A 61,923-nucleotide genomic window follows, 5' to 3' on the forward strand; every position below is an offset into this window, starting at 1 on the left:
GTGTTCTCCATCTGTTGAATTAGACAGTTAGAGAAAGTGGAAGAAAGTTTCCCCAAGTTAGTCTTACTAACTTACAACTAACAACTTACTAACTTAAAACTAACTTCAAACTCAAACGTGACCCTAGAAAGACCACCAAGTATGCAAGAAGACAAATCCACTATGAGCGATAGTCAGAAAACTCAACATATTAGAGAACACTCCTACCACACCCTCCACAAACACCCTTCATTATTATCTGGAATTGTCAAATACAAATACAAATTCACTGTGTATAGAATTTTTACAGAAATAAAGAATGCACTTAGAAGGGAAAACATGCAACAGGGAATCATCAGGATCATACAATTTGCAAAAATAGAACTCAGAGAAATGTAAAGCATTGGGCACCTGGCTGACTCAGTCAGAAGAGCATGCAACTCTTGATCTCAGGGTTGTGAGTTTGAGGCCACATTGGATGTAGAGATTACTTAAAAATAATAAAAATTTAAAAACTAAAAAATAAGTGTGAAGCATAACATTAAAAAAACTTAATGGAGATGTATAAAATAACGATGAGAAATACCTTGTAAACTATGAAAAGAAATTTCAATGAGTGGGCTAATCAGCATATTAGATACCGTTGAAAGTAGAATTAAACTAAGAGATATATCTCAAGAATTTATTCAGGGGGCGCCTGGGTGTCTCAGCGGGTTACTCTGTCTTCGGCTCAGGTCATGATCCCAGAATCCTGGGATTGAGCCCCACATCGGGCTCTCTGCTCAGTGGAGAGCCTGCTTCCCCCCACTCCTCTGCCTGACTCTCTGCCTACTTGTGATCTCTGTCTGTCAAATGGATAAATAAAATCTTTTTTAAAAAAAAGGATTTATTCAGAATGCAGTGGAGAGGCAAGAAGAAAAAACCTAAGAGAGTTGAGACATGAATAATAATAGAATGAGAATGTCTGACATCCATCTGATTGGAGTCCCAAAGGGTGAAATTGGAGAGAATGGAAAGAAGTAATGTTTAAAGATGGGGTGCCTGGGTGGCTCAGTGGGTTAAGAGTCTGCCTTTGGGTCGGGTCATGGTCTCAGGGTCCTGGGATCAAGCCCCGCATCAAGCTCTCTGCTTGGTGGGGAGCCTGCTTCCCCCTCTCTCTCTGCCTATCTCTCTGCCTACTCGTGATCTCTCTCTCTATGTCAAATAATTAAATAAAATCTTTTTAAAAAATAAAGAAAATAAAGAAATAATGATTGGGAAATTTCAGAATTAATGAAAACTATGAATATACAGATTCAAGAAGCAAAACATATCCCAAATATGATCAAGAAAAAATAAATTCATACCTTGTCACATCATAACAAATCTGTTGCACATCAAATATATCTAGAAGATCTGGAAAGCAGAAATAAAAAGACAGATGACCTACAAAAGAATGATAATTAGAGTAGCAGCAGATTTCACAACAACAGAAGCCAGAAAATGGTGGAATAGCTTCTATAAAATAAGAAAAAATTACTATCCACTTAAAATTGTTTACTCAGCAAAATACTATCCAATAACAAGGGGAAAAATAATAATTTTTGTAAGAAACAAGCTTACAAGGAATTTACAAAGAGACCATCTCATAAAAAGTTACAAAGTATTTAGTTTAAGATGTAGGAAAGTGATCCCAGAAAAAACAGAGGTAGAAATGCAAAAAGGAATAGTGAACAAAGAGAATGATGATATAAAGTTAAACCCAAGCAACTACTAACTAAACAAAGTAATACAGGAGTATAAGCTATGGGGATTAAAGAAGAACTGAAGGGGTGCCCGGCTGGCTCAGTTAATAGAGCATGCAGCTATTGATCTCAGGTTCGTGAGTTTGAGTCCCGTGATGGGCATAGAGCTTACTTTAAAAATACAGAGAGAGGGGCGCCTGGGTGGCTCAGTGGGTTGAGCCTCTGCCTTCAGCTCAGGTCATGGTCCCGGAGCTATGGGATCAAGCCCCGTGTGGGGCTCTCTGCTTGGCAGGGAGCCTGCTTCCTTTCCTCTCTCTCTGCCTGCTTCTCTGCCTACTTGTGATCTCTGTCAAATAAATAAATAAAATCTTTAAAAGAAAATAGAGAGTGGCTCTTGGGTGGCTCAGTGGGTTAAGCCTCTGCCTTCGGTTCAGGTCATGATCTCAGGGTCCTGGGATCCAGCCCCGCATCGGGCTCTCTGCTCAGTGGGGAGCCTGCTTCCCCCTTTCTCTCCGTCTACCTATGCCTACTTGTGATCTCTCTCTCTCTCTGTCAAATAAATAAATAAAATCTTTTTTAAAAAAGATATATTTTAGTATTTTGCATTTTACCTTTTCAGTAAATGGTACATTGAATATTGGACAAGTAATAGTAATGAACCTTTATGAGTCAAATAACAAAGCATCAAAACATATGCCCCCACACTTCTGGAAAAAGTGAAGTGTGTAAGGACACCTCCCTTCACTTATAGCTAATGAAGGGAACCAAAACCATTTAAAGACAGTGGGGAATGGGGTGCCAGGTTGGCTGGTCCAGTCGGAAGAGCACGGAACTCTTTTTTTTTTTTTTTTTTTTTATTTGACAGAGATCACAAGTAAGGAGAGAGGCAGGTAGAGAGAGAGGAAGGGAAGCAGGCTCCCTGTTGAGTAGAGAGCCCCATGCGGGGCTCAATCCCAGGACCCTGAGATCATGACCTGAGCTGAAGGCAGAGGCTTTAACCCACTGAGCCACCCAGGCGCCCCCTCTTTTTTTTTTTTAATTTAAGATTTTATTTATTTATTTGGCAGAGAGAGAGATATCACAAGTAGGCAGAGAGAGAGGGAGGGGAAGCAGGCTCCCTGCTGAGCAGAGAGCCCGATTCAGGGCTTGATCCCAGGACCCCAGGATCATGACCTGAGCTAAAGGCAGAGGCTTTACCCACTGAGCCACCCAGGCACCCCAAGCATGGAATTCTTGATCTCAGGGTCAGACTCGAACTCATTCAAGCCCCACTTGGGTGTTGGGTGTAGAGATTACTAAAGATAAGTAAATAAATAAACTTAAAAACTCGAAAATAAAACAGAGGGAGAGAGGAGTGCTGTGATTACAGACAACAGTTCCCAAGGTCTAATTTAAAACCAATACTTATAACCCAAGAGTGACCACCAAAGGCCAAAGGCATGGGGCTGGGAGGAATTACTGCATTCACAGAGTGCAGCCTAACAGAACTCCTAATGCTTACAAAATTATGAGCTTCCAAATCCAGGGAGGGTGGAACCAAATATGTCTTCCTGTCTGTTCCTTCTTCTGACTTGAAAGTGGCCTCTGGAGAGAGACCAAGAAAGGAGGGAATGTGAACTGTGATAGAAATGAAGTTTTCCAAGCTCCAGCAGAAGTGAGAAAATACCCCAGGGCCCATGAGGACAAGCCCCCTTAGAATGGGGTGTGCTGGGGTGCCTGGGTGGCTCAGTGGGTTAAAGCCTCTGCCTTCAGCTCAGGTCATGATCCCGGGGTCCTGGGATCGAGCCCCGCGTCGGGCTCTCTGCTCAGCAGGGAGCCTGCTTCCCCCTCTCTCTGCCTGCCTCTCTGCCTACTTGTGATCTCTGTCTGTCAAATAAATAAATAAAATCTTAAAAAAAAAAAAAAAAGAATGGGGTGTGCCCTGAACTGGCCCGAGGCAAAGGGAGTAATTCCAACCTCTCAAGGGGGGAGGGAGGGACAAACAAACCAAAAAACCCAACTTATATCTGAGTTCTGTGATCCCTTTGTTCACCTGAGAGTTTTTCATTAGTTGACAGTTTGCTTGTTGAGGTTTTTATTTTTGTATTATTCAATCCCGTAAACTAAAATTCAATAGTTTTCCTGAAGAAAAAGCATTTTCAGGGGCACCCAGTTGGCTCAGTCGGTGGAGCATGTAACTCTTGATTTTGGGGTTGTGAGTTCCAGCCCCACATTGGGTGTAGAGATTACTTAAAAATAAAATCTTTTAAAAAAAAAAAGCATTTTCCATATGACCATATGATTCCAATGTTATAAAAACATATTTCTGTCTATCTATTTAACCCATTTAACATTTAGTGATAATTTTGGATGGGTGGTAGGATTTGGGAAAATTTATTGCTGTCTTTTTACTTTCCTGCCTGGCTTACGTTCTTTAAGAGAAGCAGGTGTCATTTACAAACATAATTTAGCAGCCGCGTAAAAAGAGAGAAAACCAGAGCTAGAGAATTACAGCAACAATCATGTACAGGCTGAGGGCTTACTGTTTACCAGGCGCTGTTCTAAACCCTTTACAGATGTTAGTTTGAATCACGAAATTGTCAATATTTGGCTGTTCTTGACCGACGGAAACAGCAATTTCATGGGGTTCAACTTACATTTACTCCTCTAACTTTTGAACACCCCTAAAGTGAAGATGAAAAACCAAAGCTGCTAGACATGTAGAGAGAAATCAAGGCTCTTCTTCCTCGCGGAACCCCCAGTCCCCCCACCCCCAGGGCCCGGTCTTCTGGTCTTGCCCTCCGTCCCCTCCTCCACAGGTCAGGTGCTACCCAGACAGAGGGACCGAGATGCCTTACGAGGTGGAATCAGCCATCAGCCTGAGTGCCAAAGGTAGTACGTGTGGCCTTGCTTTGACTCTGTCTGTCCCCGGAATGAAGCCACTCAGGATTTCTAGGCAGCTCCCGTTCTTGGAAACTTCTGCTGCAGCCGGGGATGGATGGTGTCCTCGCAATTCCCAATGGAGCCCCCATCCATGTCCCCCTTCAGGGCACTGAAGCAGGACACATTCTACAGTTTCACGTTTATTTTCAGAAAGTGATGAAGACAAAAGAAATAGATCCAGACACCACTCTCTGTACAATAAATAGCCTCCCCGTTCTAAAAGAAAAAAAAAAAAAAAGCGCGCGCACACAACCAACCCCCACCCCAAGACGTTGCTCCTTGAGGTGTGCACCAACCCCCGCCCTTTCCAGCCTCTTCCTCAGGACCCCACTGTCTCCGAGTGGGTGGGGCCCAGGCCAGCTGCCCCAAAGTCATCTGAGTCCCCTCGCCGACCCTGGCTGGCTGGCTGTCATCAAATCCTCAGCGTCTTTATTTTCACACACCTGACCCCTAACCCACCCCACAGAAGAGAGGAAGCTCCTTTGTGTCCAAGACTTTCTTGTTCTGTTTTCCGTTCTCCAGCTGGGAACCCACAGCCAGAAGCAGCACCAGGTAAATGACTGTAGTTAGGGCAAAGGAGGGGGCAGGGAACACGCCTCTCAGGTTTCGCTGTGGGCCTGAAGCAGCAAGTGAACCCCAGAAGCCTTCTTGGCGCCCCTTTTCCTCAACCAACTACAAAAGGAGAAGGAACAGAGGGAGCTGGGGGCCTCCCAGTCCTGAGTCGCCTGTCTGCGGTACTTGGTGTCCTCCAACCTGACGACAATGTTCCTGTCATGTCATCTGTTCAATTGGGAAAGTAGCTATAAAACTGACCTTCGGTTTCCTTATCAAAAGGAGAAGGGGCCCCAGCAGGAGAGGAGCTGTCGCCACTGGAAGGATAGGGGGACACACGCCTCCTCTTAGAGTCTGCTTCACCCAGTCCTGAGTCACTGGACTCTGGCCGGATGGGGGTGATCTCAGTCCACACTGAAGGGGAGCCCTGGTCCTCTGGCCCCCGTCCCTCAGAAGCTCCAGGACCAGGTTCCATGGGCAGAGTCCGCATGGGGCGGAACCAGCTGCCTGGGCCCATCTTGGGAGGGTACTGGGGGGCCATCGGCCAGCCAGCTCCAGGCGCCAGGACGTCCTGGCCTCGGTAGTAGGACATGGTGGGTCCAGGGGCAGAGGGCAGGAAGGCAGGCTTCATGCTGACTGCTCGAAACTCGGCCTCATAGCTGTGGTCCCGGGGGGCCCCCAACCAGTAAGGCTGGGAAGCCACATCCTTGGCCTGCCCAGGAAGGTCGGGGTAGAAGCGGCCAGGAACGGGGTACTGGTTGGGTAGGAGAGGAGAGTAGTGGTCTCCCCCAAGCAATTGACAGTTGGGTCCGGGTGGGGAGGGCACGCTCGTGTCAACAGACGCATACATGCTAAAAAAAAAAAAAAAAAAAAAAAAAAAAGAAGGCGAGAAAACAGGGGTCACGAACAGAACCCATTCATTGCCTGTGAGCCTGCCTGCTGCCTGCCCCTCCCTGGGCCTTTCCCTGGCCTCGCTGCCCTCCAAGCATCCGTCCCACCTCTTCCCACCCGATCCCACCTCCAGGGGCAGAGAGGAGACAGGCTCTGCGCATGTCTGGAGTCAGGCCTCAGGAGGGACCAAGAGGAGACCCTTGGTGAGCTGAACACAGCAGCACTTACGACTCAAAGTTCTCCCGGAATCCTTTGGCAAAAGGGTTGTTATCAATTTTCAGCTGAGTAATCTGGAGAGAGGGGAAATAGAGGCACCTGAGTCCCGAGTCTGGGGCTAGGGAACTCCTGAACTTCCCGCCCGGAAGACGGTGAGCCCCACTCTCCCCCTCCTACCCCTCGAAGCTCGGGCAGGCCAACGGCCCTCACCTCCGCGTTCTGGTAGGCGGTCACGGCGATGAACTGGGTCTCTTGGAAGGTGAAGACGTGCGTGTTGGAAGTGCTGCAGGCTGCCTCCGGCTCCCCGTCGTTCACCTCAACAATGTGCAGCCGAGGCTGGTACTTATGGAGGGACTGGAGCACGATCATCTAAGAGAGAACCGGATGCTTGTGGGGGTCGACGGGTCCTCTACCCCCACCCTGGCTGGCCCCATGGCCAGGCTAGAAGGGACCCTGAGGCCATCATGTCCACTGCCCCGCCCTGCTACCATGCGACTTCCTCCAGGCGCTCTAGCTCCGGTCCCCAGCCTCTCTAGGGCATCAGCTCTGCCCTCTTGCCCCGTCTCCTACCCCACAGATGCACATTGTGACTGAGGTATTAGTACAAGCAGGGTTTTTCAGGGATGGGGCTCTGTTAACAGTATTGCTCAACTCAGAGAGACTCTGCATCCATTGCCCAGGGCCACTGGCACCAATCTATGCCCAGCATGGCGCACGGGTGATGGCAACTTGGGGTTCGGTGAAGAAACCCCCAGGGCTGGTTTGGCACATGTCATCCCAGATGCAAGCCCACATCTACCCGTGGGAGTCAGCCGCCTCCCACCTCATCTTCCCCCCTGCTCAGGCTTGTGAAAAAGAACAGTCAGAGAGGAAGGAGGATGACTTTAAAAGAACCGAATCAGCCCGGAGGGGTGGGGGTTGGCCAGGAGTCCCACCTGGGTCACATTGTTAGAGGCCCCTTTGTTGTTCGTGAGCTTTAGTTTCCCGAATGAAACTTCCTGGCGCATCCAGTGGGCCCCAGTATTGGGGGAGTCTGGGTGGACGTAGAGGCGGTTTCCTGTGGACAGTGAACCTTGTTGGCACCCAGCCCCCTGGGGACCAGACCCCGTGGTGATGTGGGGCTTCTTTGCCTGTTCTGAGGGGGATGACAGAAAGGCTGCAGGGGGAGGGCCAGATGGGGTAGGGCAAGGGGAGATGGGGGCAGAGGACTGAGCAGAAGACAGGCTACCGCAGAGCAGAGAAGGGAAGACAAACCCAACCGGAATGAGAAGTGGGAGGGGATAAGGGTGGGAAGGGGAACTCAGGTATAGGGGGCAAGGGCTTGGGGGTTCCTCCTGGATCCACCAGGGGGCGCCCAGCCTCAGAGGAAAAGCGTGCCCACCGCTCCCCACCGCTCCCCCAGGGCGCTCCTACCTGGCATGCTGCCCTCAGCCTTTCCACACTGCACCCACTTGCCGCTCTGATACCGCCAGTGGTGCTGGTCCACCAAGACCACGTCCACGAACATCCGGTAATGGCTGGTGGGCTCCAGTCCCGCCACAGTAAATGACAAGAATGGGAACATCCGCCTGGGGAGAACAGAGAGACCCACCGACATCCGTCAGCCCCCCAACCTCGCAGACGGCCACCCCCGTGCGGAGGCTTTCAATTCGGTAGTGTGCTGCAATCGGCCGGCATCCCGCGAGAGAGCCGACTGGAAATGACCAGGACGTGTGCCAGGCAATTGTTATGTACCAGCAATATTTTAAAATTAAATTATGTAAACTTATAATTAAGTATACTGCCTTATAAGCCAAGCCATTTTAACTACTCAAAAATCATCACTTCTCAGTTCGTTTACTACATTTCACTATTATCTCTGCTCTTGAAGTGACTTATATTTCTTGTTCCTGCAAGACGGAAATACTAGACACCACACGAATGCCCAGCTCTTCCTGACTCTGCATTCAGTGACTCCGTGAGTACAGCTCGAAATCAGCCACCACAGGAGTCTTCACACCACGGAAATCAGCAAACACTATGAATTCAGTGTTTTTCGTCCCGGGGATCGGTTTCTGGGCATTGGCTACACGGCACTGTGTCTAACCTTCGTTTGCTTCCTAGTGGGGAGCAAAGCCACAAGCCAGCCCCCCACAGGCACTTCCCAGTAGGCCCTCATGCCTCAGCCCCTCAAGTCCTGGGGTGGTCTCAGGCCTTGATCCATCCTCTCCACTGCAGCCCTCATGGTGCTCACGCATTCCCGGCCCCAGGACGCCCAGGCTTTCCCTGCCCCATTCTCCTGGGCCGGATGTCTCTACAACGGCCTGTCCCAGGCCTGAGCCTCAGAGAAGTAGAAGTACCTAACATCCCAGCTGAAACTTTCCATTCTATTAAGCACAATTCTCACGCTCAAATTCTTGCTTCCAGGGGAAAGCGGAGGAAGTCAAGGTTGGGATGCAGCATTATCCTCCCTTGTGCCAGAGTAATAGATCAAGAGAAAGAAGCACTTCCCTACCCAACCATCTCTGCCACTTCCACTATCACCGCTCCCACCTGTACCATCACTACAACCACCAGTGCACCAACACCCCCATCACCACCATCACTACAACTACCTCCACCAACACCCCATCACCACCATCACTATGACCACCACCTGCACAAATACCCCCATGACCACCATCACTACAACCACTACCCACACCAACACCCCCATCACCACCATCACTACAACCTCCACCTCCATTCCCATCACCACCTTCACTACAACCACTACCTCCACCAACACCCCATCACCACCATCACTATGACCACCACCTGCATCACCACCTTCACTACAACCACTACCTCCACCAATATCCCCATCACCATCATCATTACAACAACCACCTCCACCCCCATCACCACCATCACTACAACCACACCTCCACCGTCACTGCCTCCATCACCAAACCGTCACCTCCATTATCACCATCACTACAATGGTCCCCTCCACCATTACTGCCCCTACTACAACCACCACCTCTACCAGCACCAGGCTAATGGCCTAGCTTTTCTTTCTTAACCCAAACAGGAAGAGCAGAATTTGCAGGTTGGCAGAATCAAACTCTCATCAGAATGACTTTGCATTCCCATACACCTCTCCCTTCCTACAAGAAGTCATACCAGATGGGAAGAAAGACACCAGCCCATGTGCCAGAAAACCTGGAGAAGGGAGAGTTCCAGAGGCTGGGAACACTTTTGGGTGCACCCTAGGCCCCAGAAGATCCCAGAGCAACACCCTCGATAACCTTAGGAAGGTGTCCCCACCTTCCTGTCTTCTCCAGACTCTCCCACGCTGAGAAAAAAAATGAGAGACTTACTGGCCCCATCCCCTGGAGTAAGTTAAATCCCAAACCAAACCTCAGTTTCTTCACCCATAAATGGGGACAATAACTCCTAACCATTTTTCCTCTAAGAGCTGCGAAAAAGTTTGAAAGATGTGAAACTCAGCTCATCCGGTCCCTCCCCCACTACACCCTCTTGCTGGCCCAGAGCGATCAAAGCCTGCTGGGTCTGCGGAAGGACCCCGGGCCAGGGTCCTGAGCTCTCGCCTCAGGCTCCAGGTCCCAGGAGCTCAGGGGGCAGCTGACTTGAGAAATCAAAGGTTAGGAAGGAGACCTTAAATAATTAAGGCCGAAATGATATTTTCAACACGTCCCTACCAACATCTCATTGTATGACGGCGGTCAGGCTGTCCACATTTTCTGTATTATAAACAGCTGTTGCCCAAACCTGCAGGTTTAAAGGAAGGGAAGGACTATATTCATTGTGTCTCTACTTAGAAGCATCCAGTTCGCCTGAAATGTAACACGGTATTTCCGATTTTATACTTGAAGGAACCAAGGAGCAGAGAGCCGAGCTGACGGCTCCCTGGTGAGAGGGCAGAGTCGGGGTCTCCCGGGCTGGTGCGTCCATCTCTCCGCCCCGCTTATCTCTGCTGGAGGGACACGAAGGAGACGCCGGAAGAGGATGGGGGAACGGGAGAGGAGAAAGGAGGTCTCATTTCACCCTAAAAGTCTAGAATCACCACCAGCTGGAATCCCAAAATAGCCCCTGATTTACATGACACTTTGCTGGGAAGCAACAGGGTCTGGTGCCAACCTCAGCTCTCTCCAAAAAGACCATCCTGCCCTCAGAGGACAGGGCCCAAGACCCTAAATTCCTCCATTGCCACATAGGACTAGCCCATCTTGAAATGATCTACAGGGTCATCATACCCAACCGATCCTGAACACTTTTTTTTTTTTTTTAAGATTGTATTTATTTATTTGACAGAGAGAGACACAGCAAGAGAGGGAACACAAAGAGGGGGTGTGAGCGAGAGAGAAACAGGCTTCCCACTGAATAGGGAGCCCAAGGCAAGTCTCTATCCCAGGACCCCGGGATCATGACCTGAGCCGAAGGCAGATGCTCAATGACTGAGCCACCCAGGTGCCCCTGAACACTTCTGATAGGCTCCAACTCACCATCGTGACGAACAAATTACAAGGAGGTAGTTTTGGGTCTGTCGTGTTGGCAGGATGTTTTAAAATTAATCTCTAGGGGCGCCTGGGTGGCTTAGTGGGTTGAGGCCTCTGCCTTCGGCTCAGGTCATGATCTCAGTGTCCTAGGATTGAGCCCCGCATCGGGCTCTCTGCTCAGCGGGGATCCTGCTTCCTCCTCCCCCCCCTCCCTCTCTCTGCCTGACTCTCTGCCTACTTGTGATCTCTGTCTGTCAAATAAATAAATAAAATCTTTTAAAAAATAAATTAAATTAAATTAAATTAAATTAATCTCTAATGCTGACGAGTCCATGGGGAAATGGGTCCTCTTATACTTTATTCGTTATTCGTGGGGGTATTAATTAGAGGCACCTTTTAGAACATTCCAGCAGTGCCTTGGACCCATGGAAACGCAAACGGTGCTCAGGCATCAAAGATCTCCTCCACCCACCAACCTCAGACCCAGCTTCGTGGAAATCGGACAGCCACTAGCAAACGGGCCAACAGAAAATAAAGCTGTTTTCACCTGCCCTGAGAGAAATGAAGCCAGTGAGTCCAAATTATCCAAATTAAAGTGCCCCCCTGCCCTGCAACAAAAGAAAAAAAAAAAAGAAAATTGTTTTAAAGATCTACAAAGTTCTAGGAGTCGGAATTGTAGGGAAGGCCACAATGGCTGTGAGGCCAGTGATCCAGGATCCAGCGGCACTGAAATTTTTTCCTCCAACGCTAAATTCACACACACACACACACACACACACACACGCAAATTGAGCTACTTAACAACAGAACTACCCAAAGTTATCTTAATTATAATAATCAACTAATCACACCCAGAAAAGTGGGGATTGCCAGCCATGAATGCACTCCCACACACCCACACACGCAGACACCCGCCTCTCCCTTCCTCTACTGAGAATGTCTACCATCAGCTAGTCATTGCCCACCAACACATTCACAGTACACACACAGTGCCACCCAGAAATACAGCACAGGTCCGTGGTGGGCACCCCGAATTTCCACAAACGCGCCAACTTTGAACTCCAACCTCTCCAGTTGGCCAGTCCAACGTTTTACCTCACTTTCCCCTCCCTGCCCCACCCGAGTTGCTGGGGTCAGTTGCTGGAGCTGGGAATTGCCACCCCCCCACTGCGCCCCACCCTGTTGCTGCCCATGGAGGAGAGAGTGACTGTGTGACTTGTCCATACTGAGGGATGGGTCTAGGGTGGGTGGGAGAGGAAGGATCTGGGAGAGAGTGAGTCAGCCCAAGGCAAAAGGCTGTGGGGCTGTGGGTGGGCCTGGCCTGGGAGGATTTTTCAAAAAGGAAGAAGGCCGTGGGTGATGTGGTGGTGACGGGCAGGTCACTGGAACCCACGGAGGGACGGGCCAGCCCTCCACACAGGAGAGAAAGGGTGCTGTTCTCTGAGCCCAAGCCGTGCTCTTCAGAAGCCAGTAGCGTAAGGAAATGGCCGCCAAGTTCCCAGATCACTGGAGCCCAAGCTCTGTGCCCAGTGATGAGGGCTGGTAGGACTGAATGGAGGACAGTGTGTTCTCTGTCCCCTCTACCCCACCATGGGGACCCTGAGGTCTGATTCAAGGGAAGGCATCAAAGAAAATGGTGAGGGGCTACTGCCCCCTTCCAACAGGGACCCCACGGTGTCTGAAGCAGTCCCTCAGGATGGATGGAAAGCCTGAGCATTATCACACACACGCGCGCACGCACACACACGTGCGTGCACATGCAATTACGAAGTGATCAAGGAAATTTTGATGATATTTATGAATTTCTAATTGATATTGATATGAATTTCTGAATGATATTGTGTTTACTTATCAAAAGCCATTTTTAGGGACACCTGGGTGGCTCAGTCAGTTAAGCGTCCAACTCTTGATTTTGGCTCAGATCATGAACTTAGAGTCGTAAGACTGAGTCCCGTGTCAAACTCTGTGCTGGGCGTGGAGCCTGCTTAGGATTCTCTATCCCCCCCCAGCCCCCAGTAAATAAATACATAAACAAATAAATGAATAATTTTGAAAGCCATTTTTAGGGGCACCTGGGTGGCTCAGTGGGTTAAGCCTCTGCCTTTGGCTCAGGTCATGATCTCAGGATCCTGGGATTGAGCCCCCCATGGGGCTTTCTGCTCAGCAGGGAGCCTGCTTCCCTCTCTCCTTCTGCCTGCCTCTCTGCCTACTTGTGATCTCTCTCTCTGTCAAATAAATAAATAATTTTTTTTAAACCCACTTTAAGATGTGCATAGAGAAATTTTCAGGATGCAAGAATATAGGGCCTAGGATTTACTTACTACATACTTAACGCCATCACTAATATAACTGCAGACAAGGGGGTGGGAGGTGGAAGCGAGGTGAATGAGGATAAGAAGAAATGAGATTGGACCAAGCAGTAACGACTGTTGAAACTGGGTGATGGGTAGGTGGAGGATTTTCCTGTACTTTTGTATATATTGGAATTTTTCATATTAAAAGAAAGTAGTTTGGGGCGCCTGGGTGGCTCAGTGGGTTAAGCCTCTGCCTTTGGCTCAGGTCATGATCTCAGGGTCCTGGGATCAAGCCCCACATCAGGCTCTCTGCTCAGCAGGGAGCCTGCTTCCCCCTCTCTCTCTCCCTGCCTCTCTGCCTGCTTGTGATGTCTCTCTCTGTCAAATAAATAAATAAAATCTTAAAAAAAAAAAAAAGGAAAGTAGTTTTATGGATCTGAAAGGGAGACAACAAGACTTGTCAAGAGAGAATTATTCAGCAAGAATCTAAAGGAAGAAGGAAGCCACAGGGGTAGGGACGGCAACCTCACTGAGATGCATGCCCGCATCCCCATGAGAGACACCCACCCAACCAGGTTGCAGGCCGCCCACAGCCAGCCCCGCACCCACCACCGGATCTCCGAAGTGCTGGCCAAGGCTCTGGGCAGGCCGCCCCTCAAGACTGGAAGGGCAGGGGCCTGGCAGCAGGTGGCAGGGAGACCTGGGCCAGGCCCCTGGGTGGGAGAGCTTCCTGAGCACCTAAGAGCAGAGGCCCGAGTTCAGGTCAGCTGTGCGACCAAGGAAAGCCACCAGCCGTCCCTGTGCTTCGGTGCCACTAGCTGTGAATGGGGAGATCTCTTGGCCTATGTAGTAGCACACAGTGGAAGAATGGAAGTGAAAGCACTCTGAACGCATCAAGGCCTTTGGACAGTGTAGGTGGCTCTTTTCACTCCTGGCCATGACGGGCTGGAGAAAGAAGCCCAGGCAGATACCATCTGGGTTCAGGTGCCCATTCTGCCTGCAACAGGTGGGCTGTGCCTGGATAGGATCTTCTGGGTCCCCTCCAATTCAGACGTGATAGGGCTGGAGGCCTGGGCTGTGTCTGGGAGCACTCAGAGGGGACTGGGTTTGGGGGACATAGAGAGGAATTCTCAGAAGGCTTAAGGGATAAGGGCCACACCTTAAAAAAAAAAATGCCAACTTTCCTCGGTTCATCCCAGAGAAAGAGGTACAACTCAGCAACTTGAAGCTATTCATAGTTGGTGGACAGATCCCTCAATCCCATGCTACCCCACAGAAATCCCTGGAAAGGAAGAATGTCCTAGCTATCCCTAGATTGAATGCCAACACCCCTGGGGCCAGCATGGCCTCCCCCCACCGCCCCTGCTCCCTCCCCAAGCCGCACCCTGGGCGTCTGCCCTTTGACACCTCCTGGATGTGCTGATGACAGAGCCTCACAGAGGTCCTCCCTGGTCCCCAGCCCGAGCAGGCCCCCACAGGGAAGGGTGGGTGCACACTCTCCCAGGCCAGACCCAGGCAGGGCCCACTCAGCATTGCTTACTAAACAAATACCAGTGGCAAGTTTCTCTTCCTTTCCCCACACAGGAGGCTCTCCCCGGAAGCAGCACCCTTGGCCCCAAACCATACCCCGCATGTACTGGGCTTCAGAGTCCCCAGAAGCATAGAAGCCATGGGTTCCCCAGGCTGGATCTTACACTGGAAAGTATCTGGCCAAGGGTGAGGCAGACTTTCGGGGGACAGAGGCCGGAAGGAGCAGAGTGGGACTGGCTGCCCGCTGGGACCCATAAGTTAGCTTCACCTGCTCAGGCCCATGGGCATGTGGGCTCTCCGGCAGGGCCTATGCCTGGAAGGGATCTGAGCCCCTCACACACTTTACCACTCCCCCCTAAAACACACTCACAAGAGACATACGATCTCAAAGTACTACCGGAAAGGAAACTTGGCGACAGCTTCTCCATGTCACCAAATCCCAGGCTTACCCACCTCCCAAGACTGACCTGTGCACAACAGCAGCAAAAAGGCTTGGAGAGGTGGACCGTGGGAGGGTAGGGGTAGGAGAAGTTGGGGGTGGTGCTGGGTTATTGTCCGGGGTACCAAGACCCTGCCTTCTCCTCCATTTCTCCACATAGGGGCTAAGAGGGGTCCTGCCCTGTTAAATCCAAAACACAGTCCCTCTCTGCCTAGAGATCCCCATTGAGGCAGACTGTGCGGTAAGGGCACACCCCTAAACCACGATAGCTTCTCATCGCACCCACTCTCTTCCACCTACCTTCTGAGTTCTGCCTGTTGGTGTAATGTCCTGGGAGAAAACAACCCCCAGAACTTTTCTGTCCTCGCTACAACTCCCTCCCCGCTTCCCCCAAAGCCTAAGCCAAACGGTGAGGGGCGCCGTCTAGACAGAAGGGAAAAAAACCACGTCCTTGTTCCGGCCCGCTCGCCTCGCGGGGCGCGCATCTCACTCACCGTCCCTGCTTTGTGATGATCATCTCCGTCTGGTGCTGATTAAACTTGGACCACAACAGGTGGTTGTTGAGCGCGACTCTCAGCTTCCCGGACACTTCCAGTCCCGCGGGCAGCGCGTAGTCCTCGCGCGGCCCCGGGTAGAGTCCCGAGCGCGGGTCCGGGGCTGCGTAGCCGTCCCCAGGCTGGTAGCCCTCGGCGCTCGCCGTCGGCGGGAAGGGCTCGCCCACCCCGGGGAAGCCGGTGGCCTGGGGCCGGGGCGGATAGGCGTAGGCTCCGAGGAAGCGGCCTGACGGAGCGGGCACCAGGGCGCCCCCTGCGTAGGGCGCCCCCAGGGAGGCGCCCCCGCGACGGTCGGCCGCGTCCTGGGCGCCGGGATCCGGGTAGAAGTAGCGGTTCTGCGGGTCGGCGCCAGGCGCCCGGCCCTCGTCGCTCGCCGGCATCGGCTCGGTACCCGTCAGCATGTCTCCGCAGCCCCGCGCCACGATGCCCATCCGGGGCGGGCTGGCACCTGCCCGCTGCCGTCGGGGACCGGCCCCTCTCCGCGCGGGGGGCAGGCGCGGGGGGTCGCGAGGGGCGGGGCCCCGGGGGCGGGAGCGCGGGTGGGGGGGCCCCACCCGAGCCCGGCCTCGGACGCCTGGGTCCTGCGCCCGCGTTCGGCGGGCGCGCGGCAGCTCCCGGGCTCCCTCTCCAGCGGGCCGCTGTCACTAGCGCCGCGGCGCCTTTGCTGTGGCTTTATGAAGCTCTCCGGGCTCCCCCCACCCCACCACCTCGGCGCCGCCCCGCCTCACCCCGCCCCCTCGTGGCTAATACTCTGCAAATTCTATGCAGTCGCCCGAGGACTGGAGGCCCCCACGGTGTGGCGAGTCCCCAGGCGCCGCGAAATTCGGGCTTCAAGACTACCTTCTGGAAGGGTCCACCCGTCCACCAGAAAACGCCACCCTGTTTCTCTCTTCTGGACCCTCGTGGAAATTCCACCCATCCTTCAAGGCTTAGCTCTAAGGTCCCCTCCTACAGGAAGCCGTCGGTGATGGCGCTGGCCCGGATGGGACTCACAGAGCCTTCTGGCAGCATTCTCGGAGCAACTAGCAGGGTCTGCACTCAGTCCGAGCTGCTTAGATGGGAAACATTCAACAGATCCACTGGTGCCCACTGTGCGCCCAGGCTCTGTGCTAAGTGGCTTCGCCTGAAGTGTCTGTGTTCTTCCTCCAGGCCAGAGACCCAGGTGGGCTGTGTCCTATGCATCTTGTTCCTCCAGCCCCAAGGCAGACTTGGCAGCAGGTGGGCAGCGGGCAGAGATCCCTGAAGGGGACTGCATGGCTCCAGCCGCAGATTTGCAGGGCCCTGGGCGTGCTGGAGGTTAGCGAAGGCTCTGGAAGAAGCACTAACATGTCTCTCCTCTGGGTCTTGGCACTGACTCTGCCTGTCGCTCAGGTATGTGTGACATGGACAAGACACTTCCCTTGCCTGAAAGTCAGCCTCACGTGCCTCCTCTTTAGAATGGGGAAAACTCAGTGATCCACTTTTCCGAGGGGCTGTGTGTCTCACCTGGGAGGGTGGAAGTGTGCAGGGCTTTACCCCTTTACCCCTGCTGCCCGGAAAGGATTCAGAGCTGGCTGACAGGAAGGACACCCACTTGTTCTGGGGGACTGCCTGCATGAGGGGACGACCACACCAGAGCTTTTCTTTCTCTATTTTCCTTTTCTGTTGACTAACACAGTCTTCTTATGATGAAAACAATCCCCCTCCCCCAGTTGAAAATAGCGCCTTCGGAAGTTTTCCTGCATACAAAGGTAAAATATACTCAGAAAAAAATTTAAGCAGTAAAAGTAAAAATGGGACTATATAAACCACCCCAAATTCCACTCCCCACCAGAGGCAAACTGGACTGACATTTTGGTGAATACCCCTCCAGACATCACTCCTTGCACACAGCCTTTCTGTCTTTTGTGTGCGTGCCCACACACACACACACATACACACACACACACACACGATTTTATATAAACACCACATATGCTGCTTTGTAATGTGTATTTTTTTTTCACTCAACAGGGTGTCATGGAATTTTTTACATGTCAATATATAGATAAAGATTTACATTTTTAAGAGTGTTTTGAAAAATACTTTCAATTTTCATCCTGGTAAAGGTTAACATCTCCTCTCACCGCACCCTCCCAGACCTCCTCACTTCTCCCCTGGGGGCTGGCCCAATCTCCCATCTCTGTCCCAGCGCAACAGGGCTTCACCCTTAGGGGTCCGTGGGGACTCTCTGTTCCCAACTAGAGCTGAACCAAGAGGCGGGTTGGCAGGGGAAGGCGAAGCTGGGGACCCCAGGAGGCAGGCATGACCCAGGGAGGGTAGGGGAAGAGAGAATCAGTACATCCCCCAATGGAGACCAGGTGCGGGACAACACCAGAATTGGGAACGGCCCCTCCCACCCCTTTACCCACCATTCCTCTCCTCCCACCCCCCAACCCCACCCCACCATGCCTTAGGGAGGTGGGAAGTTTCTGCCTGCTGTTCCAAGTGAAGCAGCCTTGCCTGAAAGAGATGGGACCTTGGGACCCTTGGCTACTTTTTGAGAAACATGAGAGATTTCAGTATGACTCTCCTGAATGACTAATTTCCCCAAGAGACTTGAATGCTGACATCTCTTCTGGGGACATTTTTGCTAAGTATTTGGCTGTGGAAGGCCAAGTGGAGTCTTGTTCCTCCCTCTCTCGCCCTCCTCTTTTCCACATTAATCCTTAGGTCTAGAGATGGAGACATCATCCCCCTGCCTCTGAACAGGATGACCGGAGCTCCCACCCAGGTTTCCAGGGGAGGAGGGATTATGAATTGCAGACTCAGGTGGACCGGGGGACATGTCCCCAGAGGAACAGGGTACCTGGGGGCAGTCCCTCTCTAACCTGATGGCCTGTCAGGGGGCCATCAACTCCAGATTCCTCACCCCCTCACTCCAATTTCTTCCACCCAAAAAAGAAAGTGCTTGTGAAAAGCGGGGGCTGAGTGGCCCTAGTGTCACCACTGCCAGTCCCGCCCCTCCGCCAGCTCGGGTGAGAAGAAGAACCCTGGCAGTGACACCTCCTCCTTCTGTTGCCGCATCACCCTCTTCCCAGGCCCCAGGGCTGGAGGGGTGGGAAAGGAGGAGCAGGAGACCAGGCCCCCTGGGATCCCCTTACTTCTCCATCACTGCCCCTCCCGGCCCCTCTCCCATTCCATCAGCCTGCTGAGCGTCCAGAAGGCTGTTCCACCAGGAGAAGCTACACAGGGTGTGAATCCGGGATTTGAGAGGCACTGTCTCCTACACATATCACATGTGATGACACAAGCTGGATGGTGACTGGGAAACCCAGTGACCTGCCAAACTCACAATCCCACTTGTGGCCAAGCCAGGGCTGGAACCCTGGTCTCTTGACTCCTGATCCAGTGTTCTCGCCACAAGACTGTCTGCCTTCCCATTTCAAGTCAGAACAATAATAATAAATGAAAAGTCATGTAATCACGTCGAAAGAGGTTTGGAAAACAGGAGAGAAAATCGCCCCTAACCCACCGGCTTGGACCCTGGTTTTCTTCACCCTGGGGTCCCACGCATGTTTTCAATGCTCATTTTTCAAGCTGTTCCAAGACTCAAAATGAGGGAGGCCTCCTTGATGGCAGCCTGCACCTGCCGCACCTGGGGGTCACAGACTGTGCCAGAAGGCTCTGACAGTGTGCATTCCTGGGACCTGTTTCTGGAGATTCTCATTCCCAGGCCTGTGGCAGGTTCCCAGAATCTGTGTGCTCCAGGAGGACTCCAGGTGACGCTGGGCTCCAGGGAGTCCTCACAGCCCCCTCCCGGCTCCCCTCCCCCTCCACTCTTCCAGCCCCGAGCCCAGCACCATAGAAGGACATCTGTGCCTGCTCTAGCTTGCGTGTGCCTCCCTGTGGTGGATGGAAGGGCTTCGATGCCATGCCGGAGGACCCCTGCCCCCAGCATAAAGACTTCCTTATCAGCTTCAGGACTACATCATTCCTTCCTCACCGCAGAATCCAATAGCCACCCCGGGCCCTCTCCTTAAAATGTGCGGAGTGTCGGGGCACCTGGGTGGCTCAGTCAGTTAAGCATCCGCCTTCAGCTCAAGTTGTGATCTCAAGGTCCTGGGATCAATCCCCCCCCTTGGGCTCCCCGCTCAGTGAGGAGCCTGCTTCTCCCACTCTCTCTGCCCCTGCACCACCCCCATGTTCTCTCTCACTCTTTCTCTCTCTAAATAAATTTTTTTAAAAAAATGTGTGGACTGTTGAGCTCCCCCAGGACCCAGAAGGCTCCTGAATGGGCTCACACTGCAGGTGCAGGGAGGGTGGGGCAGCCAGCTGGGGGCAGGGGCGCATAGGGGGGAGTGGGAGCGGGGTTGGGGGGGAGCTGTGGAGACTCAGAGGTACCAGGACCGAGGATGACTCCCCTCCACCCTGCTGGACCCAACCTGAGAGGGTAGCTGGGTGAAAGAGAGGGGATCAGCATGTTGGGAATGAGGCAGGAAAGGAAGGAGAGCCAGTGTGAGACTTGGGCCATTCTGCAAGAGGCATTGAGAGATGGAGAGGGGCAGGGGCCTCAGTGAGGAAGTCTCAGGTTGGGTAACAGGAGGTGCGGGGGGCGCCTGGGTGTCTCAGTCAGTTGCAGGGTCCTGGGATGGAGCCCCACATGATCGGGCTTCTTGCTCAGTGGGGAGCCTGCTTCTCCCTCTCCTACTGCTACTCCCCCTGCTTGTGTTCCCTCTCTGTGTCTGTACAATAAATAAATAAAATCTTTTTTTAAAAAAGAGGGGGTACAAGACAGAAGAGAGGGATACAGAAGAGGGAGAGGGGGAGGGAGATCTACAGAGGCAGAGCAACCTTGAGAGCTGGGGGTAGGGCAGAGGGAGACGGGTAGGCTTGGAGCCCCAATTCCAACCCTTGCTGGCTGTGTGACCTGTTCGAGTAGCTTAACCTCTCTGGTTTCCTAGTCAGCAAAAAGAGCTGGTAGACCTTCTGCAAGGACAAACTAGGTGAACTGGATCCCAAGGGAGCTGTGAGGTCGTGTAAAGGGGAGGGGTTTGGCCCCAAGACAGGGACGGATCACAGGCACAGGCTGGGCTAAAGTGCCTCTTCTTCCCTCTCTTCTGAGCCGTCCACATCCTACTCTCCTCCCTCCAGTGTCTGTGGGTCCCTCACTCAGGGTCCTTGAGGCCAGCCCCCAGCCTTTCACTAATGGCCCTGGGCCTAATGAGAGCCTCTCTGTAATACTCCACCTCAGAAAGGACAGGCTTCCCCTCCTGAGATGCCCATCCACCATTCCCTGGAGGATCTTGTCTCTGAGATGGGCCAGCTGCCCCCACCCCTGGGACTCAGGGGTCACAGAGATCAATCTCAGTCCCAGCTCCTGCCCCCAAACAGCTCCTAGCAGCCTGAGGCCAGGGCCAGAGCTCTTGAACCCCTCGGCGCCCTTGTCCCTGGAAACCCACCAGCCTGTGAGTGTCCGTGACCCACATCTGTGCCCATACAACCCACAGAGCTCCACTAGACAAACCTGCGAGTTGTCCCCACGGCCGCACCCCTTCTCTCATCCTACATCCAGCCTCAGCCTCCCCCGGGCTCCTCCTCGGGCATCTGCCTCAGCTCACCCCTCCCCCGCCCTCAATGCCCTACCCCTTGGGGCCCAGATTGCCAGGCCTTCAGGAGAGCATGGCCGGAACCACGGGATTAACAGCCAGGGAGGGAAGGACGGGAGCGACAAGCACCTGTAGGATCCCCTCCCCCCATGACAGCTGCAGGAGTTCCATGTCCCCAGCGGACCGGTGGTCAGTATGGGCTCATCTCAAGGTCAAAGGCTCTGGGTTCTCACCCCGTGGCTGGCTCACTGTTCCCCACCCCACCCCCCTCAAGTTTGGACAGCCCTTACCCTTTGGCTCCAGGCCATGCCTGGGTCTGTCTGCATTTCGGTCCTTCACTCTCTGTGGGCACCTATCAGGGACCATCTCTTCTCTTGGTCGCTAACTCTTCTCACCCCCGCCCCAGCTCTTCACACAAGACCCACACCCCACACACCCCACATGCAACCACACAGCACCCCGCCCCCACTGGGCCCCCAGGCCAGGGCGCCTGTGCCCTCCTAAAGGGACCCTAAGATGTTGGGGCCAGTCTGCCATCCTGGGGGCATGCCAGGTTGTGGATGGGCAAGCCCGAGCTTCAGGGAGGCCCTGGGAAGAGAGGCTGTGTGCGCCCCGCCCCCCTTCCTGGGGAATCTCAGCAGACAGGCCCTTAATCTCAGGCAGGAAGCAGGGTCCGGTTGCCAGGAGGTGAGGGGAATACCCTGGGCTTTGGGTAAAGGGAGCTTGTTGGGGGGGCGGGTGCAGTGAGGGGCGATGAGGGAAGAAAAGAAGGGTGAGTGGGGTCTAATCAAGTTAACCCCTTCACAGCCAGGCTCCTGTGCTCTTGACTCCTGGTCACAGTGAGGCTTGGCCAGCTGGGGGTGGGGGGGAGGCCTCTCTGGGCCTCTGGCCACAGGACAGCAGACTCCCTGCTCAGCTGCCATCTCTCCAAGGCCAGCTTCTGGCTTCCCGGGAGCCCGGAGGCACCCCTGCTTGTCCGGTGCCTCTATTAGCCTCTAGAACTTCCGAGTCTCTGGTGCCCTGCTGTGTTTGTCTGCTGCTCAGCCTCTCAGGTCCCCGTGTCTCTGCCAGCCTGGTCGTGTGTCTTCTTTACATCCAGCTGCCTCTGGGATCTGTAAAGGCTCTGTGTGAGGGGCCTGAGGGTAGGCTCTGTACCAACCGCATCTCCTCCCTCAGGGCCTCCGTGTCTGCTTGTCTCTACATCTCTTCATTTCTCTTTATCAATCTCTTGAGGTCTATCTCCATCTTGGTGTGGCTGCTGTCTGGCTGTCTGGCTGTCTGTCTGGGACGGGACCTTCATCGGTGAGTCTGCACTGGGCCTGTCGTCTCTGGCCTGAGGCCCTTTGGCTTGGCCCTCTGGTTAATGTTGTGGGGTGGAGATGAGATGGGGCCGGCTTATGGGCTAGACCAGGGATGGCTGAAGGAGGGAGGGAAAAGGGGGACATGGGCGGTAAGGGGGTGGGGGGAGGCGGTGGAGTGGGATGGGAGGGGGGAGATGAAGGGGCAAATCTCATTCCTAACCAGTGCCTAAAGCAAGCCGTGAGAGGAGCGCCAGACGAAGCTCCACGGGCCAAGGGAGTGCACAAGGGAGAGAGGGACAGGGCAGGGAGTGCCCCTGGTTGGGGCCGGGAGTGGAACTGCACAGAAACTGAAACAGACATCAATGGGGAGGACAGGGAAGCAAATAGAAAGACAGGCAGGGAGCTCTGGGTTCTGATCCTGACTCCACCAGGAGTCCCTGATAACCCTCTCTGTGGGGGGAATGCGGGGGAGGGGGCAGAAGCCTTCCCCAGAGCCAGACCAGGAGACTGCTTGGCCCCTTCTGTCCCTCAAGGGGTATCCCAAAGTCCCATCCAGTCCCAGCGTCCTCTGTGTCTGTGATTGGGCCAGGGGGCAGGTCAGAGAGAAGAATGGAGGTTAGATAGCAGGAAGGACTTCCTGCCACGCAGCAGGAGGGTGAGGAGGCCCAGCTTCTCCCCGCCCCCCCCAGAGGTCCTGGGCCCCTCCATTGGGGCTGGGGGTGGGGCTCAGCAGCTGGGTAATTAGCCCTCGCTCTCAGGCCCTGGGGGAGGGGCCGGCTGGACTGAGAAACCAACGCAAAGTGACAGGGGCAGTTTTGACACGCCGTGGAGCTGACGGGCCCAGGGGGCCAGGGCTTTGGTTTGGGGGGGTGAAATCCCATCAGATGATTAAAAAATAGGTCAGAGGGAAGAAGCGCAGCCGGCACTGGGTCCGTGGTGAGAACGCCATGTAGCTTCCCTGGGGGCTTCGGGCCAAAATGGGGCGGGGAAGCTGGGGAGCATTGGCAGGGGCGGGGGAGCTAGCAGTGAGGACAGGAAGGCTTCGGGGCCCAGGCCCTCTGTCTCCCTCAGCCCTGTCTCATGGGGACACCTTGAAATCCTATCTGCAATCCACCTTCTGGCCTTCCTGGGGTACCCGCTTCCTTCTCAAAGGCAGGAAGGTGCCGCTCTTCCTCTTTCCAGCCCTACTCTGCCCACGACATAGGCACAAATTCTATTCCAGACTCTGTTGCCCCCCTCTGCAAGACCTTCTTACCTTCTCGCCCCAGACCTCCTGCTGCAAAGGCAGCCCTTTGACTTCCCCAGCATTTCTCGACCAGCTGAAAAATTCACCTACTACCACACCCTCTTCATCACCTTGACGACTCTACGTCCTGCTTGGGGTCCACTTGGCCCTCCAGCTTTTTCTCAGAGCTTCCATTTCCCTCTTTCCTTCCTACTTCTCCTTCTCAACTCTTGCCATAAAACAAAACAGGGACCTGGGAAAGGCATACAACAAAGAAAGGGCAAGGAGGAGCGAGGGCGGGGGCCCACGAATCTGGCCCAGGCCGCTGATCTCCATGCACTTCATAGATAGAAGTGACTGTCTGGGTTGTACAGAACTCGGAGACACCTGGGAGTGTCCTGTCCCTTGAAGCAGCATAGAGCTTCATCTACCTAAGGTTGGGAAGTTCTTTCTGTTGTCTTCCCACAGCCCCTCATGCTGCAGCTATGATCCCCAGAGCCTATGCAGATGGAAACACCTGCTCAGTGTTCGGGGAGTGGCAGCTCGACAGCCGGTGTCCTGTTCCTTATCGATCCCAGGTGCACACAGAAGGCGGGCCAGCAACAGTGTCTGAGCAGCGGGACAAACCAGGCATGAACCGCTTCATCTTCAGCGAGGGGGGGCACCAGGGTCCCTCTCATAGCAATGGAGGACACCCAAGGCCATGTTGGCATAAAAATGGATTTGGCTGGGTCTGACCTTGAGTTTAACCCCACTTACCAACCCAGACATAGATCCACTCTGACACGCAAGTCTAAGATTTCCCCGGGAGCCTGTCTTCGGCTGCCCACCCCACTCAGTCGCCCACAAAGTGTCACAAGGCGTCCTGCCCACCTCCTTCCACCAGGGCCATGGGCAGGCGGCACTCCCCGCAGGGTCCTGAGATAAGTCCTGGACCCACCGCTCCAGCCACAGGGAACATGAAGCTGGTGTGGCCGCCCAACACTGCCCCTCTCCCATTTCCTGCTTTCATTTCTTTCCGATCACTGGACCAGAACCTGACGAGTCCGGTGGGTTGGGAAGGGATGGCTGTGGTCAGGCAAGTCCTTTGGCTTGGGACGAGTGGCTGCAAATCGAGGTACTGAGCCCATGGTCTTCATACCTCTCCACCCCTCCCCCAAGCACCCTGATCTGAGGCTAACACCAAAGCTCAGGGCCCCAGGAACCCTGGGCTGTGCACCAGGGTTCCCCAGCTCCCACTACCCCAGACACACGGCTGCTGAGTCTAACTTGTATTTTCTCTCATCCCTGGACTCCCAGTGAGTTTGGAAATTGGAAAAACCCAAATCCTCTCTGATTACCTCATTCCTCTCACTGCTGCTTGGGGTGGGGAGGAGGAGACAAGAGAGTACCCCAAGCCACTCATACCCTTGACTTCACTAGACACCCCAGAGATGTGAGGTCAGCTGGGCAGGGGTCATGGTCCTCATTCCGCAGACAGGGAAACTGAGGTAGAAGTTAAGTACCTGGTTAAGGTCACAGAGCTAGTGACCCAATGCCAAGCCCTGCGTCTGCACTTTTCCATGATAGCAGCTGCAAAGAAGAAATTGTTGTTCTTCCCATTTTACAGATAAGGAATCTGATGCTTAAATTTCCCCAGGCTCTCTGTTGTTTTGATCCCCTCTCCTACTCTCCTCCTAAGGTATCCTGCCCAACCCAATTCTGGCTCAGAGTCCTTCCCCTTCCTCTGGAGAAGGGCGAGACCCTAAGGTCTCCCCAGTCACCCTAGTGAGCGCCCCCCTGTACTTTGGGAAGTCATTCCTTATGTCCTTTTCCATCTGATGAGCCTGCAGAACTGAACCCTATTACGCAGCAAATCCCATCCCACTTAGAGTCAGGAGGGGTGGGATGTAGGACTTAGGAACTGGAAGGGACAGGGAGAGGCTCAGATGCATGGCCACAGTTGGATGGGGCATGGCAGCAGTGGAGGAAAACAGGACCCGAAGAATCCGGGAGTCCTGGTATCCAAGTGCAGGGGTGGGGGGCAGGGGCATTCCTCACTTCTCTGAACTCCCTACCCCTTGCGACTGGGCTCCCTTCCAGACATCCAAGCTGTTAGGTGCTTCTGTCTGTGTTGGGAGGGGATCCGGGCAGCTCTTAGAAATGGGAGGAGGACGCCACTGGTCATGCTGCCTGTCGTTCCTGCTCTCTGTCCACTCCGAGTTTCATCACACCTTCAGCTCTGCCCTTCTGCTAGCAGAACCTGCACTCACTCTCCCTCCCGCTCTCACCTTGGGACCTGTGAGCCAGTGGCCAAGAGGGGGGCAGCAGAGCCAGCTGGAGATGCCAGCTGCCCCCTCCCCTCCCCTGCCAATCGGACTGTCTATGATCCTAGGGAGCCCTGCCTGCCCCAGGCTCAGCCTCCGAGGTGGCTCTGAACACAGCAAGCGGGGATGTTAAGAACTCCTGATCTAGGCTGAAAGCCAGGAGAGGGCTTTCTTTGACTACTTATGCGGGGAACTCGAGGGTCCCATCCTCTGGCCCCAGATCATCTCAGGATCTAAAACCACCTGAAGCTTCCAGGCTTCTTTCACAAACCCAGGGAAGATTTCCAAAAGGACAATCTAAGGCAGAGTCCCTTCCTTGCCTGGGCTGTAAGTTCTTCTTCGAGTCTAACCTTGGTCCCTTGCAGAAGGGTGGAAGGGGGCAGAGATGAATCGCAGTTTCTTATAAACCTGGTGGCTTCTTGTTCCCCGACGACAATATAGCGGAGGAGCTCTGTGGTTCTGGCTCTGAGTCAGGCCCCCTCGCCTGGGCGTCCCCAGTGCCATCTCTCTCCGCCCCGCCCCAGACTGGAAAATCAGGCTCATGCCTCTGCCCGAGTCAGTGCTTCCCCTGCTTCCCCTCACGAATCTCGCTTTCCCCTAAAGGGAGGTATTTCCTCGAAGCTGGGAAAAGTTAAGGGGGCAGAGGACTTGCCAGCTATGGGGAGATGGGGAGATGGGGAGGCGGGTGGTGGGCATGGGGCATGGGGCAGGGGTGGGGCTATGCTGCCTTCCCTGTCCTCCCCCTCCCCCACTGTGCACAGCTCCCCAGTCCAGCTCTTCTAGCTCAGGATGTGTGCACCAGAGCGCAGAGCTTGGTGTGTGTGTGTGTTCACACACTTAACACACATATATGGTTGGTATTGGGGGTCGGCCCCCCAGCCCCCAACAGTGAGGAGGGGGAGGAGGATGGGACGTGTCATGCTTCTGGTATGCCTGTGAATGGTACATATTTTTCCTAAATGCATGTTCTTTATATGTTCTGTGTCCACATGTGCTCTGCTTCCCTCCCAGAATCATAAGTCTGGTCAGTAACCATTTCCCTACCTTACAGCCTGGGTCAGTAAAAGGATTCCCTCCCCCTCCTTAAACGAGAAGAAGCCCCCTTGGGGCGCCTGGGTGGCTCAGTGGGTTAAGCCTCTGCCTTCGGCTCAGGTCATGATCCCAGGGTCCTGGGATCGAGCCCCGCGTCAGGCTCCCTGCTCAGCGGGGAGCCTGCTTCCCACCCCCACCCCGCTCTGCCTACCTCTCTGCCTGCTTGTGATCTGTCAAATAAATAAAATCTTTAAAAAAAAAAAAAAAAAAAAAAAAAAAAAAAAAGAAGAAGCCCCCTGGCCTGGGCCGCCCCAAAGGTTGGGGGACTCGGGGATCAAAGAGGAGGCAGGCATTTCCCTTCTCAGAAAACCGACTCTTCCTCCACCTACCTACCAGGGAACCCCCAGCCCTCAGCTGCTGGGGGCAGTTCACAGAGACGGGGTCCGTGTGCAGACCTTCCACCTTTCCACCTGCACAAAGGCTCAAAGGGACAAGAATCCCATACTTGTGGTTCCCAGACCCCAGGTGAGGGGAGTTTGGGGAAAGCGAATCCTGGGGAGAGTGTGGTTAGATGGCCTGAGTCAGCAATCTAGAACTCACGTGTGCCCACCCCCAGCCTGGGGCAGGCAGGGGTAATGCGGGCACCGAAACAGAAAGAAAGATGGGGAGACAGAATGAGAACAGGAGAGAGAGAAACCGAGACAATGGCCAGTCAGAAAGAGAGTGAGGGGCAGAACGGGGACGGGGTCGAGGCTGGGCACTGGGGGCTGCGAGAACACAGGTGATGAGGGCGCCTGCAGGAGGGTCAAGGGTCCCGTTACCCTTCTCTTTCTTCGCTAGCAGCGCCGAGCCACCAAAGGTCAGCACTGGAAGAATCCAAGAATCCAAGTCTTTCAAGAAGGGGAAATGGGGCTTAATGGTAAAGTCATCAAAAGGGAAAACCGGGCAGGGGTAGGACCCAGCCTCCTGTCCCAGATGGAATCGGGAGGACCAGGCAGGGGGAATGCTCGGTCTCAGCCTTCTGGATAGGTGATGCTGGGGGTGGGGGGTGGGGGAGAACTGGAGACTTGTCTTGACGCGTACTTGCTTGCCAAGTGCACTTCTTCCTTTGAGACGTTACAGATCAATAAAAATAGCTAAACTTTCTAAAGGATGCTTTAACCCCACTTTACATAACATTGAGATGAAGGGAGGCGATCTCCTCCTTTGTGGATGCCCAGGAAGGAGGAGGGAGGAAAAGGGGCCCAGAGTGTTTTATCCAAAAGAAAAAAAAAAACAACAGTCCCTCTCTTACCCGGCTCACCTCCACCTGGAACTCAGGATCACCTGGGTTCTCTCTTCCTGACTCAGGTAAGGATGGACAGATAGACCCTGTCAGCTCTAGAACTATCTGTCTAAATGACACGGACTGCGGGCCTGGGGCTGGGCATTCCCATTCACAGCCTGGCTTCTCCCATCCCCCGCCCACCCCACCCCCCACCCGAAAGACCACCAGCAGAACCTGGCCCGGATGGCAGAGGGACCTATCTCCAGGTCACATGGCCACCGGGTGTGGGGGAGAGGAGGGGAATTCCCAGCAGCACTCTGGTCCCAGGTCCAGGCACCAGCTGGACTGCCAAGCTGATACCCAGACCTGCCGAGGGGACCTGCCTTGCCCAGTCCCGTCCTCAGCAGCAGGCAGCTTGGCTCCGGGCTCCCTGGAGACTGGGAGCTGGAAAAGGCAGATTGAGAGGAGACCCTCTGGAGGACCTGAGTGTCCTCATCCTCGGCCCCTCCCTGTTCCAAACTGTTGGATGAGGGCAGTCCAGGAATGATGTTACCCTCCACCTTGGTGACCTCCCCGCCAAGCCCCCGGGGGCCCACAGACACAGTGCCTGCTGCCCACCATGTGGGAGCTCAGATCCCATCCAAAGCAAACCACTTTTCCATCTCTGCCTCTGACTCCTCCGAAAATTTGGGGGGCTATTAAGGGGGGCTTCCAACCCCTTTAGTCATCCTAAGAAGCCGAGCTGAATAGCGGTGACTGATAGTCACCTAACCACAAGCCAATTCTGTGGTTTGAGTTGTTTTCAGGGGAGCAGCAATGCACCAGCAGAAGGCCCAGGGCAGGGGAGGTGCCTCCTGGACCCCTGCCCCTGCCCCTGCCCAGGGCCCCACCCCCACCTCCCAGATGCACAGAGAAGGCTCTGTAACCACCAGGAAACCCTCGCTCTCCCCTCTTGCCTCCATGCCCGCCTGGCACCATGACTGGTTGGGGGAGCTGCTTCTTACGTCCACGACACACATTTTTCTTCTCTTCTTTTCATTTCATCCAAGGTTTCCCCCTTTGCTTTCCTTTCCTTTCCTTTCTTCCCTCCCTCCCTTCCTTCTTCCCTCTCTGCCCCCTTTCCCACCCTCTTTCCTCTTATATGTGTGTGGCAGAAATAATTTAGGAGCCGTAGTGAAGACAGCAGAAGCTGCTGGAAGGCTCCCAAATGTACATGGCCTGCCAGGCCCCCAAAACCAAACCTACAGATACCCAGGCCCAGCCTCCAGCTCTTCAGCTGTGGTACCTACTGCCCCCCAGTCACGGAGCACATCTGTTCACCTCCCTCACGGGCTGGGAAAAGATCAGGATTAGCAACAAGGGATACTCGCCACAGAACAGATTTTAGAAGACTTTCCGAAATATAGAATGCCAAAATGTCAGAGCCAAGAAGGAAATTAAAACCACCTGGTCCAGAACCTTCATTTTTTTTTTTTTTTTTTCTCAAATTGAGAAGCGGAAGCTCTGAGAAGTGATGCAATGTTCCCAGAGCATGGTTAGAACCAGAGGTCCTCACTCTCAGAACGTACTCTAACTGCCCAGCAAGCTGTGGGGTTTCTCGCCTTCAGGGAGCAGCGTTGATCGGACCTTTTGTCCTGCCGACCAGGGAGAAACACAAGCTAACCAGGGAACAGGCCAGGCACAAGGAGGCAGAGAGGCTTATGTTTTTTCCAGAAACACACAGCATCCCTCTCCTTGTCCTCTTCCTCCGGGAAGTCTGTCTGGATTAGCTATGGGCCTGTCACCTACCACACATGGAGGGAGAGAAGGAGGGAGCAAGGCCGAGAGAGATGGGCCTGAGTGCCAAACCCAGCTCAAAGCCCCGAGTGACAGGGAAGGAGGAGAAGTGAGAGGGGCCAGAAGTGGGATCTGGACAGGAGGCGCGGTGGGGAGAGAAGGTAGGGAAAGGAGGCACCCCCAGGGGAGAGAAGCGGCCCAAATGAGTCACGGCTGGTCAGGTGCAGCTCTCCTGGGGGTGCCCATTTTTGGTTAAACTTTATCATGTGATTTCTAGGAGTGGTGGGCTGGAACTGGCTCCCACCAGCTTGAAAGAGCAGATTATGTCCCCCTCTTCCCAGGGCTCCGTGCCATCATCACGGCAGCTGAAACTGGAGAGCCCGTTGTTAGACACTGACAAGCCCAGCACTGGGTAATGGGGGCGACTTCCAAGCCAGGAGCCCGTGCGTCGGTGTGCATGTTGGCCGTCATGCACCATTCCCAGGGTCCCCGTGGGGTCCTATGTGAGTTCGAGGCAGTGCTTGGCTATATCCCTGTGACACCTGGCCTAGACCCCTGTGGCACTGTGTTCCCAATGGGGTGAGACTCCGTGTGTGTGTGCCATGCGGATTGGGAGGAGTGCAGCATCCCTGGGAGCCTGGAATGTGAGGAAGGGTATGGTGTGGGTGTGTGTGTGTGTAACTGGGACTGTCGTGTGCTTTGTGTATCTGGGGCTAAGTGTGACAGGGTGAGTCTGCTGGACGGTGGGGAAGAGACCCGCATGTGCCCGCTGTTGGGGATTAGGACAGTGGCTGGGACCAGAGACCCATAAATCCCAGAGTTCTGAGGACTCAGGGTGGTCCGAGGTTGGAAGAAATGCAAGACAGGACAGTGGGAAGAGGACTGAGAGGAGAGACAGCGTTCCCACTTGTGGCTTCCTCGCTCAAATCCCACACCACAGTCCGGCTTGGGGCCATAGGTCTTCTACCTCACCGTCCTCCCCTCCCTCCTCCCTGGAACCTTCAGACTCCCATCGCCTGAAGTGAGTGACAGCTCAGCTCCTGCCTCTGGCCTGCACCGGCCCCTGGCAGCCCAGATTCCTGGCCTTAGAGGGGGAGAGCTGTCTACTGTGGAAAACAGCCAAGGAACCAGAGCCGTCCGTTCATCCGGGCAACGTGCCCGAGTGTCTTCACCAGAAATTCTTCCTAAAGTCAACCCTAACATTCCCTCTACATGCCCTGCACCAGCTGGCTCCAAGCCGGGCTTTCTTCCCAGTTCAGCCAGCCCTGCTCCTTCTGCTGAAGCAGGACTATCAGGCAGAGCAAGAGCCCAGTTCCAAAAACGAAAACAAAAGTCTCTGCTCATTCCCAGCGCTCACCTTCTCTGTTCACCGTGTCCACCCCCAGCCACCACAGAAACCCACAGGGCATTGGAGCCTTCATCCCAGAATGAGTCAAGGCCCCTCAGAGGGGGTTGAACCGGGGTACAGGAATTTCCCTTCATGTCAAGCAAGGGCTTTACTTGACACCAACCTCTGTCCAGCCTTCTTGGCCCTTGGAGCCAAGATTGGCTTCCCCGCTCAGAGGGGCCACAGCTCCTGCGGGCAAACCCAGTTGTCCCTGGAAATGCCTTCCTCCCTCTGTTAACACCTAACTCACTCCCTAAGTTTGATGTTAAGTGGGGGGACCCTAAGTCCTGGCTCGGGGGCGAGAAGCGCTCAGGCCCGCTGAGCTGTACTGCGCACCTGCCTCACGTCGTGTCCCACAGTACCCTCCACATCTTCTGTCCAGGGAAGCAATGGAAATAGAAGCTTCTCCCTAGGCCTCAGGGGGCTCTCAAATGGGGTGCCAAGAGGCCAGCTGCAAATCTCCTAGCTCGTTCTTTTTCCCCTTGTGCTCAAGAGAGCAAGAAGATTTTCTTCCAGCAGGGAGGGAAGCGCTTAGAGGCGGGGAGAGGCTCCAGGGCCAGTAGTGATGGCTGGCAGGAGGAGTGGAGGCAGCGGGCCACCCAGCTGACCCCCAGGGGAGCTGGCATACCCCCCCCACCCTGCCCCCTGCACCGCATATATTCTCTCCCTCCAAAATAGCATCTCTGGAGGGGGGAAGGGGGGGTTCTCAGCTCACTGTTCGCTCCTTCCCACATTGTGTTCACAGCTCTCCGGGCTGTCTCTCGCGACCTGGTTTCCCTGCCAGGCCCTTCTGCTGTGCCTCCGCCCTCACCACTTGGCTCTTCCAGGTCCCAGACCCCTCTGGCCGAGAGGGCGCTCCTTCTCCCAGCTCGGCCCGTCTCCGTCCTGCAAGCTGTGCCTGCCACAGCATCCCCTCTGCTCTTTGAGACAGAAGTGAATTCAGTGCACATAAATGGGCACCAAATGCGTTTGTGGGGGGTCTGTGTGGTAGTCACGGGGGCAGGGAGGAAATAGGGCACAGTCCTGGTTCTGTTCTCCACGGAACTCACAAAGGAGAGGTCCAGCATGGGAGCTGCTTCCAAGTAAAGGTGGGCCATAGGCCTCTCCCAGAGCTGGGAGGCCCTCCTCCCGCTCACCCCATAGCTCTCGGGCCAGGGTCCCACACTGGATCCTGGTGCACCTCACACCACTTCCAGAATCTCCTCACAAGCTCCCCTACTAGTGTCTGGACTATTTCTCATGCTGAATGTTCCCTTGCGCAGCTCCCAGGTGGGACGTGCCCTGGGAAATGCCCAGCCTGACAGAGCAGCGGGACCCAGACTGAAGAGAACAAGGTAGGCGGAGCTGGGGCATGACAGCCTGGAGAGGGTCCCCAGGGAGAGAGTTTCCAGGGGAGGGAAGGCTGAGGGGACGCTGCTCCGGAGAAGGACTGAGGCAGGGCTGGGTGTCTGGGGTGTCTGGGCCAAAGGAAGTGGGATATCAGGATGGGGTGTCTGCCCAATCTGAGGAAGGAGGAGCCTGGGGCCAGCTGTGGGTCTGGAAAAGGCCTGACCTCCTGCCTCCCTCCCCACACTGGGGGGGGGGGCGGTTGGAGGCAAGGAAAGAGAACCTCCAAGAGCCCCCCAGGGAACCACCTCACCCCCCCCCTTGTTATTTATGGCTCCATTTTCTTGGTCAAGAAGGGTGTCAGTGGTAATGCAAATTAGGAGGTGTTGGCCAACACCCATCCTGTCCCCACTCCCAGCCTCTCCCTCCCTCCCCCCATGCCCACGCTCACACAGCCAACTGGAACATCTGTGAGGCATGCCTGGTGCCCTTGACCTTGGCTCAGTTGGTATGGAGGGTGAGTGAAGCGGTGGGTTCTCTGGGGCACCAGCCCCTGCCCCAAGGACAGGGCAGCCGTCTGATGCCCAGGTCCTCCTCCTACCGTGGCCCCCTCCGGCCCTTGACCTGGCCAGGCCTCCCTGGGTCATTACCATCTGCAGAGACAGCCAATGCCCAGACCAAAGCCTTCTCTCCAGGCGGCCATGGGAGCAGCAGAGACTGGAGCACCCTCCCCAGCACTCCCTGGCCCTGCAGTTTTGGTTAGACCTCAAAGGCACTTGGGCAACCCCAGGGCACAGCATTGAGAACCCCTAGATTCTCTGGAATCAATACAGAGAGACTGGAGGAAGGGCAGGAAGAGAGCAGGGCGCTGGGAGGATCTCTCACACTTTCCCCCAGGAGCTGGCCTCTGCCCCAGACACCTTGTTCCCCTCCTTCCCAGTTAGAATCCACCTTGTCCTTGATGGTTCATCCGTGCGTCTGACCTCAATTCTTCCTGGGGAAGCCAAGGTGGCTCTGTTCTTGTTCTTGCTGAGGGAGAAGTGGGACCTGGGGAGCAGCCCTGCTCCCCCCACCCTATATAAAGATGTCACCCCCTCTGTTCTTCTTCATTAGTCCTAATCAGCGGGGTGAGTTGTTTCTCATTAACACGGCTGACTCACCCACACACCCCTCCTCCTTTGTTAGCGATCAGCTTCTCCCCTGACACATACACACACACACACACACACACACACACACGGTGCGTGTGTGCTCACGCGCGTGAGCACACGCACACGCCCATTTCTAGAAGGAGCTGACAGCCTGCACAGGGACCCAGAAGAGGGGCAGGGGTCTCCCAGAGAAGGGCAGGGGTGTAGGGTCCCCAGAGATGAGGCAGCTTGTGGTGAAGGAGAGACTGAAGGCAGAGGGGCCACAGCTGGAGAGAACGTTACTGGGTGCCGGCCCTTCACGGAGCCCTTGGAGATAGACCTGTGCCAGCTTTGGTCCCTGTGCATCTCCCCGATCCTTACCACGTCTGGCTTTGGGTCTGTGCTGGCAGGAGCCAGTGGGTCCCTTGGGTGTCCTCTCCAGCCTCAACAGCGGTCTCCTCTCCATTCTGCCCCTGTGAAAGTTGTTGCAGCCTCCTCATCCTTCCAGAAGCCTCATGATCTGGATCCTTTTGTCCCCACACTCTCTCAGGCCCTAGAGAACCCCCTACGTTACTCTCACAGACTAACAGGTACCCAGAGTAGCCAAGGCCCTATCTGATCACCATTCTACTTGAGAAGAGAGGGAAGAGTGTTGGCAGGCTCCCCAGCCCTCTTCCAGCTCCCCCACCTCTCATGTCCTCTCCTTTTAGAGGGCATTAAATGAAAGCCTGCCATTTGGGAGGACATGGGCTGGGGACACACTGGCTTTCCTCTTTTTCTCCCTTCCCTCCCAGCCCCCAGCAACTTTCTGCCCTGCACCTGAGCCCCTTCCCAGGTCCCTAGAAATCAGAGACAAACTGACAGAATATGCACCCTAGGGGCACCTGGGTGGCTCAGTGGGTTAAAGCCTCTGCCTTCGGCTCAGGTCATGATCCCAGGGTCCTGGGATTGAGCCTCACATCGGGCTCTCTGCTCAGCAGGGAGCCTGCTTCCTCCTCTCTCTGCCTGCCTCTCTACCTACTTGTGATCTCCATCTGTCAAATAAATAAACAAAATCTTAAAAAAAAAAAAAAAAGAATAAGCACCCTATGTCCCCATGCCCTCCTCACACCGGTGACTGCAAAGATGTCCAGGCTATGGGATACCTGGGTTCCCTCTTACCTTCAGACATGCCAAGGACCAGAAGTGGTTCCCCAGGTCATGCCCCAGCCTGTAGTTCATTCCCAGGTCATCCTTTGCCTTTTTTCTCTCAATGACTGGGATTTTTCTTTGCCTCATGTCCTTGTACCACCCCTAATTCACTCAAATGCTAGCAAATGTTTCCAGAGATGCAAGAAGGACCCGACCCAGAAACCTGGGTGCTGCCTTCTTCCATGGGAGTTGTGTGAGGTGGAAGAATAGCAGGGTACACTGAGTGCCCATGTTCCAGAAGGTTCCAGAACCTTCTTTCCCACGGTTTATGAAGCCATGTCCCATAGGAATGGCTATTCTCACCTTTCTTTGCACTTAGGATTTGGCTGCAGATGGAGTCAAGGTTGGAAGAACTTTTAGAAGCCAGCTGTAGTTGTTAACTGCAACAGAGGAGCAGAGAAAGCTGGGACATCTCCCCACTGGGGTTTGAACCCTGGCACTGGATGGGGAGGAATGTTTGCCCTGGATCTGGAGCTGAACCTCAGCCTTCTATGAGCAATTGCCCCAGCCTTTTAATTGAATTCTTGGCCTGCAGGGGTCATGAGGAAATGAAAGGCACCGAGAGTTGGTGAATAGAGCTCAGGCCTTTTCTGCAGACAGAGGGCACAGCTCTGACTGGGGCCAAAGTCACAGGTTTATGACCTGGCTTTGACAGCCCTAGTTGTGGGGCTTTCAAGGCAGCTGCTGAACCTGGAGTCCAGCCCCTCCCCCGCTCTCAGAAACATAAAGATGTGGAACATGGGTTCTTCCTTTTTGAGGCCAAGCCTGGTTCCTGGGATGCAGAAATCACTAGGTGATGACATAGCTGGTCCTGAACCCCTAAGGCTTTGGAACCTCTACCTGCTGGGAGGGAAAATTCAAGAGTCCCCGACACCTGCTCAGGGCTGGGCTGGCTGCTTTGTCACAAAGACATCCTTTACTGGGGCGCCTGAGTGGCTCAGGGGGTGTAGCGTCTGCCTTTGGCTCAGGTCATGATCCCAAAGTTCTGGGATCCAGCCCTCCCTCTAGCTCCCTGCTCAGCCAGGAGCCTGGTTCTCTCTCTCCCTCTGCTCCTCCCCCTGCTTGTGCTCTCTCTCTGTCTGAAACAAATAAATAAAATCTTTTTTAAAAATGCAGTTTAAATAAACTCCATGTCACAAGTCATCTGTGCCCACCTCCATACCCATGTCTCCAGAATCACCCTAAAACACCGATGTCCCACGCATCCCATTGTCCAGTGCAACCCTGCATGGTTGCGGTTCCTCGAGAGGGTCTGCAAAACCTCCCGCTACCTGGGGTTTTCTCCCCGCCCCAGCCAGGGACAGCACAGACCAAGAGCAGATGGAACAGGTAAGTTTTATTTGGACTTTCAACTTGTTCAGAGCTCAGGGGCCCCCACCTCCCTCTCCAGGCCCCCTTCCCCATTTCCCCTCCCCAGGGGAACCCTCAAGGTACAGTGCCATGTGTCTCTGGAGTCCTTGGTCCCTTCCTGCCTGACACACCTCTTCACTCCCCTGTACTGAGGAGGAGGAGAGGGGTGTGAGGAGGTGGGGGGGGCTGGAAGTGTTGGATCAGAATGGGACATGCACTGACGGGTAGCGCCCACTGCCACCAGCCCTGGGCTAAGACCTGGGAGAGGCTCGCAGCGGGGAGCGGTGGGGGGGGAGTTGGATTCATCGTGGGGCAGCAGGCTCTTGCCTTAGGAAGCTCCCCACCTCAGCCCTAGGGACCCCCTGGCCTCCTGCTTACCCATCCTTCTGAGGGTATGACTCTGAGGTAGATTTCACAGAGGGAATGTGGGTCGCTGGGGTATGGGAAGGGGGTTAGCTCTTTTGAAGTTGATCTCCAACAGCACCCTGGGCCCAGCCGCAGGTTCTGGCCTGGGAGGCAGGGCTGACGACACCCACCCAGCTAACAGAGGCCGAGTCACACACAGGCTCCAGGGCACCTGTGTGGTCAGGGACTCCAGTACTGTAAGGGTGGAGGGGAGCATCTGTCTTAACCATCTGTGTCTTGGTGCGAGGGGCTCCGGGGGGTTGCAGGGGCCTGGGAGGCTAGCACAGACACTCCCCTGGCCTGGGGGTCATGATGCAGGGTGTCCCCCTCACCCCGCCCCCCCACCCCCAGGGCAGCCTCTTTAGGCTGAATCCTCCGAGTCCTGCAGGGTCCTCCCTCTCCACTCTCGCCCCCAGCGGGGCAGAGGAGAACAAGACTGGCCTGCAGGGAATGGCAAGAAATGAGATGCCTCCTTCCCCTAAGAGGGGGACCATGCCGAGAGCCCAGAGCTGGCCATGGGATGGAGGAACCAGTATCATTGTGCAAGGCAGGCTCTGGGACCCCACCGAGAGGTGCTCCCTGGACAGAGCATAGCCTGAGAAAGATGGACATCTAGAGAGAAGCTAGGGGAGCTCCCAGAGTCCTCTGATACCTTCCCCCTCCCCCAGGCCCAAGCACTAGACACTTTCTTGGATCCAACCCTGTCTTGAGAACAGAAAGGCAGAGGGAGAGGCTGGGCAGGGGATGCCCCTCCCCATCCCAGCCCAGATCCTCACCCCCACCCCCCCGGCAGAAACCAGGGAGCTGGGGAGAGCCTCGGCTGGCCTTCCAGAAAGAGCCAGGGCTGAGTGGTGCCTAGACCAGGGAAGACGGCACACACGTTGACTCGGTAGCTAGTGGAGGTATCTGGGGGTCGCAAGGGGCAGGGGCCCCCCACGAGATTCATGCAGCATTCAAAGTGAGTGAGTGTTTTGGGGTGATAAGAGAAGATGGAGAAACAGCCAGTGGGTGGGGGAGACACCCTAGATCTTGCTGTTCTCCAGGTGGGAGTCAATGTGTTTGATGAGGGCATCATCCGGGTACCCAACAGGGAAACCTAGCTGGCAGAGGGGGCAGCTGCGGATATCAGAGCCCACTGTCTCCATGAGAAGCTGTGGAGAGAGAGGGGAGTCAGGTAAGGTCCCCAACCCTCCCTCATGGTCCCCACAGCCCAGCCTGCCCTTTCCTGAGACCCAGGGCAGAGAGGACTGTAACACGCAGAGAAGGCCTGGTTACCTCTTGTAAGCACCATCCCTCCTCCCCCGCCCTCCCTGCCTACCTTCTAGCTTAGCATCCACTGCCCCAACGCAGGGCATAGGACCCCAGGAGGCCTGTATGCTCAGCCTGCCAGGGTATATGCAGTAATGAGGCATAATGCAGAAGCTGAGACCCAGACATGCCCCCAGAGTGACTAAGACATGGTTCCCACATAACTCAAAGCAATGGATAATCCCAAACAATGTACAACCCAAAAATAATTTTCTATCTGGCTTTGGAATATATTTTGGTCCTTCCAGGTGGCAAGGGTTGGCTCTGACATTCAGGAAACTCATTATTTCACTGAAACGCTAGAGCCCCAAGACAGGCTGTCTTCTAGGACAGCCGGTAAAAAGCAGGGGCTCTGAGGCCAGATGCAGGGCACTGGATGCGCAGGCCCGACCCTCGTGTGGGCCAGAGACCTGTGGCGGTCATCAGGGCCCCCATCACTAGTGTCGCAACAGAGGGCTTTAGGCTCCCTGCCTCCCTCTTGGGAACCCTCTAACGGAATTAGATAAGAAAACTGAGGATCAGAGAGGATAAGTAGCTTGTCCAAGGTCTCCCCGCGGCTAAGCGGTGAGGTCTGGAATCAATCCCGGGCTGTCACTCTCAAGCCAGGCCCTTAACCTCGGCAATGAACGCGCCCCAGCCAGCCATCAGGGGCCGACAGGGTCCACGCAAGCCAAAGGCAGGGAGAGAGAAGCGAAGGGCGGGGGCAGTCCGGGGAGGCGGGGCGGGGGGCCGGTGCCCAGGGCGGGAGCCCACCACCACCCCACCAGCCCGCGGGCGCCCCACTCACATTGATGGACGGCCAGGACTGTGCGTGCTCGGCGTGGGCATAGGCGGCGGGCGACTCGGGGATGGGGAAGCCCGCGCAGAACGAGGCGCAGCGGATGGCGCCCGCCTCGGGGCTGGGCGGGCTGGTGGGCACGGCCCACTCCTCCTCCTCCGACGGCTGCTTCTCGAAGCGCAGCCGGAGGCCGTCGAAGGCGCGCCGCGGGCTGAGCGGCCGGCCGGGCCCATAGAGCTCGCCGCCGTAAGCCCGCGGCTTGGGCAGCGTGGCCGCCTCGGCCTGCAGCCAGGGCGGGGAGGCGCCCGCGTAGCCCGCGCCCTCGGCCATCTCCGAGTAGCTGCGGCGGCCCTGGAAGCCGGCCTTCACGTGGTGGCTGGGCGGCTTGGCGTAGGCACGCTCGGCCGGCGTCCTCTCGCCCGGCGGCGGGGGCGGCGGGGGCCGGGGCTGCGGGGCGGGGCAGGCGGGGGGCCCCGGGGAGCGGCGCTGCGGGCTGGGGGACTGACAGGGCGGCGGCGGCGGCACCGGCGAGCGGCGCTGGGGGACGGGCGACGGGCAGGAGGGCGAGGCTGGCGAGCGTCGCTGCTGGGGCGAGGGGCACGGGGGCCCGGGAGAGCGGCGCTGGGGGGCGGGGGACTGGCACGGGGGCCCAGGGGGCGCCGCCCGGGCGGGCGGGGACGGTGAGGGGCACTGGGGGGCCGGGGAGTGGCGCTGCGACAGCGGCGAGTGTCTTTGGCCTGGAAGAGAAGCAAGACGAGCGCAAGGAAGGACAGGGGTGGGTGAGAGAAGGCGTCAGAACTGGGGGGAGCCACGGCGGCCCCCCAGCTCTCCTCGGAATGCGGAGAGGCAAGACCCAGCGGGGAAAAGGAAGGCAACCGTGGCCCCAGGACGGGAGCCACAGCTGCCCTCCTGCCTCCCTTCGGACCCAGCTCCCAGCCTCCCCTTCCAGGACCCATCTCACCGCCACTCCGGGCCTGCTCCTGCAGCAGCGTCCTCAAGATCCTCCCCTGCAGGGAACTCAGCTCCCGGAGCCGGCCCAGCTCCTCTGTCAGCTCCGTGTAGGCCAAAGCCAAGTTCACCCTAAAGGACACCCCAGCCACCCCCCACCCCAAGACAAGGCTTGACTCCAGCCTGCCCCGACCCTGAGGTCAGAGGGCAGGGAGTGAGGAGGAGGTTACCAGGTTTACTGTCACAGCTGTGGAAGGAGAACTGCCCGTTCCCAGCCACTGGCTCTCCCTTCCCTCCAGGGCCTTTGTACCCCAACTGCAGAAATGCTCTTGGGCTTTAAGGTCTACTTCAAACACCACCTCTTCCAGGGAGCCTCCCTCTCTTCCCAGTGAACCTTACCTGGGGCTAGGGCAGTGGCTCCCCGACTAGGGGCTTGGGCTGGGGAGCTCAGTGACGCCAAGGGGTCCCTAAATCCATGTGTTCACCAAGCACTGTCTACGGCCTGAGCACATCTGATACAGGTGTGTGCGAATGTTTTTCTAAGCTGAGCAGAAGCTGTGGTGACAAATAAAACAGATTCATCAAAAAAACAGCCCTGAGTTGAAAGTAGCTCTAGTTACTGTGAGTTTTCTCCAAGAGTGATTACTAAAAGCATAAGTACAACCCGTGTGTTGGGGGCAGGGGTCCACGGGGAGGCCTCCCCTTTGTAGGACTGGGGACCAGTGCTGTACAGTTCCGTAGGTGAGGACGCGGTGGCTTGCCAGAAGAGCCAGCTGATAAACTGGGACCCGGGTCGGCCAAGCGCCACGTCCACTGCCCTCCTTGCACCTCAGCGCTGCCCTTGAGCTTCCAGTCCCGCACCTCCTGGGATCTCCAGGGAGTCCTTTCCAGGAGGAGCTCTGGAAACAGCTGTCGGGCACCACACACCCCCAGAGGGCGCCACCCACGAGAAGCACTCAGCAGAAGTCGCCTTGCTCTGGAACTGCACGGGGAGTTCTTCAAAAGGGAGCATCGTGTTGCTGTATTTCTATTCCCAGCACCCTGTCCAGGCCTGACCCCCAGGAGATGTTCCGGAAGTGAAGAATGAATTGAGCCTCCCCATCCATTTGCCTTTCTTCTTCCCTTTCTTCCTCCCACTTCCTCCTGGGCACCCACCTGCATGGAGCTGGAAGGGCTCTGAACTTAGCAAAGACTTCACCCACTTCCTTTTCTCTTCCTTTCTCTTTGGGTCACTTTGACCCAGCCCCACGGAAGGTTCACTCTCTCACACTGCCCCTCCCCTCTCCCAGCCTGGGCTGCACCCCTCTAGGGAGCCCTTCCTGACCTCACAGGCGGCTCTGCGGTTGCCTTGGGTCACTGCTTTCATCTCTGTTCCGGGCTTGGACACAGCCTGGGAGGCAGGAGCCTGGGAGGCGGGGGTTTGGTTTCCTCAGGTCTCCCCACCCCCTTCCCAAGTCCAGAAGGGACTCCAGAGGAGCTTGGGGGAAGTTGGAGCTGAAGGGAGGTGGCAGAGAGAGGCTCAGCCACTCCAGATGGATCTGCTCCCAGGGGAAGCCCTCTTGCTCTAGGATCTGTAGGGTGCTGGGCATGAATAAGATTGGGGAGGGGTGTCTTCAGACCCTGAGGCCCTATGCCCATCCCAAGGTCATGGTCATGGGAGAGAGGATCCATGTGGAGGGGAGGGAGTGAAGACAGGAGTGAGGCCACTTGACTGTGAGGAACGGTGTGAGAGTGAGTGTGTGTGTGTGTGCACATATGTGTGTCTGACCCTAGAGGAGAGAAGGGGAAGTCTTGAGGTTAGGGCTTCAGAGGGCAGGAAAAGCCGAGGTGCAAAGAGGGCAGATAATGACTGAGCTTCACTCTACGCTCGCTGCTCACCGGCTGGTTCTCTCTTGCTAATCCTGAGGCTGGCTGGGTGATGGGGGAGCCAAATGCCCCTCCCACGACAAAATTATTTTTAACCCATCTGAGCCAAAGCCAAATTATTGCCAAGAGACTGGATTCTGGGGGACAAGCCCACTTCCTAGGGATAGAGAGTGCCCGCTACCCATTTGAGGATGCACAGGGATAGAGGGGAGCAGAGAAGAGGGAGTCCTTTGGGGAGCCCTGGCTGAGGTGCTGGAACCTCAATTTTACCCCGTCTCAGCCCTTACGTGATATGTCCTGTGTTCCCCGACCTTCATCTCATGGGTCTGTGGGAGGGATGGCATCTCTCCCATCAGACCCGAAGGTCCAGCCTGGGTGTCCCATATTTAATTGAGGACTCCCCATTGACAGCTCCCCTCTTCCCTCTGAGTGCAGGAGCGATGTCTCCCCCATCACACTGGGGGTTTTGGAGGCTCATGCTGACCGCTCAGTGGCAGGAGCAGGAGGGGGCTCTGAGCAGGGCACGGATGGAGCGTCCCCCTCTGACGGAGCAGGGAGCAGCTGCTAGTCTCGCTCCCCATCCACCTTCACTGCCTAGTCTCGCTCCCCATCCGCCCTCACTGTCGTATATCAGGTGACAGATACAGGTCGTCGTCTTCACACCCCGGCTTGGAGATCTCACCTGCCACACTCAGTTCCCAGGCCCCTATCTCTTCCCTACTTGCCTTCCTCTCCTTGTCAGGAGCTACCCCAGTTTCCACCACCCTGCTCCTGGCACCCTCCTCACAGAAAAACAGATGGGTCAGCAGGAAACGGAAGAAGCCCCTAGCCCAGAACGCCCCAGCTCTGACCAGGTGCAGGGAGGGGGGGACTTGGGAAGGCCTGTGAGTATGAATGTCCTGCAGCCCCAGGCGACCTCACAAAGACCTCTGAGACCCTGGGCGAGGTGCTGGGGCCTGATCTCCTGATGTCCCACAGCCCTTTCGGGCCGCCCCTTACATCAAGCCTCTCTTCCCACCTCAAGATGCATAGGCCCCAGGCAGCCAAAGATGCTGACGACCTGAATGACTCACATTAGAACACACTGCCAATTCAGTGGAAAAAAATCTCAACTTCACAACACAACCAAGGCTTGCACATGTGCACCTGAACACAGGTTCCGTTTCCTGGCTTCCCGGCCCACACCTGAATGGTAGTTCCCACCACGCAACTGTCTGGGAAGCACGGGTCAGGCAAACGGCAGCAGGTGGCTGCTCTGGGCACTTCTTTATGGCTTAAATTATGGGAGAAAGGGGCACCTGGGTGGCTCAGTCGTTAAGCGTCTGCCTTCGGCTCAGGTCATGATCCCAGGGTCTTGGGATCGAGCCCCGCATCAGGTTCCCTGCTCTGCAGGGAGCCTGCTTTTCCCTCTCCCACTCTCTCTGCTGTGTTCCCTCTCTCTGTGTGTCTCTCTATGTCCAATAAGTAAATAAAATCTTAAAAAAAAAATTATGGGGGAAAGTTCTGTCTGCATCTTTCAGAACCTGGGAGGGACCCAGGAAGAAAAGAATGATAGGTAACCTGGATGAGGGGTTACCATGGGGCGGGGCACCATGCTAAAGAACATCCTGAATCCTCAGAGCAACCCCATCACATGGCCACTCCTCTCTCTGTGCTACAGATGACACAACCGAGGCTTACAAGAGCCCTCAAGCCAAGGAGCAGGGCAGGTGCTGAAATGGAGCTCTGGTTCCCCAGACTCTAAGGTCCAGGCTGCTGACCACTAAGCTATATACCACCTTCCAAGAGGATCAGGAAAGCGGGGAGCTGGGGGGCTGGGAGGGGGGACAGAAGGGAAAGAGGAGCAGGAGGAGGCTGGGGAGCTCCGCAGTAGCCTGAGCATCACCAACCCTGCCCTGGGAGGGGAGAGGAAGGTGCTAGACATACGTGGAAGATGAGAGCTGTTAAGAAGCTGGCTCAAGGTCACAGAGCAGCGGTGGTACAGAGCGGGGACTCAAACCTGCTCTTGGCTCCTCAGCCCGCTGAGCTGGCACCTTCAGGGGAGCCAGAGTGCAAACGGCAGAGCTGGCAGGAAGGAGGACTCCCTCTGCTGCAAATCTTTCCACCCTTCATTGACTTATCCTCCCATTCATTCTTTCCACGAATAAGTCCGGGATCTCAAAATTCCATCTGGAAGCAATAATCTTCACTGCGACTGATAAAGCGACTGAGAGGAGGAAGGTCAGAGACTGAAGCCTCCTCCTCCTCCGTAAAGGGGCTCTTTCTACCCCAAACCAGCTGGGAGGCACACGGACTCTGCCACGCCTTCCCCGGGGAAGCTCACTGGGGGCCCACGCTGGGCCGGGTCACAGGGAGGGCCAGCGCTGGGCCATGGCCCTGGAACTAGAGATGGACATGAGGTCGGGATTAAGGCTGGGGTCAGGGTCACATTAGGGCTGGGGTTCACAGCTCATTTTCCATCAGGATTGTGGACACAGTTGGGGTCAGGATGAGGGGTAGGGTTAAAACCGGGGATGCGATCGGTATTAGGGTAGGATTGGGGTCAGGATCAGACAGCTGGTCAAATCACCAGCTGACTCAGAATCAGGAGGAAAAACCGAAATCCAGCATTCCCAGCCCTTCCATCTCTGCCCAGAGCTGCCCCCAGCTGCCCTTAGCCCTCTCACCCTCGTGGGGGAATTGAGGGACCAAACTTTCCACCACCCACGGGCACACCCAGCATCAGTCTTCCCACCCGGCCCTCGGGGAGGGAACCACAGGCACCGGGCCGTGGAGCGGACTTGAGGCTGCGGGCCGGGGGGAGGAGGAAGTCACTTTGCAACAACTCAGTGCTCTACCACTTCCTTTCAGGCGCCTTGAGCCCCTTCACTCTCCTCGACCAGCTATGACTTGCGGTCCACAGAGCCTGGCTCCTCGTGGCAGCCCTGCCGGGCTCCCAGCACAGCTAGACGTTGGCTGCGTCTGGAAGGCCTCCCTGGAGACGGCCATGTTGAGCAGCTGATGCAGGGGCTGGGGACCAGTACGCCTGTGTGGGTGGGGAGCCACGCATCCCAGTGTGTCCAGGGCTGTCCCGGTTCCCCCGAGCGGCCCCAGCAGAATCCTGAGGGTTTCTGAAGCGTTCACATATTGAAATTTTTCACTTGCAACCCTCACCTGGTTACCTCAACAAATTACCGGATCGTCCCTCACAGCAGAGCCGCCCACCTGAGGAAGAACCCAAACCAGACAACCACCAGAGAGACCATCGCCCCACCTGCTCAGGACCCGCTGGGTATTCACATTTAACTTGTCACTTAACTTCTCCAGTCACTGAACTTCTTTGCACCTCAGTTTGCTCAGCAGTAGAAAGGGGACAAGACCTTCACCATATCTTTGGTGAGAACAAGAGTCTGCAGGTAAACGGCCTCACACAGTGCGCGGCCTGGACGAAGGCCCAGGAGTGCGCAGGAGACGGGCGGAGAAAGAACGAACCTCATGCTGCTCCTTTCTTGGAGACACCAACCAGCTCACTGATCTTGGTTTAGGAACAACGGGAGGATGTGCAATTTCCCATCTAGGGAGACAGAGCTGCTCTCTGTCTTCCTGCCAAGGAAGAGTCAGAGACAGATTCAAAGCCCCCTGGTCCCTTAGACCACAATGAGGTGGGAGTGCTGGGCACCGACTTCAGAGGTGCTCCCCCCACTTGGGGAGTCCCAAGGCTGCAAGTGCTCAGGGTTAATTCCTGTGAGCGCCCCTGCCCTGGCTGGAGGAGATTTGAAAGAAAGGAAGTAGGGAGGGTGAGAAGCGTGAAGGGGGAGGCCCTGGGCCTGCTGGTTCTGGGGCATGAGGCTCAGTTCAGGGTACATGGGGGTCTCCGACTTCCGTCCTGACCCACCCCACACTGCCCTTGACCTCTGTGCAGAGTTTCCATCCTCTCTCTCCGAGTTCACACTTCTCCCCCACCACTAACCGCAGCCCACGCAGAGGCTTGTGGGCGGAGAGAGGGGTGTGGGGAGGGGGGCGGAAAAGGGCCAGGGCTGCAACACTGAGCCCCCCACGTTGGGAAAAAAGCAAGCCCTATAGTTCTCTTCCTCATCACTCATACTGAGCCCCATTTTCTCACAGGGGGGCTCCCCTCTCTCACTGCACCCTCACTCCCTTCACTGAGCCTGCCCACCCAAGCCCTCAGCCCCCTCAAGGAACCCCCACTCCACAATTTCCCCTCCACCCTCAGCACTAGCCACACCCTCAGAAAGGCTGCGACTCTGAGCTGGGCTGTGAGGGGAGGGGTCTATGGGTTCCACACTCCCCCCAGCCCTCAGCTGAGACACTCTGGGGTCCTTATCTCCCTGTGCTTCCTAAGGAGCAGGTGGGTCTCCGCTCCCACCCTCCCTCATCATTGCCTCTGGCCCCTGACTGACCTCCAACAGCTCTTCCTTTGGGACAACCTGTCCCTGTCCCCTGGGCAGCAGCCACCAAGTGCTGGGCTGACCAAACAGCAGGGCAACCTTGCCCAGAGGTCAGACCTGAAGGGTGGCAGAGTGGCCCAGTCGGGTCTGGTCTGGAAGGCTGCTTTCTGAGAAACACTGCCGCTGAGCACAGCTGGTGGGCTGGGGGCTGGGATGGGAAGGACTGGGAATCCTTGGGGCCAGGGCTGCCTCAAAGGCCTGTCTCCTCGGCATGGGTAGACCCACTGGCGGGAGTGGGGGGCCATGTAGGGTTAGCAGAGGCAGTTATGGGGGGGGGCTATTTTAACAGTCAGAACTCCCACAATAAAACTGGCTGGCCTGGAGGTGTCCGAACGGAGACAGGTAAGCACCTTTCAGGAACACACGAGGCCCCCATGCGGGTAAATCAGCCCCGCGTTCCCACATTCCTCTCCTGGCAGACCCCACAGGCAAAATTCCCACTAGCCTGGAGAGTCTGGACAAAGTGGAAGGAAGAGGAGGGGCTGGCAGGGGGAAAGTGAGCTGAGAGCAGGTGACTGAGGCCTCAGGTGGGAGGACAGGGGAGGGAGCCCTCGGGAAGCAATTACCAAAAGGAGCTGAGTTTATAAGAAAATAAAACTGCCGGGGGAGTGAGGACTTCCTCTGAGAATTAACTCTTGCCAAGCTGGGGCTGTCCAGAGATGCTCCATTTGAAAAGAAGCGTGAGGCTGGGCAAGACAGAGCCCGGCTGGCTCCAGGGTGAGAGATCCAGGAGGTGCCAAAGCCAAGTCCCAACCTTCTAGGACAGAGGGGAGGAACCGGAGGTCACCCCTGGTAAGAGTGGCCCAGCCAGCCTCGGGGCGAAGCGCAGCTTCCTCTGGCCAAAGGGACTAGGGTGGCAGGTGCCCTGGGTGGGAAGGGAAGGGAAGGGGCTGTCCTGCCCACGGGGGCAGCATGGACCCTCGCCCTCCACAAGCCCTTTCTGGGAGTTCTCCTTTCCTCGCTCACTCACAGCCCTGGCCCTTTGCGATCCGCCAGTCCTTCTCCGGTCACCCACCCTTATCACCTTCCTCCCACACCTCTCGGTAATGACTGACCTCTGAGCCCAGGACGGAAACCCGGGGCTGCAGAGCCGAAGCCAGTAAAACAAGCACTCAGCATCCCTGGAAGGATTGACAGCCTGGCTGTTCAGATTCCGGCCCTGCCAAAAAGTCCTCTCCCTGGATGCACCCAGTTGGAGGGAGCCGTCACTGCTGGGCTAAGAGAGGCTGGGACTCAGTAAGCCATACAGGCCCCTACACTATAATGTCTGAGGCAAGCTAGGCTTCTAGAAAGTGTGTGTTCTGGATGGGGCGCATGGGTTCGCATGTGCCCAGACCCACAAGCTAGGGCGCACCCAACACCCCCCCCAGCAGCCAAGCTGAGGGATCCCACCCACCAGTCCCACAAACTGGGTTCTCACCCCCCAGCTATCACAGCTCCACCCAAGCCCTCACCCCAGGGTGCAGAGGGAGGTGAGGGGTATCCCCAACTGGCCAGAAGACTGGAGGAAGGTGAGAAGGAAGCCCACTGAAAGGAGGACCCCTAGGGTCCCGTCACTGGGTAGAGAGTGTGATGGAGAGGGAGTCTCTGCCCCTCTCCGGGCCTCGGTCTTCCCTCCCATGAAAGTAGGGAGTCTGTGCCACACGACTGGTTTCAGGGGAGAAGACTTAGGCGGAAGGAGGTTTGCGCTCTGTTTCTCAGAAAGCGGGAGAGGGTGAGTTCTGGGTGCGGATGTGAAAAGCTTCAGGCTCGCTGCTGTCAGGCTGCCACTCGCCCTCTCCCTTGCTGCCCGACGTTCCCCCAGAGGCCCCCACCATTAGACTCCCCACTGCCAAAGCTCCCTCCCTACTTCCTGCGGCCCTTTCTTCCCAGCGCAAGTCCCAAGGGACACCCCAGCAGAACAGGTTCTAATTCCCCTCCCTGCTGCCCCAGAACACCAGGATGCCCCTCTTCTTCTCAGCCTCAGCTTTCTCCTGAGACAGGAAACAAGGCACCACAAATCCTGAAAGAGACCACCTCCTTCCTCCTCACCAGGGAGGGGACACCTAACCCAACTAGCTGGCCCTCTTACTGGGACAGAAAATGGGGCCCCAGAGAGGCCCAGGAACTCACCAGGGGACACAGAACAGAGCAGCAAAGCTGCTGAGATGTCTCAACCCGACACCGCAAGGAGGCATGAGCTCGGGTGCCAGAAGCAAAAAGAACATCCCAGAAGGCCACCTCCTTCCTGTGAAGCATGCGGAGCCACTCGAGCACACCAAACCCCACGACCCTGATGCTGGAAGAGAGGTCCTCCGAGCAGCACAGAGCGGGAGAAGTGAACCGAAGGGGGGACCCAGGAAATGCCACCCCTAGGGCACAGAGGCAAAGAAGGAGAGGATTTCGGATGTGACTTACTGATCATCCCCGACTCTTTTCACCCACGCCATGTCCCTCTCTGACTGGTTGGAGGCGAGATCCTAGGGAGGAAGACTGAGGTCAGATGCCAACGGTCACCTTGCCCAGACCCCCCACCCCACACACACCCCTTAACACTCCCAGGGCCAGTCTGTACCTAGGAAGGAAGTCCTGGGCCTCTAAAGGCTACTTCCAGCAGCCCCCAGGCCTCCGTGGAGCTCTGGGTAGGGTTCTGGCCTCCAGAGTCCCTGCCCCTTACCTGGGCCCGGCTCTCCTGTAGCTGCTTCAGCTCCCCCTGCAGCCGCTCGCACTCAGCCTGGAGCTGCTCCTCCCGAAGCTGAGCCCCCCGGGCCTCGCCCTGGGCAGCCTCCAGAGCCTCTTCCAACCGCCTCCGCTCCAGCTCACTCACACTGGCTGTGGGGCCCGGCCAGCCTACTGGCAGGACAGAGGATAACGTCAGGCTGGGTCCGGCTGCCAGGCACCCTCCACTGACCCCCAGACCGGCAGAGACTGAAACAGGTGAGCCCCGCAGCATGAGAGATCCTAAAGGGCCGGCCACAGGCCAAGTGTCCCGAGAAGCCTCTACTGAGGGCTGTGAGGAAGGACGGTCTGAGCTGCTGCTTCTAATCTTCTTGGAGGCAAGGGACACAGTAAGATGGCCTCATGAAGGACTTCCCTGGCCACATTCAAATCTCCAAGAGTCCTTTGGCCTCTGCTACTCACCACCTGGGAGAGGCCTGGTGGGGGCGGGGGTCTGAGTGGAGGTGCCCTCTGCTGACATATATGGGAACTGCATGCAGTGGCAGCCTGGGGCAAGCAGGCAGTTAAGCGGGGAGTGTCGGTGGGAGAAACTGGGTAAGAGAACAGGTAGTAAAGAGGAATAGGGTAACTATGGGAGAAATTTAAGACATTATAATGGGGTGTTGACCCCCAATCCCAGAAGGGAGAGGTGTCCAGTGATGCTGAAACGGGGGTTAGGCTTGGGGACTTCGGGGTAGAGACATCGGGGGTCGCGAGATCTCACCGTGACTCAAACCAGATCCCCCTCGCAGGGCCAAGTAGTGCAGGTCCAGATCGGCACATGGTGGGGCAGAGGCGGGCGGGGGGCTGGGGCTGGAGAAGGCGGCGTCCCGGAGGCCTTGCTGCTGCCGCAGCTGCTGTTCCAGGCCGCAGATCTGCCGCAAGTGAGTCTCTACCAGGGCCCGCTGCCGGGAGACACAAAGGGTAGGGTCTGCCCAGCACCAGGGAACCCTGGAGGGCTCCCCAGACCCAGGACTCCCACATGTCTGGGACGCCACCTCCCCACAATGAGCTGAGGCCCCAAGTCCCACATCCCAGCTGCAATCTCAGTGGCTGTGAGTGTGCGGTCCCGTCTCTCAGCAACTGCAATGCAGGTGTTTCTGGCTGTTGCCCCGTGCAAGGTCAGGGTTAAGGCCTCTTCCCTGCCCTAAACACACGGGACACTTATACAGACCACACCGTCCAGATACAGCCACCCCCTCAGAAGCGTCACGACTTCTCTTTGCCTATAGGACAACCACTCTGGGCTTCACCCATCTCATCTCCAACACAGGGACAGCCACGCTTACCTTGTACGCTTGTTCTAAGGATTAAAATCAGTAAATATATCTAAAGAGATCACAGCAGTGCCTGGCACACAATAAGGGCCATGTAAGTGTTTACAGTGATGAAGGCAAAGCATTTTTACACAAATGCCCCACAACAACGCAGCACTGTGGTTCTTGTGAGCCCTTTCCAGAGGAGAGCCAAGGCTAAGTGATGTGACCCAGAGAGGAGCTGGCAGAGACCACGTCTCCTGACTCTGACGCCAGCCCCCCTACTCACACGCATGGCCATGCCCCTGCTCAGAATCACACACATGCCGGACTCATCCCAGCAGCCACGGGGACCTGATCCCCTCTGCCCTTGCCCACGCCACCTTCCAGGCACAGGTCCACAGGCAGAGAGTCGACCCAGCCAAGACCCAAACACATGCATGGAGACACAGCGTCTGCGGGGACACTGCGTGGCCAGGGGTGTGCCAAGAATCACTCACAACGGGTACGAAACACTCAGCTACACTCTAAAGGGCGACGGCCACTCAAAGACACACAGGAACCCACTGGGTTCCACACTACAGACACACACACGTGGGGTCACACGCCATCAAGCCACAAGGGTCACACGCTCAAGCACCCCTGGGCCTCACCATCTCCCCCAGCTCTGTCTCCAGGTCGCTCTTCTCCACGCAAAGTTTCTCATAAGCCTGGATCATCTCCCCAAGCTGTTCTTCCTGCTCCTTATTCTTCTGCAACTAGATGGGGCCCGGAGGGAGTGGAGGGCACGCCACGGTCAGGCCCACCCTTGATGTGGGGGCCGAGCAGTTCCCCGTGCCTCCCCCCCTCACATCCAGCACCCAGTGGAGGGCTGGGCGAGGCTGCAGCCCATTCTAGGGAGGAACGCAGCCATCTCTGATCACGGAGACAGAGGCGGGGGTGGAGTTGGGGGCAGGAGGTGTTGGAATTCTGCTGGAGCAAGGAGCTCAGGGAGCCCAGCCTGGGCTGGGAGGCCAGCGAGGGGCTCACCTCATGCTGGAACTGGTTGAGCCGCTGCTGCAGGTTGACCTTCTCCATCTCCAGCAGGGACCCATCCTTGATTTCATACAGAGAGAAGCCGTGCTCCTCTCCAAAGTCATTGATCAGCGGGTACTGTGGGCAGGCAGGCGCTCAGGAGAGCTTGCTCAACTCCCTACCCAGGCTTCAGCCTCTCTTAGGCCCCCCACCCCACAACCTGCCTCAAAGTCCTGGTCCCTCCCTCCCCCTGCTCAACTGCGACCCACACCACCTGGAGGCATCTCTCACCAACCAGATCTTGTTTAGTTCCAAGGTCCCATCCCTTTGGCCCTCCGGATCCCTCCCTGACCCTTCCATCCAGAGCACCCACATCCCTCACAAGAGACCCTCAAGTTCCCAAGAGTGTGGATCTTGATCCCTCTTTGGGATTCCTGGGATCCCCAGTTCCTGCCCCTCAGCAACCCTCACCCCAACACACACAGAGCCAGACCCCCATCTTTTCCAAGTTCTGACCTTGATCTCGTAAACTTTGAGACGGCGGCGGAGGGTGGCATTCTCCCTCTCCAGGCCTCCCAGTCGCTCTTTGATGTCCCCATAGGCTGTGATGAGGGCAAAGTGGGAGGCGGAGCACATGTCCCCACCCAGCGAGGGGTCTCCTGGGGCATCCAGCCACACCTCACTGGGCCCCAGTGCCTCCTGGGTCAGGATGCTGATGTCCTCTTCAAACATGGACTCCATGGCAAGGGCCTGGGCCTCGGCCCCCACTGGGCCTCCTGGGAGAGCAGGAGCAAGGGTGGAGAGGGCAGCCTGGAGGCTGTCCCTGATACCCCTCGACCTGGCCTGAGGAACACTGTTGCCAGCCAAGAGGCAGCTTGGAAGCTGCAACCCCCTCGTCCGCCCCAAGGGCTGTTTTCTCTTCTCTGCTGCCTTTGGCTGAAGGGGTTGGAACCAGCTGAAGACTTGGAGGGGGGGTGGGGAAGAAGTAGGGACAAGTAAGTCAGGCCAGCAGCAGGGAAGAATTCCTTTCAGAACCCAGGGAGACCTGTGGACAGGAAAGCGCTGCCTTCCCAAGTTAGGACCCAGCCAGGCCTGCCTTGACACTCCTCAGCCCCTCTCCACCCCCAGGCCTCGCTTCCCCAAGTACCTCTCTGCCAAGCTGCTCATCCCAGGCCTCTGGCACCCCAGCTCCTCCCTAAGGCCCAGTGCACTGGGAGAGTCAGCCCCTCGCTGTCAGGACGTCCTCTGTGGGGCCCCCGCCCAACTTCCCAGCTTCTTCCTGCAGGATCCCGGAGTTCAGGAAAAGGAAGTGCCTCCCCCACTCACACCAGGGCTGTGGCAACCCTCCAGGACCTCCTAGCCCCTGACCTGGGACCCACAGGAAGTCCTCCCAGAGTGTCAGAGGGAACACACAGCCAGGAGGGGCCGCCCTGGGAAGGGAGGGCCAGAGAGTTCCTTAGCCCGCCCATGTGCAGGCACACAGGGAAATGGGGAGCCCTGGGAGGGGGCAGGAATGACTCAGGGCTCCCAGAGAGTAGGCGAGGGGGTGCGTGTGTACTTCTCCTGGCCCTGTTTATGAATGTGTGTCTGTGGTTGGCATGTGTGGGGGGGGAGTGTGTGTGTCTGTGAATGAGTGTAGGTGTGTCACAGTCAATGAGTGCCTTTGCAGGGCTGCGGCTGGGGGTCAGGGATGGAGTTGGGAAGTGGCCCAGAGGCCGTGTGTGTTTGTGTGTGCGCGTGTGTGCACGCGTGCGTGAGCGTGTGTGAAGGGTGGGCACGTTCAGGGCCGTGTGTCACGTGAGGCACTATGGGAATGTCCGAGGTGTGTGTGTGCGCGCGCGCCGGAGCGAGTGTGCGCGTAGAAGAGGGGGCTCGGCGTGCGGTGTGAGTTGAGACAGTGGGGTCCGCGACCTCCCAAAGCCGGGCGGCAGGAGCCTGGAGTGAAGAGGGTTCAGGCCCGGGGCCCAACACCATCCCGCCCCAAGGCCCCATTAAGTGCCAGGGAAAGGCGTGTGACCGGGTCTGAGTAGAGAGTGTGTGCGCGTGTTTGTAGGGCTGGCCCCACCTTTAACCCCTTCTTCTCCAAGCGCATCCCCTCCCCCCCCAACTCCGATCGCCAGCGCTCACCACACGCCCCCCCCACCCGGCCCCCCAGCCCGCCACCTCGGGCCCAGCCCCGCCGGCAGGGGCTCTGTCCCCTGGGCCGCCCCGACAGACGCTCCCTTCCTCCGCATCCCCCGCCGGCCCAGCGGCCCCGGGTGAGAGCCGCGGAGGGCGGATAGGGAGGGCGGGGGTGCCTCCTCGGCCCCGGGCCCCTACTGCGGCCCCTTTAAGAGCCGCCCTTTAAACCCCTACAGTTCGGCGGACAGAAATTGTCGCCCCTCCCCTCTCGGGGGCCGAGACCACGCAGCCCCCTCCCCCACCGCTGGCCGAGCCCCGGGCCCCCAGTCGGCCGTCCCCGGGCCGGGGAAGGGGGCTCCCGGGGCGGTGCGGCCTGAGGAGCGGCGGCAGAGGGGGAAAGGGAGTGGTGAACGCGGGCGGCCGGCGCCGGACCCTTCCCCTCCCGGGCCCGCCGGGGCCAACTGCCGGCCCACCTCCCGCCCCCCTCCTCCGGCCCACCCTGCGACCCCGGGGACCGGCCCCCGGGCGCCGCTCCCCTCCCCCCGCCCCAGCCCCGCCGGGGACTCACAGCTGCTGCCGGTTCCTGCTTGTAATCGCAGCTTACCCCCTCCGCCTGCTCCCTCCCCAGACGGGCACCGGTGCCCCCACCCCCCTGGCACCGCGCTCCGCTCTCGCCCTGTCGCCGCCGCCGGGTCTCTCCCCACCCCCCACCCCTCCCCCCAGCCCCCCTCCCTCCCGCCCGCCCCGCTCCTCCTCCGCCGCCGCCGCCGCTGCCTCCTCCTCCTCCCCGGCTGCTCCGGGTTTCTCCAGCTGGGAAGGCGCCCGGGACCCCGCCGCTGCCACCACCACGTGGCGAGGGGCGGCCAGCCCCCGCGGTGCGGCGCGGCCTGGCAGCGCGCCCGGCGCCCCCCGGCTCCCCGCCGCGCCCGGCCCGCGCTCCGCGCCCCCTCCCCGACGCGTCCCTAACGCAGTGTGGCGTGGCGTGGCGTGTGTCGGGGGCGCCTGCGGCCGCGCAAGGGCTCGGGGGCGCTTTGGGCTTTGCTTGCGGGCTGTATGTTTCGGGGGAAAGAGAAGCTGTGTATTTGGATTTGGGTTTTGGTTTTGGTCTTTGCCCTCTTGTGAAGGAAAATATTAGACTTATTCTTCATTGCTCTTGGGGGTGGGAGCCTTGCTCTGATAAAAGATACACTGACCATGGGATCTAGGCGGAGAGATTAGCGTTAAATTGGTTAACTTCTTTGGAAGTGAAAGTGAACTAAGGAGGTCAGAGTTTCATTTAGAAGTGAAACCGCTTTCAGCCCCCCAACACAATCCCCTCACCCCCCAGGCCAATGACACGAAGAAACAGCACGTCTTGGCGTTCTACAAAGATTATTTGAGCACCTGCTAAACTACTGGGCAAGGGACCCAAGTTGTTTTTGTTTATGTTTTTGTTTTGCTTTTTTTCCCACTGTGTGACCTTGGGCAAGTTACTTAACCTCTCTGAGTAAAGTTGGAGATTATTCCCAACCCAGGCAACCATGGGAGGAAGAATGGGGAATCAGAACTAAAGGTGCTCTGAATTCTCAGGAGGTGTTAATGAGTCATTTCTATGATGATTCCTTGATGGATTAAAAAAACGTGGGCGGAGGCATGGTCAGCCTGGCCGCGGGCAGTGAATTATCGTGAATTATCGGGGGAAACTCTGAAGGGCTCTGGCTGACTCCAGACAGGTCAACCCTGAAAGCTGAGTGGAGGCTTTTGGTAGGCTCAGCATTTAGCCTCCCATCTGGAGGGAAGGTTCAGGCTGCTGGGAACCGGAGCCTACTCTTCTGGCTCTTGGAGGAAGGAGGGATGAATCTGGAAAGGGGAGAGGAGGAAATAAAATGCTTCTTCCTTGTGAGCTTTGAGAAGCAGCAGGAGCTGCTTGGATCTTGCCCCACTGTAGGGGGAAAATTGGATTTAGGGGTGAGTTTGTCCTCCTGGGAGAGCCAGCAGGGGCTGTGGACTCTTTCTCTGCAAAGAGGGGGATTCTTAACTGGCTTCGTTCCTCCTCCACCTGCTGGGTTCCTTTTTATAGTCTAGAACAGGAAGGCAGGTCAGCCACTTGCTCTCTGAGGCACAAGCTTTCTCAGAGCCAAATGGGACAATCCACCTGTCCTCTAGATAGGAAGGCCCCTGGGCTGGGACATGCATCGCTGCCCTAATCCCAAGGGGCAGGCAGGTGTTACCTTCCTTGGTGCTGCACAAGGTTCTCTTCTGAAACAGAAGACCAGGCAAAAGATCAGAGGCTAGGCTAGAAGGTGTGGGGTTGGCCACCACTGGACCTGTGAACCCCACAAGCCCTCCCTCACCAGAAAGGGTAAGGGCTCCAGGTACCCATCTGAGCACTCACTCCACAGAGGAAGGTGTTCACCCTTGCTGCTGTTGGGCTGCTCAGGGTACAGGCCTAAATCATAGCTAAATGGTTTATCCTGGGTTCTAGGTAGTTGGTGGCCGAAGCCCAACAAGGATTACGCTGGGGTTTGATGATCCTAAAATGCCACACACACCCCGCCCCCCAATTTGGACCCGATCTCATTGCATTCTCCCTGTTTCTGACTCTGCTGCTCCAAACAGTTCTGAGAGCAGGGACTGTCTTCTACCCATCTTCATCTCCCCAGTGCCCTGATGGTACCTGCTCGCTATTCATTAATTCAGCAATGACTTAAAAAAAAAAAAAAATATATATATATATATATATATATATATTAAGTTCTGCTGCTCATTTTTTTTTCTTGAGATTTTATTTTTAAGGACTCTCCACACCCAACAGGGGGCTCACACTCATGACCCCGGAATCAAGTCCCACTCTCCACTGACTGAACCAGCCAGGCGCCCCAAGAGTCTGGTTTTTATGGTTTGTCTCTTTCCCTCCCTTTTGTTTTTTTGGTTTGTTTGTTTGTTTGTTTTGTTTCTTAAATTCCAATATGAGTGAAATCCCACGGTATTTGTGTTTCTCTGACTGGCTTTTATTTTACTTAGCATTATACTCTTTAAATCCATCCATGTTGTTGCAAATGGCAGAATTTCATTCTTCTTTAATGGCTGAATAAAATTCCTGTGTGTGTGTGTATCTTTATCCATTCAGCCATTGATGGATGCTTGGGCTGTCAAGCTGAATCTTTAAGGGTAAGGAGTGCTGTCAGCTGAATGAATGAATGAATGAATGAATGAAGCAGCGTGACTTTGGATTAGTTAACTCAACCCCCAGGCCTCCTTCATCTGAGAAAGCTAGAAATTGGTTTGAATGCCTTCTAAGCACCCACAAAATTATCAGGGCTCATCGTAACAGAGACAGGAATAGGTAAAAACCTTTGGTGGAAGGGGAGGTGGGAGCAAAGAAGGGAGAGTGGTGGGCAGCTGGCCAGGCCCTGAGTGGTGAAGTACTTCTAAATGGCATCCACAGGCCCAGTAGGAGAGGACTGCAAAAGCAGGGCTGAGCTGCCCTTGCTTATTTCCTTCTTGGAAACTCAGGGAGAGCCTGTCTCCCGCTCTCAGGACTCTCACTCTGGAGAAGAACTTTGTCATTCCTGTCCTGGCCTTGCCTAAAAAGAATAAGAGGTGGTATTAGCAGCTGGCAAAGAGACTGAATCAAAGTAAAACCCTAATGACTTAAATAGAAGCAGACAGGCAGGAAAATTGACTAGACACATGTGACAATGCAGGATCCGGGTGCCACTTTAGCCCTCCAGTTCTGAGCCCTAGAAAATTAGGGTTTGCTGTGGAACCATCCTGGGTCTCTGCCTGCACCTCCTGGTCTTTCTGTCACATCAGAGGTCTGGGCTGTGATGGAAAGACTCACCCCTTCACCCAATTCCCAAGTTCCTGCGAGGGGTCCTACACATCCTCTAATCAAATGAGCAAGGCTTGGGTGGAAATAGTTTTTCTTTTGTTTTGTTCGAATAACTACTTTTCCTTCGTATTGTCCATGACCGTGTTCATTGCTGCTGTTTCCCAGATTTCTTTTTCAGGATTTTTAAAAATGATTACACTGAATTTTTTTAAAAGATTTTTTATTTATTTATTTGACAGAGATCACAAGTAGGCAGAGAGGCAGGCAGAGAGAGAGAGTAGGAGGAAGCAGGCTCCCTGCTGAGCAGAGAGCCCGATGTGGGGCTCGATCCCAGGACCCTGGGATCACGACCTGAGCCAAAGGCAGAGGCTTTAACCCACTGAGCCACCCAGGTGCCCCTACACTGAATTTTTGAATACTACTGTTTGTTATTATTCATTAGCCTGTGGGCTCCGTTGGAAGGATTCATTGCTATATCCCCAGCGCCTTGAACAGTGCCTGGCATGTTCGCAGTAATAGTTGTGGATCAGTTAATGAGATGAGTGCCTGGTGAGGCGCTGTGCTAAGAACTGTGCATGGGTTCTGTTCCCCTGGGATCTCTGTCTTACACATGACGGACTTGAGGATCAGGAAAAGGGAAGGTTTTGCCCAGGGTCAGACTCAAAAGGCTGTACAATATTTTGAAGGGCACCACTCATTGCTCCAGGGAGCTTTGAGTCATTTCTTAATTCTCTTTCCCTGTGGATGGTGACAGGCTGCCCCTTGCATCCAGAGCACGGGCTGGGTGCCAAGGCGGAGATATACTTTCCTTTCACACCAGGTACTTTTCACACTGAGGAGAGCTCAGCTCAGGAACTTCTGGCCACGGAGCCCCTGGGAGAGGGAGCAGCTCAGGCTGTGCTCCCAGCACCAGCTGAGAGTGCCTGTATTCGGCCCTGTGGCCACCAGGCACCACCACTGCCCCTCCCCCAGCCCTGGTTCCCAAAAAGCTTTGAGCTCAGTGGGTGAATGCAAGGAGATGGTTCAAACTCCAGTGGGGGAGGAAAGTTGACTTTAGGGAAAAGCGCCACCTCCCACACACACCTAAATTAAGAGTTTGACCATCGTCGAAAGGTGTAGAGTGGATCTCATTATCGAATTAAGGCAAAATTAAGGCAAAATGGCTCTGCTGTTTAATTCCAAGAACGCTTCATCCAAGGCTCTCCCTGCTTGCACAGCAGAAACTCGCTGGGAATGGAGGTTCATGGGCTCATCCTCTAACCCACATCCCACATGGTTATCCTGCAGGACAAGCACAGCCTGTGGGGTCAGCAATGCTTGGCGGCCGTGTGACTTTCGGCAAGGTTGTCAGCCCCCTTGTGCTTGTTTCTCTACCTGTAAAATGGGACTGAAGTGGCACCTGTTAGTGTTGATGAGAATTACTTTGACCTCTCCACGTAAGATGCTTAATTACAAGCCTGGCATTGGGTCAGTGGATGAAATAGATGTCACTGGAACAACTAACTCTTGACTAATCCTGTTCCCATTTCTCCAATGAACCCAAGGCTAAGAGGCTAGCCGGAAGTGGTCCGGCAAATGAGGAGGGGGAAGAGCTAGGAGCCCAGATCTCCCGAGGCCCCGCCACTCTGAGGTTCCTGTGTACCCGGCCTTTCAAAGGCTAAGTGATACTATTCCAGATACCCCCTGAACTGTACTGACACCAAGTATTTATTGAAGGTCTACTTTATGGCAGGCACTGCTCTAGAATGGGGGGATACGGTGGTAAGCTAGCCAGCCAAGGTCACTGCATCAGGGCGCTTACATTATAGTTGGGAAAACTGACAATAAGAATTTAAAATACACTTTTCAATACTGCTCTGGAGGTGGATGGCGCATCATAAATATGACATAAATATGACAGCGCAGACCCTCCTTTTGTCTCCCTAAGATGCTGACAACATCTGCCTAGGGCAAGTGTGAGAAAAGTGTGGGTTCTGGTATCTGACAGACCTGGGTTTGAATTTGAGCTCCGTGTGATCTTGGTCTGACAAATCAGTCTGTGTGCGCCTCCTTTCTCATCAATAAAACGGGAACAGAGGTTGTTAAGGTTCCCGTGAGAATGGATACGTACATTTTCCCAGTGTTAATGCTTTTCACTTCCCACAAGTCAAGCTGGAACACTTGATGGGGCCAGGTGGAACTGTAACCTCATGTTGTGTTCTTTTTGAGTATTTGTTGGAGAGGGGGTAAATGGGAATGGGGAGTTACCTGGAGAACTACCGAAAAGGATAAAAAAAGCTCCTGGGAGAAGCAGCCCCTCCCTGCGTAATGAACGGAGGGCAGTCTTTTCTCTCCGTGCACCTTCAGTGGAGAAATGTTCTTGGCCCACTGCCATCACTCCGGATTTAATGCAGTCTTAGAAGAATTACAAGTTACCCTTCATAACCCAGTCAGCTCCAAAATTGGGCATAGGAAGAAAATATTAGAACTTCTATTTGTATTTATTTTCATACAATCGCTTTTTAATATCTATTTTTGTGTCTTATGTTACACAATATACGGGCACAGTAGTACAGGTTTATAATTTATAAACACAGGGGGGTATGCATGATCAAAAATTTCTGACGGGGGCAATCAGAAAAGTGAAAGGCCACGTGGAGGCTAAGGGAGGAAAATTATGGTCAGCCCTCATTGTACTTGCCCAACATAAACGAAGAAAGTGCATTATTTCCAGACAGTAGCCTGCAGGCGCCACCAAGCTAATAAGTAACAGAGTGAAGGAACGGACCTAGTTCTTAAATCCCAAGTTGGTGTTCTCTCTGCTACAAATTTCTGGGGGAAAAAAGTGGAAGTAGAAATTAAATACACACTGCAAGCTACGTAAGAAGCCAATTTTGGATGAGCCATTAAACAAACCAGATTAGCCTGAAAAATATGCACAAGACAGAAGACGATCTCCAGCAGTTGCAGCAGCGCTGGGAGCAGAAGCCGCCTCCACACAGCGCGCTCACGGCCGCACCGGAGGCCAGCCGCTCGTTCACTGCCCGGCGCGCCGTGCGGAGTCCGTGGTTCAGACAGATGTGTCCTTCCTCTCCCCAGCTCACACGCACACCGGCCGCGCACACTCCAGCTCCTTTCAAACCATTCATTTCACCTCCAAGGTGACACCATGTGGAACCAAAAATGAAGCGGCAAAATGTTGAAAATAAAAATAAAGCGGACTTTATTTAGAAGATAAAGGTGGTGGTATCAGTTTTGGTTAATAAAGTTGGGCTCAAGTGTTTTAACAGGTCTTTAATGCCATCACAGACTGGCATGCCAAGGGCATTCTGAATGCCAATTACAGACTGAAGTTGTTTCGAAACCAAGATGCTATCGAAAGCTGATGGAGTTGAGAGTTCTCATAAAAGTCGGACTAACACACTTCTTAAATATCAGAGTGACTAGATTACTTGGTTCTGAAAGTGAAAACACTACACTGAGCAATCCCCCTCCCTTTCTCCACAAGTCCCTAAGGCAGTATTACTGTTGCCTGACAGTCAAAATTTCAACATTTCAACAGAGGGGAGCCGAGGGGAACTGGGAAAATGAAAAGCAAAATTAATAAGTGTAACTGTAATTGATATAGGCAGCTGCCACTTGTGGCAAACCAAAGCCTAGTCTGATGCCCCTTTTCTTCACATTTGCACTGACATCTTCCCGAGTGGACGGTAACTACATTCCGGAAGGAATGTGCTAAGACTAGGATGGGGGAAGGCCCAGACACTGAGTGGACAGAATGCATTTTGCATCCAGTTGCCTTAGGTGGTACAATTAAGGACAAATACCCCGACGCTGGAAAGCCCACTAGCCAAAGGTAACTGGGAGAGAGGATTAAATGCATAACCAGTGTAGAACGCCTGCAAGGCACCAAGACCACAGTCCAACCAGCCCACTTTCCTCCTCCATCATTGAATGGATCTGGGAGAAAGCGTTTAACAACAGCACTTGTCAACTGCTTCCCTGGAACAAAACATGACAAAACACACGGAAGGTTTTGTTTCCATTATGGTTCTCGGTGTACTTTATTCTCCTGCTGTCTAGCTAAGCAGCCCACACAGGACAGAAACGGGTAGCACTGAGGAATGATCAGATTTTTTTTTTTCTCCCCAATATTCCTGTCCCCTCCCTAAGACCTGGCCAACCCTCACCTATCAGGAATGGTTAGTGTATCACCCTCTCCTTCAAAAAACTAGGATTTAAACAAGGCATTAGAGGGTCAGGTCTCTTCTTAGTAGGGCTTAGGAGGTGGTGCAAAATCTATTCACAATGGAGTCTTTCCTTCAAACACCTGTTTTTTTGTTTTTTGTTTTTTTGTACACTGGTTCATAGATCGGCACTTGACTTTGAACCTGGCACCAAAAGGCACAATATCTGATACCCTGTACAAGAGCTATTAGAGATGCTGCCATATGGATGAGCAAAACTGAGCCAATCCCACTTATCAATGGAAGGCTTAGATAGGGAAGGGAAAATGGCAAAGAGAGAAACGTAAGCCCACATTTTTTGCTAGAATGGACATGAAAGTGGGAATTTAAGGTCTTGTGTTTTAATCCTTCAAATACCAGGAAGCAATGAAAAATCTTCCTTGGGGTTTTTGAAAGCAGCATATTCAAAATGCCAGCAAAACCTCCTGGTAACTGCAAAACCAAAAGGGGATCAAAGCTCACTGACATCCCTCCTTATTGCTGAGATTCTAAAACCAAAATTCAGGGTGCCTGTTCCCTTGTAAAAGGGAAAATAACTTAGTCTGATTTATGGTTCTCACAGCACATCACACTTTTAAAAAAATATCAGTGTGTGTGACCAG

The 61,923-nt window shown here is 55.4% G+C and overlaps 2 protein-coding genes across 3 annotated transcripts; both read right to left on the minus strand.

Moving 5' to 3' along the window:
• Positions 1-4,753: 4,753 nt before the first annotated feature.
• On the minus strand, positions 4,754-16,096 carry TBX21 (T-box transcription factor 21). Its single transcript, XM_080826759.1, has 6 exons — positions 15,523-16,096; positions 7,698-7,852; positions 7,220-7,341; positions 6,495-6,653; positions 6,297-6,358; positions 4,754-6,028 (listed from the first exon to the last, which is right to left on the minus strand). The coding sequence occupies exons 1-6, from the start codon at positions 16,011-16,013 to the stop codon at positions 5,410-5,412; spliced, it is 1,608 nt and encodes a 535-aa protein (XP_080682885.1). The 5' UTR covers positions 16,014-16,096; the 3' UTR covers positions 4,754-5,409.
• A 20,309-nt stretch (positions 16,097-36,405) lies between these two features.
• Positions 36,406-51,916, minus strand: TBKBP1 (TBK1 binding protein 1; the record flags this gene model as incomplete). 2 transcript variants are annotated; one of them, XM_080827108.1, is made up of 9 exons in its annotated part: positions 36,406-37,996; positions 38,941-39,668; positions 39,893-40,011; positions 48,591-48,652; positions 48,850-49,025; positions 49,615-49,795; positions 50,800-50,904; positions 51,176-51,298; positions 51,677-51,916. In XM_080827108.1, 9 exons carry the CDS (start codon positions 51,899-51,901, stop codon positions 37,868-37,870), a joined length of 1,848 nt encoding a protein of 615 aa, XP_080683234.1. In that variant the 3' UTR covers positions 36,406-37,867. The 2 variants fall into 2 exon arrangements, with proteins under 2 accessions (XP_080683234.1, XP_080683233.1); XM_080827107.1 differs by having other exon boundaries at positions 48,850-49,022; positions 51,677-51,901.
• Positions 51,917-61,923: the final 10,007 nt, after the last annotated feature.

The sequence above is a fragment of the Martes martes genome, assembly GCF_963455335.1.
Source record: "Martes martes genome assembly, chromosome: 16".
Classification (NCBI taxonomy): Eukaryota; Metazoa; Chordata; class Mammalia; order Carnivora; family Mustelidae; genus Martes; species Martes martes.

Excerpts from the sequence above, each read along its gene's own strand:
- TBX21 (XM_080826759.1), bottom strand. The coding sequence starts at position 16,013 with ATGGGCATCGTGGCGCGGGGCTGCGGAGACATGCTGACGGGTACCGAG. Across the intron at positions 6,359-6,494 it reads CCGCCTACCAGAACGCGGAG|ATTACTCAGCTGAAAATTGA; the intron begins GTGAGGGCCGTT and ends CCCTCTCTCCAG. Across the intron at positions 6,029-6,296 it reads TTCCGGGAGAACTTTGAGTC|CATGTATGCGTCTGTTGACA; the intron begins GTAAGTGCTGCT and ends TTTTTTTTTTAG.